Source organism: Dromiciops gliroides, chromosome 3 (assembly GCF_019393635.1).
Source record: "Dromiciops gliroides isolate mDroGli1 chromosome 3, mDroGli1.pri, whole genome shotgun sequence".
Classification (NCBI taxonomy): Eukaryota; Metazoa; Chordata; class Mammalia; order Microbiotheria; family Microbiotheriidae; genus Dromiciops; species Dromiciops gliroides.
The window spans coordinates 107,759,273-107,831,361 of record NC_057863.1 but is presented as its reverse complement, the minus strand read 5'-3'; the positions used below and the strand labels follow the sequence as shown (position 1 = coordinate 107,831,361).

Here is a 72,089-nt window from a genome sequence, read left to right as displayed (position 1 = left end):
GGACATTTACCCACATCAAATCTTTGAGATTAGCGATCTAAAGCAATATTCTGATGCAAGCATTTATTTCCATTAGAAATGACTTTGAGGGGCACCAACGTGGCACAGTGAATAGAGCACTGACCCTGGGTTCAGGAGGACCTGAGTTTAAATCTGGCCTGAGACACTTAACCATTACTAGCTGTGTGACCCTAGGCAAGTCACTTAACCCCAATTGCCTCAACAACAACAAAAAGTGACTTTGAATTAATTCCTTGAATGGTCTTTATATTGATTATTATACTTAATATAGAGATATGTGCATATAAATGATATTGCACTTGCAATGACTTCATTGCTTTCTTAAATTTCTCTATTATTTGGAAAAAAATCTTTCTATTTATTTAGTCAACAAAGGTTGCTCCTATATTTTTGTTTTCCATTAGCAATAAAAAATAGATGAAAAATTAAAAAAATAAATTTTTTAGTTAGATTTTCTAATATGAGGAGAAAGCATTTGGAGTTATATACTCCTCAAATACTTATATTTGAGCATATAGAAAAGTAATTAACTTCATTTTTAAGCAGTTAGCAATAGAAGGGATTTAGGAAAAGGCAATTACTAGTTCAAGAGAATAAGTCTCATATAGCCAGATATAATAAAAAACTATGTAAAACAGAATGTGTTTCTTTTTAATATAAAGAGAAGTAATTCACTTTCTAAGTCTATTCACAATTTTGCATTTTACCTAAGTTTTGCAAAGAGATTGTAAATTGACGTAGGTTAATGACAGGTAAGTCTGCTTTATAATGAATATGGTCCATAATAAATGAATAAATGAAGCATTTCTTAAGGGTTGACTGTGTTCAAAACAGTGCTTAGTGGAAGGACATGAATAGAAAAGTAGATTAATCATCTTTTCAGGCAACTCACATTCTAAGTGGGAAAACAATTCATTTAGAAGTTTTCAGTTACAAGTCAAAGAGGAAAAGTCTTATGATCATTAGGATTCAGAAGAAAAGAATGTATTATTTCCTCTTCCTAAATGCCTTTTTTAAAATTATGGAATAAAACAAAAATTTCCAGAACATAATACAATAAAAAGATGATTGTACATAGAAGTGCAAATCTTCTATGTATAACTTTCCTTCCTTTCAAATGTAAAACAAAATTGTCATGCAAATATCTCTTTGTCCTTCCTCCAGCACTACCCTAGAGATAGCTACCATTAGACAAAGGCAGATTGGATAGATAGATATGTGTGGCTGTGTATACACACACAAATACATATGTGTGTGTGTATATGTATATCTGTATATGTATGTATATGTGTATACATGTATATGTGTATGTATGCATATACATATATACATATGAGTGTAAAATCATTTTATATACTTCTATTTATCAGTTATTTCTCTAGGTGTAGATAGCATCTTTCTTTATATGTTCTTTATAGTTAATTTGGGTATTTATAATAGTTAAAATAATATTTTTCCAGTCATTCTTAGAACAATATTGCCATTAATATATAAACTATTTTCTTGGTTCTGCTCATTTTGTTCTTCATTATTATGGACAAGTATTTCCATGGTTTTTCCCCTAATATTGTTCAGCTCTTAATTTCTTACAGCACAGCAGTATTTTATCACAATTTTATATGACAACTTCTTCAGGCATTCCCCAATTCATGAGCATCCCTGCAATTTCTAGTTTTTTGCCACCACAAAGAGAGCTGTTATAAACATTCTACAGCATATAGGTTATTTTCTTTTTTCCCCAGTCATCTTTGGAAGGAGATCAAGTAGTCAAATTGCTGGGTGAAAAGGTATGGGTAATTTAATAACACTTTGTGGGACTTCTGGGGTAGAGCCAAGATGGTGGAGGAAAGGCAGTGGGCTCTAAAATTCATGACATAATTGCTCCAAAATAAATCCAAATAATGCCATAGGACAATGCCTGGGGCAGCAAAACCAACAGAAGAATGTGCAGAAATCATCTTATAAACAAGAATGGCTTGGAAGGTCAGAAGGATGGAGTTGGTGTACCAAAATAGGAGTGCAGTCCAACCCCACCCTCACCCTGACACAGATCCAGTCCCAGGAAGGCCTCACCAGAGAAGGAGACCCCCACAGCCTCTGAATCAGCTGAAGCACCAGTGTCATTTGGAAGTAAGTCTGGTGAGAGGCCTGAGCCCTGGGCAGGGGGAAGACTACAGGGTTCTATGCTGGTACTGAGGCAGAACTTGGGTTTTCACGCCTGCTGGGAAGCAGGAGGTTTAGGCTTGAGTAGCAGTGGCCCAGGTGGGGGAGGGGCACAGGCTTCTCAGAGATAACAAACACAACACACAAAGCGGTTGATTAGCAAGTTCTTCTGGGGTAATCTATGGACCAGGGAACAGGCCAGGCGAGTGAAGAACCTGAGCCTCCTTAAATCATACCACCTCGGATTTCTGAAGCTTGGGACAGTGCAGCATGGAAACAGTGCCCTACATTAAGGAGGTAAAAGTAAAGTAAAAGAAAGGCAAGATGAGCAGACAGAAAAAGGTGAGGACCATAGAAAGTTTCTTCAGTGACAACAAAGATTGAGGTGCACCCTCAAAGGAAGATGTCATCATCAGGATCCCTATATCTTAAGCTTCCAAGAAAAATATGAATTGGTTTCAGGCCATAGAGGCACTCAGAAAGGACTTTGAAGATAAAGATAGAGAGGTAGAGGAAAAAATGGAAAGAGTAATGAGGGTGATGCAGGAAACACATGAGAAAAACGTGAACAGCTTGAAAAGCCAAAGTGGCCAAATGGAAAAGGAGATACAAGAGCTCTCTGACAAAATAATTGCCTAAGAATTAATATTGAATAAATGGAAGCTAGTGACTTTACGAGAAACCAAGACACAATAAAGAAAGTCAAAATGAATAAAAAAATAGAGGGCAATGTCAAATATCTTCTCTGAAGAACTGCTGACCGGGAAAATAGGTCCAGGAGAGATAATTTGGAAATTATTGGTCTAACTGAAAACCATTATCAAGGAAAGAGCTTAGACATCATCTTCCACGAAATTGTGAAGGAAAATTGCCCTGATATTCTAGAAGCAGAAGGTAAAATAGAAATTGAAGGAATCCATCATTCACCTCCAGAAAGAGATCCCCAAAAGGAAAATTCCTAGGCATAGTATAGCCAAATTCCAGAGCTCTCCGGTCAAGGAAAAAATATTGCAAACTGCCAAAAAGAAAGAATTCAAGTACTGTGGAGCCCCAGTAAGGATAACACAAGATCTGGCAGTATCTACATTAATGGACCAGAGGATATATAATATGATATTCCAGAGGACAAAGGAAATGGGATTACAACCAAGAATCACCTACCCAGCAAAACTGAGCATAATCTTTCTGAGGAAAAAATGGTACTTTAATGAAGAAGATGACTTTCAGGTATTTGTGATGAAAAGACCTGAACTGAATGGCAAATTTGACTTTCAAATACAAAACCCTAGAGAACCATAAAAATTGGAGTTGGGGGACATACCTGGGGTTGTGCAGTGGGTGATTGTATTATATCAGAGGCTGGATTGTGGCTGGGATTCCCATGGTTCCATGGTGGATGCTTTGTCCACTGTGTCACCTAGCTTCCCCATGATGATATCTTTAGGGTTAAATAGAGTGGTGAGGGGAATGCACTGGGGGAGGGAGAAGGGCAGAGGTTGCCTGAGGTGAAATCCTACATGAAAGAAACAATGAAAGGGCTTATGGAGTGGGGGAAGAGATGGATGAGGATCTGGGCAGTAAATAAACTTTGCAGTCAGCAGAAAAGGTTCAAAGACTTTAAACTCATCAGAGTTGTCTCAAGGAAGGATTAACAGGCACATCTAAATTGGTTGGATTAATCTATTTAATCTGGGCAGTAAATGAGCCTAATACTGATCAGAATTGGCTCAAAGACCTCAATCTCATAATTGGCTCAAGGAGGGAATAACATACACCCTCAAATGGGTGGAGTCATCTCTAGCTCTGCAGGAAAATAGGAGGGGAAGGGGATAAAGAGAGAGGGGCAAAAGAAGGAATGGCAGATTGGGGGAGGGGACAGAGAGAAGCAAATCCCTTTTGAAGTGGGATAGGATGAAAGAAGATGGATAATAGAATAAATATCATGGGGAAGGGAATAGGATGGAAGGGAAACAGTTAACAATAGTAATCATGAAAAAGAGAAAAAGGGGGAAAACTGTACAAAAAATATTTATAGCAACTCTTTGTGGTGGCTAAGAATTGAGAATCAAGGGAATGTCCATCAATTGAGGAATGACTGAAGAACCTATGGTATATTATTTTAGTGGAATGGTATTGTGCTACAGCAAATGACAAACAGGATGATCTCAGAAAAACCTGAAAAGATTCATGAACTGATGTATAGTGAAATGAGCAGAACTGGGAGGACATTGTACATAGTGACAGCAGTATTGTTCAATAAGCAATTGTGAATCACTTAACTTCTCTCAGCAATCCAAGACAATCCCAAGGGACTAAGGATGAAGAATGCTATCCACACTCATAGAAAAAACTGATAAAAAGAGCACTTGTAGATTGTACGTATATAACCTGGTTGCTGTCTTGTGGAGGGGGAAAAAAAGGGAGGGAGGGAGAAAATTTTGGAACTCTAAATCTTATGAAAGTGAATGTTGAAAACTACCCTTACATGTAACTGGAAAAAATAAAATAAATGTTTGTTGCAAGAAATGAATGAATGAATGAATGAATGAATGAATAAATAAAAAATAAATAAACAAACAAACAAATAAATAAACTTTGTGCATAATTCCCAATTGCTCTCCAAAATTGTTGGATTTCTCAAGTCCACCAACAAGGAATTAGTGTTTCAATTCTTTTTTTTTTAATATTACAACTTTTATGAAGTTATTATAAAACATCAGGACTCCTAAACATAAAGTAATCAGTATTTACATGAATTTAACATTATCTGTATATTAATTTTACTTTTTAGCTTGACTTTCTAATAAGTCTTTATCTTCATTGATTTTAGCAGCTACATAAGGAGATCATTCCTTGTCTGGGTGGCTAAAAAGCATGATTTGTCAGTGATCTTCTCTAAATTTCCCCTTATTGGCTGTAGGGCTTCCTCCCAATACAAGTGCAGCTTCTCACTTTGTCATTTTGGGTTCAAATCTCCCCCTATAATAGCCATCACTGAAGGCAAATTTTGACAGACTTCAAATAGCTCGCTTTACTTGAGGCTCCATATGCTTCATTGCTTGCAAAACATATCGGCCTGCAAATTCTGCAGCAGCAATCGTCAGTCCACCTGCTACCATTATTCTGTCCATGGCTTGGCCAGCACTGTGCTGTACCTGCAAAGTCACAGCTCATCCCAACCCAAAGGCTGCTGCTTCCTGGTCTGGCCCAGCCAAGGCCTTGGCCCCAGCCCCACAGCCTCTGGTCAGGCACAGCCTAGTGTTTCAATTCTACCACATCCTATAAAACATTTGTCACTTTCCCCTTCTATCATTTTAGCCAATCTGGTCGGTGTAAAATGATATCCTATGGTTTTTCTTTTGTTTTGTTCTGTTTTGTGTTTGTTTTTGTTTTTTGCAGGGCAATGAGGCTTAAGTGACTTGCTAAGGTCAGACAGTTAGTAAGTGTCAAGTGTCTGAGGCCAGATTTCAACTCAGTTACTCCTGAATCCAGGGCCAGTACTTTATCAACTATGCCATCTACATGCCCCACTTAAGGTTGTTTTAATCTGCATTTCTCCATTCAATAATGATTTAAAGCATTTTTGTGATTATAAATTATAACTTGTTTCTTTTTCTTCACTGGAAAACTGCCTGTTCATATCCTTTGACCATTTATCAGTTGGGGAATGACTCATATTCTTATATATTTTACAACATTCTTTAAATATTTTAAGTATGAGACCTTTATCTGAAAAAATAGCTACAGTTTTCCCTTAATTTTCTGTTTTCCTTCTAATTTTGGCTATATTAATTTATTTGTGTATATATATATTTATTTATTTTAACTCAATATAGCTTCAGTATTGATATTGCTTCATTGTCAATTGTATACACTTTTAAGAGCTCTTTCTTCCATTAAAGAATATTCCTTTCTTTCTGAGTAGCTCCAAGAATGACTCTGGCCCAAGCATTGATCTTCAAATTCACTTATGCACCCTGCAAGAAGGATACACAATATGGTGGTAGGGTTGATTGTCAACATTGTGATGGTTTTCTTAGAAGCTTTATTCTTCCACCCATACTAGTCTATAATTCATTAACACTGGATTAATTGTTGTTCCATGAACCAGATACCCATCTCTAGGTTTCAGGCATTTGTACTGGCTTTCTACTGTATCTGGGAAGCTTTCCCACTTCATCTCTGCCTACTGGCTTCCTTCAAGTCCTAGATGAAATTACACATTTTTGAGAAGCTTCTTCTGGTCATCCCTAATGTCTGTGTTTTCTCTCTATTGATTATCTCCATCCTAGATATGTGAGATTAAAATTGGATATTAGATCATAAATCTACCCTACTTAACCTTTCCTTTAATTTATCTCCCAGACTAGTAAATGGAAGAAGCTTCTGGTTTTCTAGATAGAGCTTTTATTGTATGGTAGTCACAAAGTGATGTTGATTAGAAGGATAGGAAAGTAGAAATACAATACAAATCATCTTAAGTCTAGGCTTAGTCTATATTCTGTATAAAACTCACCAAAAGCCGAAGGCCACCTTTGGGGAGAGAGACCGAGTCAAGCCTGTGCTGTTAACTGAGAGCCGGACCGAGTCAAACTCCAGTCCGTGTCTGTCTGTGCAGTGCAGACAGAAGACCAGCGGAGCAGGAAAAAAAGGCCCCACTTCCATTCTCTCCTTGCCTTTTAAGCTTGCACCCCGGAAGTCGAGTGCTCAGCAGGCAATCTGGCCTGCGTTGCAGGCGGACTGGTGTGCATAGCTCATGCTGTTGGTCTCCTCCCCAAAAAGGTGGTTCTAAAAAAAAAACTGGCGTCTCTCCATTATCTAACCGACTGTTAAAACTTTTTACCACAGATACAAACAAGCATATATATTTATATGTACCTATGTATATATGTATGTACATATGCATGCATGCATCTTGTTTATAAATAATAATTTGTATGTTGTTTTCTCCTCTTAGAATGGGAGCCCCTTTAGTTCAGACTGTCTTTTAACTATCTTTTTATCTGCAATTCTAAGAACAGTCACTGGAACATATTGTGCACTTGATAAATGCTTATTAACTGACTGACACTTTCAATGATAGAATCAAGATTTTCCACTCTTTCCCCCTTTTCCAATGTTCCCCTTTGTCACTTATCTTATTCTCCCATAGCACCTCTTCCTTTTGAAAATCTACAGCAGTTAACTTGCCTTCATTTTTTACTATTAATTTGGTTATGACTTGTGACATATTCATCTCTATCTCCTTTCCCCTCTCTTCCCTTTAATCAGCCATCCATTTTAGAATTTGGGCCCACAACCTCCATTATTTATCTGTAGACTGGGTGTTTTGAAGTTTATTCATGTTTTTTTTCAGACTAGACCCTCCTTTCATCACTTAGCTACTAAATTCTATTTTCATCTTTTTTATTTTTTTTAATAAAGAAACCTCTTAATTTTCCCTCTATTTATATGTTGTTACGGTTGACTTTGATTCCCACAAGTGTCTTTCTCTTTCCAGTCCCCCTCACGCACTCCTTGGAGTGATATATTCATTCAGCATTCCTATGTTTCTGTGCTTACAGAATGAATAAACTACTCGTAACATCTTGTTTTCTTGTTTTAGAAATACTTCAGATGTCTCTTTATTGAACATTCATCTTTTATTGATGATTAGACTCAGGTTCACTTAGTTGTCACTTGACTTGTATCATGAGCTCCTCTGCACTGGACATTATTTTAAAATATTTATTGCTTATTTTAACACATTTATTTTAAATATTGAGTTCTAAATTCTCTCTCTTGCTCACCCACCATCCTCCTTGCCACTGAGAATGTCATGAAAATTACTAAGTCTGATGAAGAAAAACAAACTGTGAAGTCTCCAAGCTGTAAAAAATTGGCTTATTGAGAGAGGGCCTATCTCACAATAAAGCTAGTCAGGCAGGGGAAGGATCTGTAAGAACCCAAACAGAGCCAAGAGATGGTATTTATATCCCATAGACTCTTCCCATTGCATTCTCAAAGCATAATTCAAATGGTAAAGAAATGAAACATTGAAACATAGTCCAAACAATCATATAGTGTTGTCTTTCATCATTGCTAGGTTATGTAGCCTTATCACTTCACATTGTAGTACCTAAAATTTTAGAAGTGACCATCTTGGGCCTAGTTATGAGACAACTCTGCCACTTTTAAGTAATGAGGTCAAGTTTGAAATTTGTTATCAGGGTTTTGCTTCTCCTTTTTTTCTACCAGTACTGATTGGTACAGAGCATTCCAAAGTAGCTTTTTTGGGAGTCCTCACCTTTACCCTGATTGGTCCATCCTACCCATAGACCTTTAAAGGTTTAAGGAGAATGCTTAATGTATGAGAAGTCAAAACATTTACAGTCTATTCTATATGAGAGCACTTACAGTGTATCCTGTATGAGAGGAAAGACTGATTCAAGCCTTTATAATCTGTATCTGACATTCTTTTTTTTTTTTGAGGCAATTGGGGTTAAGTGACTTGCCCAGGGTCACACAGCTAGGAAATATTAAGTGTCTGAGGTCGGATTTGAACTCAGGTACTCCTGAATCCAGGGCTGGTGCTCTATCCACTGCGCCATCTAGCTGCCCCCTATAATCTGTATCTGAAAAGAAGTTAATCATATATCTCTAAAGGTTGGGGGAAATCTCACTCACAAGAAGGGAAGAATTTTGATGTTAATTATATATGTGTATGTATATATGTATATATGTATGTTTATATATATATGTGTGTATGTATATATATATATACACAAAGTACTTACAAAGTACTTACTAAGTATACAAAGTATATATATATACACAAAGTACTTAAGATATATGTATATGTATGTGTGTGTGTGTGTATATATATATATATATATATATATATATATATATATATATATATATATATATATATATATATATATATATATATATATATATATATATATATATGGTCATACAAAACACATTTCCATACTATCCATATTGGAAAAAATACTGTAAAAACTATACTTCAATTTGTACTCAGTATTCATCACTTCTCTCTCTGAAGGAGGATGGCATTTTTTCCATTATGAGTCCTTTGGAATTATCTTGGATCATTTTATTGATCAGACTACTCAAACTTTTCAAAGTAGAAAATCACTATACCATTACTTTTACTGTGCAAAATGGTCTCCCAGTTCTCACTTCATTTTATATTTGTTCATATAGTTCTAGCCATGATTTATTTTTCTGAAACCACCCTCACTGCCATTTCTTATAGCACAATAGTACACTTATACAATCATATGCTACAATTTGTTCAGTCATTTCCCAATTGATAACTGTCCCTTTGATTTCTAATTCTTTGCAACTACAAAAGTAGCTAATATAAATATTTTGTACATATAGGTCTTTTTCTTTTTTTTCCTTTGGTCCTTTTGGATGTGTGTGTGTGTGTGTGTGTGTGTGTGTGTGAGTGTATTTTTTTCCACTTCCCTCTTTGAGCTAATTTCAATGAGAATAAAGTTGATGCATTGCCCACCCCTCTCTTTTCCCCTCCATTATAAAAGCTCTTCCATGAATGCCTTTGTTATGTGTGAAAATTTTCCCTATCCTATCTCTTCCTTATCCCTTTTCCCATTGCTTCAGTTTTTGATTTCATTTTTCAAAGATTATTCCAACATAATTGAATCACATCTATGCCTTCTGCCTATGTAAACTCTTTTAATAATAATGAAGTTCTTAGCAGTTACATGAATAATCTCATTTAGGAATGTAAACTGTTTAACATTATTGACTTTTTTATGATTTCTCTTTCCTGCTTCTCTTTTTATGTTTCTCTTTAGTTTTGTGTTCCAATGTGAAGTTTTCTATTCAGCTCTGCTCTTTTCATTAGGAATGCTGGAAGTCTCCTATTTCATTAAATTTCCTTTTTTTTCCCCCATTGAATGCTTATAATCAGTTTTGCTGGGTAGGTCACTATTGGTTGTAATCCTAGTTCCTTTGCACCTGAAATATCATGTTTCATGCCCTCTGTTCCTTCAAGGCAGAAGTTAAATTTTGTGTGATCCTTTTTCAATGATATTTGAATTGTTTTTTCTGGAATCTCATGACATTTTCTCCTTTACATGGGGGCTTGGGCATTTGGCTATAATATTCCTGGGAGTTTTCATTTTAGGAGCTTTCAATTTCTAATTTACCATATGGATCTAAGATGTTAAGGCAGTTTTCCTTTATAATTTCTTGAAACATAATTTCTGGGCTCTTTCTTTAATCATGATTTTCCATCCAATAATGCTTAAATAATCACTCCACAATATATTTTCTGGGCCAGTATCCCACCCTCCTCAAAGAAGATATTTCACAAGTTCTATTTTTTTTATTTTTTTAAACTTTTTATTTTTTCTTGATGCTTCAAAGAGTCATTAGCTTCCACTTGCCCAATTCAAATTCTTTAAAAGTTCATGAATTCAATTTATATTATTACATCTTGCTCCTCTATTTTTCAAGATTGTCTTTTACATTTTGTAGTTTTGTTTATTTGTATTACCAATCAGTGCTTCCTCTTTTGCTGCTCTTTAGAAACTCAGATCCATGGATCCAATAGATTCTCTTCTGCAAATTATTTCTGCTGTGTAGTAAATATCCTTCTCAGGATTAATATTTCTCTTTTCTCTTGACAATCCCCCAAAAGTACTTCTTTTGGGAATCTACAGGGTTCTTTGCCTTATTTGATATTTGTTCAATTTCTTTTTCTTCCATTTACTCAGAAATATTTCAACTTATTAGGTGGTCTGCTGACCACATTCTGTTTTAATTTTCTTATTTCCATAGAGCTTCCCAAAGCTTTGTTGGATCTTCATCTATGATTTGTTGCTGTTGCTGTTAACTAGTTCATTTCATCCTGTCCCATGAATTCAATTACCCTTTCTATGCAGATGATTTTTCATCTATTTATGCAGCCCTGACCTTTATTCTGAGCACCAATCTTACACCTATTGGATATAATGTAATATATATGCCTTAGATGTCTCAAACTCCATGTTTGCAAAACAGGAGTAATTATTGTTCTTCCTGAGTTCCCTGGTATTCCTAACTTCCCCATTTCTATTTAGAACACCACCACCTCCTGGTCATCCAGTTTAGCAAGCTAAGTGTTTTCCTTGACCTCTACACTTTTTTTCATTCCCCACATATGGTTTATTGCCAAGATCTACTGCTCTCACGTTCCTCATATATCTGCAATAGATTTCTCTCATACTACCACCACAAATGGACTACTGAAATAGCTTTCTTATTGGTTTCCTTGTTCCACATCATTTTTTACCCTAGTCTTTCTTTCCCTAAGCAGAAAAAATAATTATCTTAAAGTGTAAAATAGAACTATCCAACCATCCCCCAATTAATGCATTAAACTCCACTTGTTCTCCATTACTTCCAGGATCCAATAACAAATCCTCTGGCATTTAAAATACTTCATTAGCTGCATCCCTACCATTTCAATCTCCTTATTCTTTATGCCACTGCCTTCCCCACAGAAATATGTTCTCTGTTATCACTTGACTTTGCTAGAACAATACACTGTATTTCTGGAATCCAAGTATTTTAAGTGTCTGTGCCCCTTTAATGGAATATTTTACCTCTTCATCTCTTAGTTTCCATGGTTTCTTTCAAATCTCAGATAAAATCTCAGCTTCTACAAGAGCCTTTCCTTATCCTGTTTAATATTAGTGCTTTCCTTCTGTTGATTATTTCCAATTTTTCCTGTACTTATTTTGTTTACATGTAGTTATTTTCATTTTCTTTCCTCAATTAGATACTTAACTCCTTGAGATCTGTGACTATTTTTGACAATGTTTATTTCCACAGCACTTAGCAGGGAATATGGCCTATATTAAGGCTGTAATCAAAGCTTAGTGACTTAACTTGAGAATACAAGAGGGTCTTGTTTTCCTGCACTGCCAATAGTATGTGTACTGGTGTGAAAATGCATGCTATGAAAGAATTTTATTGATTAGCTTTAAGCTTTTTCTGTAGCTTATTGTTACATATACTTCTTAATGTCTTGACCCATGGAAATAGGTGCAATTACTTTTGTTCAGAATTCTCATTTTATGGAGTTTTGATAATTTCAGAGAATTAGAGAAAATGTCTAGTACTCCATTTTATTGGTCAAGTGACCCATAATTCCCATTTCTTGCTTTTTACTTTGTATTTTTCTCTAGAGCTTTATTTCCTGGTTAAAAGTACATGTAGGCATTCTAACCCCTGCCACCTACCTCAATCACTCATCTACTTCCATTATATTCATTTTCTATGCCTCTTTCCTAGTAATATTTTTCCTCCTCTACTTACCATTCTTTTATTTTTTTTTCCTTCCTGGTTTTGTTCCAACTTTGCTAAATCATTTCTACAAGGGGCCTATTCGTTTTTATTCCTTAGTGGTTGTTAGTACTAAGATTTGTTACCTGTCTTGTGGAATCATATAATGATTTTTTTAAACAATCCCGATATGGGGTTGGGACATATCAAGGAATTTGGGACTATTAAAATTTAAACTGGCCTACTAGATAAAGAATGGACAAACCTTGAGAAGTAAGGGAGATGAGCCCATTAGACATGGTTGCTGCCTGGTCATTGCCAGGGGACAGAGATAACTCCATAAGTCAGGACAACCATGCCTATTCAAGCTTTCTCCACCCCCAAAGATAACTTTCCAAAGTCAGGTGGTCATCCTATCCAGCCAACCACCATCTGTCCTCTATAAAGGCTTTGGCCTCCCTTCTGCTCAGGGAGAAATACATTTCAGAGAATCATGTTTCTAAACCATTTTCTTCCCTCAAGAATCTATCTCTCTTGGTTCCTCTCTCTAGTGCCCAAATAAAAGACTTTCATTCTAATTGAATTGTGTGTAAGAGGGTGTAATTTTTTAAAGATGAATACCTAAAGATGCCCCCAATAACCCCCATGACATATCCTTAGCAGAAACTGTAGGAGGCAACAAATTAAGAGGCTGAATCATTATACTAATGACAGATTTGGATCCAGGGGGCTGCTAGAGCAGGGTCGGCACTGCTACAGGTAAGATGTTAAAGAAAAGACACGGAGGCATAGGATGAGATTGGAAGGACCTCATGCATTCTGATGGAGGCAGAAGACAAAGTTTATTGGCACAGCATAGAATATATATACTTGAGGCAGGCAAAGGAATGTCTTTGTGTGAAGCTCCGGCCAAAAAAGTTAAGTAAGTGAGCTCATACCAGGAGATTTCTTTCCGCACGTGGGTCACATAGACTTTGGGCTACCTCAACCTAATCTATGATGAGAAACATGCTTTTGTTCTAAATCTTCATCAGTGCCCATGCAAATGCATCTGTATCTGGAAAGGATCATTATGGTCTACAAATCTTTTATCATGGGTTAACTATGGGTCAGCAAATATTTTCTTGGAAGGTTGAGGTCTGTCTGTGAGCTTTGCTCAAATAGTAAAAGGGGAGCTTGGTTAACTCCTACCATACTACCATATCATTCCTTTTCCTCTGGCCCTATTGAATTTCCACTTCTTCATTTGTAATCTAACCCACAATATTCTTCCTTACTATCTCTTTACTCCAAGGCATGTAAAAAAATTGGAACACTCTAACCCTACCTCTTACCTACTTCTTTTAAGTTCTGACTAGTCCTCACCATGTCCCCTTATTCTACTTCCTACTTTGTCTTTCCTCCATAAGATATGGTATAATAATCCCACCTCTGATAAAATATATTTACTAATAAAGGAATTGATTTAATATTGATGGATTTTTTAAAAAAAAATCTTTATTTATTTGTTTGTTTATTTTGCAGGGCAATGAGGGTTAAGTGACTTTCCCAGGTTCACACAGCTAGTAAGTGTCAAATGTCTGAGGCTGGATTTGAACTCAGGTCCTCCTGAATCCAGGACCAGTGCTTTATCCACTGCATCACCTAGCTGCCCCAAATATTGTTGGATTTATGAATGAAAGTCTTACCCTTTAAATGTGAATTCACTTCTACCTTGTCTCTTCCCAATTGAAAATTTTATTCTTGAATACTTAGGCTTTTTTTTTTTTTAGTCTATAAATATAAGATTTTTTCCCAGATATATATTTTGGGCAGTATATAAGGCTATTATTGTTATTATGAGAGGCAAACAAGAATAAGCCTTTCCTACACTGTACACATTCTGTCATTTGCCCTAGGCATATATGAGGACATTTCATTATTTAGTCTTTCAATGTCATCCAAAAGTTTTTAAATTCAGTTTTGGCCAGTCAGCTTCCCACTGGGTTCTTTTGAAGAAATTATTCAAATTCTTCACTTTTATTGAATGCTCAATTATGTTCTTTGTTGCTGTGCCTTTTTTGAAGTGTATATTAATTATGTGTGCCAACTGATATTGTTTGATCTTTAGAATTTCATATTCATTTTTTTTTCCTTTCTTTTTCCAGTGCACGTGAAGTAACACATCTGATTGGTTTTCCTAATATAAAATATCCTTTCCTTTGTGAGAAAATAATTATGAATAATGGATTTCTTGGGGGACCCAGAGATCATTTTCTCAGTCCTTTCTTCCCTCCCTCCCCCAACTCCAGAAAGTCCAGTTCTCTTTGAGAAACTTTATCAAATCTCATCTATGGCAAATCCAAGGGAACAAAAGAAATGTAAATAGATTATTTTTGTGTGGATCATTGAAGGACTAATAGGATTCAACCACACCTAGATAATGGATTTTACTTTAAGCAACTTGAGTGAGGGTCTTTTTCATTCTTTTCCCTGTTATCATCTCTAGAGTACATTTTTTTAAATTAATTTAATTTTATTTTATTTAATTTTATTCTTTTTTAGTGAGGCAATTGGGGTTAAGTGACTTGCCCAGGGTCTCACAGTTAGTAAGTGTTAAGTGTCTGAGGCCAGATTTGAACTCAGGTACTCCTGACTCCAGGGCCAGTGCTCTATCCACTGTATCACCTAGCTGCCCCTAGAGTACATTTTAATGTAGACCACTGGAATTGAATGATGCTAACCAATTAATTTTGATCAATGTATAATGACCTGTCTCTATCAAAAGAGGATAAAAACCCTTGAAAGACACCATGAAGGTCTCTATTTTAGGACAGTATGGGTCTTTACTGGACTTTCTAAGTCTTTTGGGTATTCTGAGGCTTTTCTCCTACTCCTGTTAAGGTAACTGACATGCTGAAGCTCTGGCTCTGCTTTTTCTACCGAGTGGCTTGAGACCATGAGAAGATAGGGAGACACATGAGCAATCATTTTTTGATATCATATTAATAAATTAAATATATGTTTACCCCAAACTGGTATGTAAAACTGATACCAATAGCAATGATACTAACAATTTAAAAACACACCTTGATTCTTACAAAGCTAATTTTGTGGTGTAATTCTGAAGTTTGAGTATAACTTGCTTGGTGAATTGAGGTTTCTAAATCCCTATATTCTGGTGAAGTGTACTTAGTCATTTTTTGTTAACAAATCTGGGCAAGTTTATTATATGCTTTATGAAATGATAGTATTTTGATTTGATTTTCTTTGTTCACATACTAATTTTTGTTGTATTTAGTTTCATTTTTTTCTTATTTATGTATCATTTTTATTATAATTCTATTATTCACTTCTTCACAGGATCTATTGTTATGGTGAAAATTTATGTCTTCTAGTCAAACAAAAAATTCTTTCTTCTTTGATATCTTCACTTTTTTTTTAGTTGTTCTTCTAAACCATTCTGGAGGTCCTCACATTTGCTCTATTACACTTTCAAGGATTCTTATAACAATATTTCCCTTACTCAAAGGATTTTTCTTGGTTTTCTATGTTGTGAAATACTTTATTGAAAGCATCTTTCTTTTATCTTTATCAATCACCTTACTGATTTTTCTTTCATTTCCCCCTTAAGAATAATTGTTTGAGTTTTCTTTACTTCAATTTTCCTTCTCCTCCCTACTCCAAGTCTTTGCTCATTGTTAGTATTTTCTCAGACCACCAGAGTTGGACAGGTTCTATGACTCTTAAGACGGATGAATGTGACTAGTTGGGAAAGTAATTCAGCAACATCTTGAGAAGTCATTGAATTTGGTACTCTTCTGGAGCTTTTTCAGTCTCATTCTTCTATGACCCCTTTTCATCTCTAAGTTTGACTTTTTTGGTCCCTAAAATGAACCCTAGTCCTAGTCCTAAAGGTGTTTGAGATCTGTCCCCAAGGGCACTGCTATAAGAGACTTGTGCTCTTAGAAGTCTTCATAATTGTTTGTGGTGTTTTGTTTTTGTTTTTGTTTTCTTTTTCCCTACCTTCTTTGGAACTCTACAATTGTAGAAGGTAGTTCAGTGTCAGAGTGCTGACCCTTCAGTAAGAAAGATTTTAGTTCAAAATGAGTCTCAGGGGCTTATTAAGCTGTGTAATTATGGACAAGTCCTTTAAACTCCATTTGTCTCAGTTTCCTCATCTTTAAAATGAGGATAATAACAACACTACTGCCCAGGATTGTTTTGAGGACAAAATAAGATAATAATTGTAAAGCTCTTAGCACAGCATCTGGCATATAGTAAGTACTATAAAAATATTAGTTTTTTTTTTATCACTGATACTATTTGTTACTTTTATTCAAAATCATATCGCATTTATTTCCTACAATGAAAATAAATGTTAAAAGACAAAAAAGACTTGAAGCATAGATAGACAGAATGATTGAGAAAAAAGCTTCGATAACTTAACTTACATAGTTAACATACTCTGTATTCATTCTCTCAGAGCAAAGGTGTTTCATCTCTGTGACATTTAAAATCTAATGTGTGGTCACCTTGTTTCTACCCCCAGTATGGGGGGAGAACTAGCTAGGGTTTACTTATAAGTTAGAAGCTTTAGCACCAGTTTTTTGGTAGGTCTCAGTATTTTAGTCCACTCACTGTAATTAAAAAATTTTCTCACTGTAACACAAAGAAAAGTAAAAATAAAAATAGGAATAGGAATAGAATATTCAAATTCAAACAGACCAAGTGTAAATATGACCGTAACCTCTGCTTGTGTGAATAGCCAGACTAAAGTACTTAGGAGGTTGAGGAGATCCATTTGAAAATTTAAAGGGATAGATATGTGGAAATAGGAGAAAATTTCTTACCCAAAGTGAAAATCACAAGATTGAGGGGTTCAGAACTCCACTTCTTGGGTTACCAACTGTGATTTTTAAAATCTAATGTATGGTTGCCTTGTTTCTCCCCCCAGTGTGGGGGGAGAACTAGCTATGGTTTACTTATAAGTTAGAAGTGTCAGCACCAGTTTTTTGGCATTAAGCATTTATTAAAGTGTAAGGGGGACATGTGGAATTCAGGAAGTTAAGAAAGAAACCTACCTACCCTAGGGTTCAGAATGACCTCCTTCTTTTCCTTTTCTTTCGGCCACCAACTCAAGGTTTGGGAACAAAAGAGAGGTAGAGAAGGAGAGCCCACCACACTTCCTACTTCCTGCTTCCCTGTGGGACAGGTAGAGGGGCGGTCCCCACACATAGCTCCAAGATAATTGGCTGGTAGCATTCAAGTCCATTGACTGACATGACTTAAAGATGGTCATTGAATTGTGAGGTGACTTCCAGATGCTGATTTGACCTCAGAAAGGTCACCTCATGATTTCTTGGCAGGAGGCCCTGGAGAATAATATTCTCACATCTCCTCCTCAGGATTCTAGGTATATCCTAAAAAATTGGGGAGTCTCATCTCTAATTCTATTAGCTAGAAGATCCTCTGGTTTAATCCTTTTACTCTTAACTCACAAGAAAACAAGTACCCCAGGTACCCTTACAGTATCGTCAATAAGAATACTAAATTAATTACCAGGACTTCCTTCCTCTGTTGCCAGTTCACTCTGACCAGAAAAATCTAGGACCATAATACCTCTCAAATACATAGGCCAACTGCAAACCTAGACATATAGAACTCAGGATAGACACTCATTCGTCTAAAATCTTGAAGAAAAAAAAGGCACAAAATTGCCAAAACCAATTCCAATCTCAGGTTTGCCTAGGGTTGAAATGTACTTTATTTACCATGTTCTTACAGTCCAGAGACAGCAGTTGTATGGAAAAGGGCAAACTGTCCCTCTTTTTCCCCTCACATGAATCAACTTATAACAATCTTGACATAATCTACAATTTTAATATAAGAGGGCACTGAGCATTCATTTTTAAATACCATTTAACCATTAGCTATTCTTGCTCATTGTTAAGTGTGAGGATTGTTTCATCTTCTCAGAGGGGATGCACCTTTAGTAGTGATTCAGGAGCATTTAGTTGTAGTTTCCCTGAAGCACAAGGTCATGTTCATACAGGCCCTGTTCAACTCCTAATGTGTAAATAAACCTAACATGTATAACTATTGAAAAGTAGAATAGAGTGCTCCAAGGCATTAGGGATTCCTTTGTAGTGGTGGTTTTAAGGGGAGAAACTCAGAAAGGCAGCTATGGATTTAGAGGCAGAGGACATGGATTATAATATTGGTTCTGCCAGTTACTTTCTACATAATATTGAACAATAACTTAATTAGACCTGACTTCAGTGTTCTCATCTAGGAAATGGAGGCAGTTGGCCTCTGAATCCCCTTCTAATTTAAAATTTGGGTTGTATCAAGGGATTCTTTTTCAGTTACATATTGGAACAGATGACTTCTGAGTTCCCTCTGAACTCTGTGACTAATTCTGGACCATTTAAATGTAGAACCTCATAATAAGATCCTTTGGAAACCTCAAAAATAAAATCTACTTAAGTTGAATATTAGAAAGACCAGCCTTTTCTCATTTTATTTGTATAAAATTGTGATTCATTTCTCTTCTGTAAGTTGGTTTTTGTGTTTGTGAAATGAGGGAATTTTAAAGGTCCATAAGATCCATTGAAGCTTTATCAGTATAGACTGAAGTAGTTTTTTACCTACTCTCCAATGTAGTTCAAAGTTAAAATTAAAACAGACCCAAATATAACTTATCAACAGAAAATATAGGTTTTGCAGCATTGTGTTAAATAGAAGTTTCCTATAGTCAGAAATGATCAGTCAAAGGAATTGGTGGCATCCCCATCTGATAAAATATTTAAAACTAGACTATTGAAACTACTTCAGGAATACTCTGGGAATTGATTTGTATTAAACTTGACAATTCCATTTTGCATTTTTTTTTTCCTTTTCTAATGCATTTACAAAATTTGTTTTGGGTTGCTTTGCACCCAGACAATTTCTCCTGGAGAGTCTCATTCAGGGCAACTTGGGAGTGAAATTTAACTTGCCTAAAATGATATTGCATCCTGGTGAATTGTATTTACTCTTCTAAATTATTTTATTCATATTCTTTTGTCATATTAGTGAATTAAGCCATATTGCATTGAATAAAACATTTGACCTTAACAAAACTATCTAATTAAATGAAACAATTGTAAATACATTGAGGCCAGCTTTCATCATTAGTTCCTCAAGGGAATGTATGATTTGGGGAGAAAAAAATAATCTTTTCCATGTCATCATAGTGCCACAATATTTTTCTCCCATTGCTGTAGTGCTGCTCCTAAGGTTTGCAGAAATATTCCTCCAAGAGTGATAAATTCCTTAAATATGGAAATTAATAAGAAGACAGTGATTTAGAAAATAGGGCATTTTATTATGTTAAATTATTTCATCTCAATCTTCCTTAAAGTTGGGCGGTGGGTTTCTGTCTATCTGCTGACTGACTTCAAAGGGGAAATTTAAGAGTACAGATTCTTTGAAATCACTTGCTTTATGCTGATTGGTACAGTAGTAACAATATCAGCTAAATATTGAAAACTACACGTTACATGCTTCATTATAAACCCATTCTTATAACCACAGTATTAAGACATGACTCATTGAAAATTGGGATTATATCTATATATCTCCTTTAAGTATATTAACTAAATCATCATTAAAATTGCCCCAAAGTTTTCCAACCTGAGAGGAATTAACTATTTATCATTGGTTACCCTGAACAAATCCCTAGGTGTTATTACTGATTAAAAAAAATAAAACTAAGAAGGGGTCCATATCTGCATGGAGTTCTGCTTCTAATATACCTCCTATTTCAAGACTTTACATTCTCTTTTCAAAGGGAGTAGTATAATATCTTCTTGAGGTGTTTTTTAAATTTCTTTAATATTTGCTTTAATCTTTGTGATATATCTAAATGATAACATCCCAGACTTATCTAAAAGATCCACTTAGGATAATCATAATTTTTTTTTTTGCTTAATAGTTTATTACAATCATATCAGAAGTCTTTCTATTAACATATGAAATCAGAGGATTTTATAACTGAAAAGAAAAAAAATACTTGAAAGAAAACTGACATTTTTAGAATGCATCTTTGAAAGGCCAGGAAATATATCTGTTAAAAATAAATTCAAATTATTTTCCCTCTCAAAATACAATTCAGAACTATTTTACGTCTTTATTACAAAGGAATCATACTGAGTGTAACTGTACATTTGATTTCAGATGTTCCAAATGCATGAATAATACACTGAAGATTTAAAGTGTTTCATCCCATGCTGGCTAAAGCTCACAAGTTTCTATTCTACTCTGGATGATTTGAAGAAGGCAAATCAGCATCTGATGGTATTTTTATTTCAAATACTATGTCTTCTAGTTATTAATTTTAAATATATAATTAGTTATTCCACTATCTTTTTATTTCAATATTCTTGTTGAAAATGTAAATGTAATCTTTTAACTGTAAAATTCAGACAATATTCAACTCTATGAGAGTTACAATATGGCAAATTATTTAAGAAGATTTCTTGTTTTAATTAAAAGATGACGAATAAATTTTCAAATTAAACTAAATTTCAAATTGGAGAAATATATAGCATTCAAAAATCAAAGAAAGAAACAGGATGGATTCCTTTAACTTCAAATTATTGAAAATGGCATTTAGAAGAAAACAAAAAACAATATAAAATGTTTTAATATAGCCTTCAGTGTTACATGAAAAAGGATAGACCGGAATGTTGATGAAGATTCAAGTTGCAGAAGAGCAAAAGATTGGCCACCTCTACATTAGAAAGTGGAGTAAAAGAAGAAGTAATGGAAAATGGTATCAAGGAATTGTGACATGTGCATCTAAGGCAAGAAACAAGGTTTCTTGAATTCAAGTTCAGTTGTCTTTACGTTACATGTTTTGTTTTGTTTTTTCCTTACACTGCTTTGTATAGAGTTGTAAGTCAACAGGATTTCTCTGACAGTCAGAGTTCATGAGAGGCTCCAGAAAAATTTCAATTTGTTATGCTAATAAAATGACACAAAGGTTTGAGGTCTATTGATTAAAAATAAGTTTACTCAGTAATCACTGTTTTCAATGCACCTTGCTAGATTCAATAAATGGCTAGAAGTTCCAGGAGAAAGGGTCAAAGGATGAAGAAGATATAAGCTGGACCCTCCATTTATTTTGTTTTTGTTTTTGTTTTTGCTGGGCAATGGGGGGTTAAGTGACTAGCCCAGGGTAACACAGCTAGTAAGTGTCAAGCGTCTGAGGTCGGATTTAAACTCAGGTACTCCTGAATCCAGGGCCAGTGCTTTATCCACTGTGCCATGTAGCTGCCCCCTGGACCCTCCATTTATACTTTGAAAAAATCTCTATTAGGCGAGGTAGGATAAAAAGTCATCAAATTGTTATCTCATTTTACATGTAATGTGTTGTCAGATGTGGTTTTCTCTTCTTTCATAGCAATTCTAGGATTCATTCTTTTTTTCTCAACTTACCATGGTACAGACACTCATCAACTCATGCCAGAACTATTGAAATGGACTCATAAAGGGGCCTCCCCTCCATCCTCTCTCCCACTCTAATGCATTCTTAAGATGGCATACACTGATTTTCCTAAGGAAACATTTGAAATTGTGACCCCTTTACTTAAAAAAAAAAAACAATAGTAGTGCCCTTTTAATTCACTTAACCCTATTTGCCTTAGTTTCTAATCTGTAAAATGATCTAGAGAGGGGGCAGCTAGATGGCGCAGTGGATAGAGCACCGGCCCTGGAGTCAGGAGGACCTGAGTTCAAATCCGGCCTCAGACACTTAACACTTAACTAGCTGTGTGACCCTGGGCAAGTCACTTAACCCCAATTGCCCCTCAAAAAAACAAACAAACAAACAAACAAACAAAAAAATGATCTAGAGAGGGAAATGGTGAACCACGCCAGTATCTTTGCCAAGATAACTGCAAGTATGTAACCAACATCTGATTACTTACTTCCTCAGGGAGGGGGAGAGGATGGAAAGAAGGAGGGATAAAACTTGGAACTCAAAATTATAAAGGAAAATGTTTATTACTTTTAAAATATTCTACTCTGGTCAGGCTATATTTGAATTTTCACATTCAGTACTGATCCCATATTTTAGCAACAGTGTTAATAAGTAGGAAAGCATCAAAAGGAGGTCAATGAAAACTACATATCAGGGGTAAAACACAAGCAAAGTAAAGCAATTTTCTAACTATCAAAATTTTTGAAAGGGGAACAGTTTGCCTTAGAAGTGTGTGGTTTCCCTCACCACACTGGCCTTTATTCAAAGAGGGACAACCACTTTACAGATAGATTTTGGGAGGAATTCTTTTTGGACTAGTTGACCTCTAAAATTATTTTTTTATTACTAAGATTCCATGATTCTGTAAAATTATCTAAGAATAGCATTTTCACATGGGGCCATACAGGGTATTTGAACCTCTCAGGATCTTTACGGGTTTAAAGAAGAACTTATTGGGTTGTTAAAATATTGCACTTAGTAGGTTTTCATTCTGAATTAGTTCAAATTGTATGCGTATTATAAAGCCCAGGTGTCTAAATAACTTTCAGTGGTATGAAAATGGTATTTCTGTACTTTCAACACATTTCTATCTGGTAGCTGTATGTTTCCACCAACCGCAAAGTAATACTGGTCAAAACCACTGGATGGTGTTCAAAGTGGAGGTCTTTGGTCTCTGGTAGAAGGTGGAAATAATCTGAAATCAATATTAAATAATCAATCTATTAAGTATGTCTTAAAGGCCTATTGTGTGCCAGGCACTTCACTAAGATCTGTACTAAACTGAAAGGGAAGAGAATTGGAAGGGTTGTTTATAAACTAATTTTTGTATCTTTTTTTCCTGATTTGGACTAAGAAAAAATCACTCATTTTCATTTTTCCTGGGGAGAAATAAAAGATGGGAAGCACCAAAGATGCATTGTAAATCTGGATTACTTGTTTGGGATCTAGAGGGAATACATTTATTGATATTTATGAAAATTAAAGAACTATATTTTGAAATTTTCCTGGAATAATATCTGCAGGGTTATGGGGAAGGGGTAAAGATTGAAGGATGAATGACTAAAGAGTGATTTTGGGGGGATGGGCAGCACTTCATATTGGACCAACATCATGTCAAACCAGAATTTGAACAATTAATAACCCAGGGATCCAATTATTGCGTTAATATGTTGATAATATAAAATCATGGGTACTGTTCTTTCCACAAAGGAAATCTCTGTTTGGTTTCTTATCTTTCCTTTTTTCCACCCATACTTGCACCACTCTAAAGAGTTTAGTAGATACATGCTTAGAGATAGTACTATCAGAAAATTCTTCTTATGATATAAATTTAAGCAAAATGAGATTTAAACACAAGCTTGCAAATTCTATGAGATGTATAATATATCCTTAGAAAATATGGGAATGATCATCATACAATGTTGCTGATATTATGTATAATATTCTTTTGGTTCTGCTCATTTCACTGAGATTGAATTCATATAAGTCTTTCCAAGTTTCTGATGAGTATAAACTTCATTTACTGCCCTGTTCCTCTCTCATTTCTTCTCCCACTTCATAAGCTTTTTCCTGTTTCTTTGATATAGGATTTCACCTCTGCCCTTCCCCCTCCCCCAGTGCACTACATTCACTACTCAATTTGACCCTAAAGATGTCATCACCCATCTAGGTGACACAGTGGACAAAGCATCACTCCTGGACCCAAGGGCATCCCAGCCAAACCCGGCCTCAGACACAAGACAGTCACCCACTGTATGACCCCAGGTATGTCACAGAGCTCCAATTTTTTTATGGTTCTCTAGGGTCTTGTATTTGAAAGTCAAAGTTGGCATTCAGTTCAGGTCTTTTCATCACAAATATCTGAAAGTCTTCTTTTTCATTAAAGTTCCATTTTTTTCCACTAAAAGATAATGCTGAGTTTTGCTGTGTAGGTGATTTTTGGTTGTAATCCCATATCCTTTGCCCTCTGGAATATCATATTCCATGCCCTCTGGTCCTTTAATGTAGAAGCTGTTAGATCTTGTGCTATCCTGACTGGGGCTCCACAGTACTTGAATTCTTTCTTTTTGGCAGCTTGCAATATTTTCTCCTTGACCTGAGATCTCTGGAATTTGGCTATAATATTCCTAGGAGTTTTCCTTTTGGGATCTCTTTCTGGGGGTGATCAGTGGATTCCTTCAATTTCTATTTTACCTTCTGCTTCTAGAAGATCAGGGCAATTTTCCCTAACAATTTCTTGGAAGATGATGTTTAAGATCTTTCCTTGATAATGGTTTTCAGGTAGACCAATAATCTCAAAATTATCTCTCCTGAATATATTTTCCAGGTCAGCAGCTTTTCCCAGAAGATATTTCACATTTTTTTTTATTCATTTGGATTTGCTTTATTGTGTCTTGGTTTCTCATAAAGTCACTGGCTTCCATTTGTTCAATCCTCATTCTTAGGCAATTATTTTCATCAGAGAGCTTTTGTACCTCCTTTTCCATTTGGCCAATTTGACTTTTCAAGCTGTTGACGTTTTTCTCATGTGTTTCCTGCATCACCCTGATTTCTCTTTCCATTTTTTACTCTACCTCGCTAACTTTATTTTCAAAGTCCTTTTTGAGAACCTCTATGGCCTGAGACCAATTCATATTTTTCTGGGAAGCTTTAGATATAGGGGCCCTGATATTGACATCTTCCTCTGAGGGTGCCTCTTGGTCTTCCTTGTTACTGAAGAAACTTTCTATGGTCCTCACCTTTCTCTGTCTGTTCATGTTGCCCTTCTTTTACTTGACTTTTAGCTCCTTAAAGTGGGGCACTGTTTCCAGGCTGCAGTATCCCAAGCTTAAGAAGTCCCAAGTGGTATGGTTGAAGGAGGATCAGGTTCTTCACACACTTGGCCTTTTCCCTGGTCCATAGATGACCCCAGACCAACTTGATAATCAACCAGCTTTGTGTGTTGAGTTTGTTAGCCCTGAGGAAACTGTGTCCCTCCCTAAACCTGGGCCACTGCTACTCAAGCCTACCTCCTGGTTCACAGCAGGGGTGAAAAATCCAAGTTCTGCCTCAGCACCAGAATAGACTGCTGTAGTCTCCACCTGCCCAGGGCTCATCCCTCTCACCAGACTGTGAGCTTAGTTCCAGACAACACTGGCATTTCAGCTGATTCAGAGGCTCTGGGGGTCTCTTTCTCTAGTGAGGCCTTCCTGGGACTGGATCTGTGTCAGGGTGACTGTGGGGTTGGGCTCAACTTCTGTTTCCACACAGTAGCTCCCTCCTTCTGACCTTCCAAGCTGTCCCTGATTAGAAGATGATTTCAGCCCATTCTTCTGTAATTTTTGCTGTTCCGGGCATTTTCCTACAGCATTATTTGGATTTTTTTTGAGCAATGATGTCATGAGTTCAAGATCTCACTGCATTCCTCCACCATCTTGGCTCTGCCCCTGCAGTCCACTCAGGCATGCATAGTTTTAATGGCTCTTGGGCATGGTTCCAATTTGTTCTCTAGAATGGTTGGATCAATTCACAGTTGGATCAATACACAATCAACAGTGTATTAATGTTCCAATTTTCCCACACATTCTCCAACATTTATCATTTTCATTTTTTGTCATATTAGAAAATTGGATAGGTATGAAGCAGTACCTCAGAGTAGTTTTAATATGCATTTCTCTAATCAGCAGTGATTCAGAACATTTCTTCCTATGGCTTTAGATAGCTTTAATTTCTTCATCTGGAAACTGCCTCTGCATATCCTTTGACCATTTCTCAATTGGGGAATGACTTCTCATATATTTAATCAAATTCTCTCTATATTTTAGATATGAGACCTTTATCAGAAATACTGACTGTAGAAATTGTTTCCAGCTTTCTGCTTTCCTTCTTTTCTTTTAATCATAAAAGCATTTTATTATTTTCCACCCACATGCAAAGACCACCTTCAACATCTTGCTTTCACAAGACTTCCAGTTCCAAACCTTTCTCCCTCTCTCTCTTCCCTTCCCCCTCCTCAAGAAAGAAAGCAATCTGATATAGGCTACACATGCAGAATCACACCAAACACATTTCTACACCAATCATGCTATGAAAGAAGAATCAGAACAACACCAACTCAAAAGAGAAAATTTTAAATAAAACTTAAAAGAATAAAAAAAAATTGCATGTCCATTTCATTGATCTGCACTTTCTCTATTTTATTCATGTAAGCATTTAGAGATGTAAAATTTTTCCTATTTACTGCTTTGGCTATATTTCATAAGTTTTGGCATATTATCTCCTCAGTGTCATACTCTTATAATATTATTGATTGTTTTTATGATTTGTTATTTGATTCACTCATTCTTTAGGATGTGATTTTTCAGTTTACAATTTTTTTTGATTTATCCATTCACCCCCTTACCTTACTTTTCAAAAATTTTGTGTTTACATTTCTAAATATGATGGTGAGTAGGGTAGGTTTGAGGTCCTGACTAGTATAGGTTTCTTGTAACACACTTAACTTCATATCTAAGAATCTATATTTGGTGCATATATGTTTAATATTTAAATGATTTCATTGTCCATAGTACCTTTTAACAAGCTATAGTTTCCCAAGTTGTCTCCTTTAATTAGATCTATTTTTGCTTTTGCTTTGTCTGAGATCTGTACTGGTACCACTGTTTTTTTTTTTTAATTAAAAAAAATTTTGTTGTTGTTTTGTTTTGTTTTTACTTTTGCTAAAACAATAGAATCTGCTACAGCTTTTTACCTTTACTTTGTATAGATCTTTCTGCTTCAAATGTGTTTCTTAGAAACAACATATTGCATTATTTTGGTTTTTAATTCATTCTGCTGTTTCTATTTTATAGGTGAACTCATCTTATTCACATTCAGAGTTATGATTATTAACTGGGGATTTGCCTCCATCCTCTTTTCTCCTTTTATATTTTCTCTTTCTTTTTTTTTTTGTTGTGAGGCAATTGGGGTTAAGTGACTTGCCCAGGGTCACACAGCTAGTAATTGTCAAGTGTCTGAGACTGGATTTGGACTCAGGTCCTCCTGACTCCAGGGCCAGTGCTCTATCCACTGTGCCACCTAGCTGCCCAATATATTTTCTCTTTCCTTTCAACCTATTCCTCCTCACAAGTGTTTTGCTTCTGATCACTGCCTTTCTCAAGTTTCATCCCTTCTATCATCCCCCTCTCTCATTTTCTATCCCCCTTCCCCTACTATAGAGTATGATTTCTTTACTCAAAATGAGTGTGTATGTTCCCTATTTGAGTGTAAACTGATGAGAGTAAATTTCAAACAATGCTTACATTCTCCCTTCTTTGCCTCTTCCATAATAGTTCTTTCTTGCCTCTTCATGTGATCTAATTTACCCCATAATGTCCTTGCTTTTCCTCTCCTCCCATTAAATTACCTTTTTAATTTTTAATTATTTTTATCATCACATCAATGTTTAAGTTTTTTTTTCTAACTACCCTGATAGAGAAATAGTTTATTGAGTTACTAGAATCATCTTTCCATGTAAATATATAAATAGTTTAAACTTAATGATTATAATTTTTTCCTATCCTGTTTAAATTTTTATACATTAGACTTTTATTTAAATATCTCATTTTCTTTTCAACTCTGTACTTTTCATCCCAAAAGTTTGAAATTCCCCAATTTCATTCAATGTCCATCTTTTCCCTTGAAAGATCATGATCAATTTTACTTGGTAGTTGATTCTTGGTTGTAATCCAAGCTCCTTTCCTTTGCAGCATATCACATACTAAACCCTCTGATTCTTTAAAGTAGAAGGTATCAAGTCCTGTGTAATCTTGATGGTGGATCCTTGACATTCCAATTGTTTCTTTCTGGCTGCTTGCAGTATTTTCTCATTCAACTGATAGTTCTGGAATTTGAGTACAATATTTTTGGAATTTTCACTTTGGGATCTCTTTTACAAGGTGATTAGTGTATTTTTTCAGTGATGATTTTATCCTCTAGTTTTAGGATATCAACACAGTTTTCCTTAATGATTTCCTGGATAGTGGTTTCTAGACTCTTCTTTTGATCACGGCTTTCAGGTAGTCCAATAATTCTTAAATTATCTCTCCTGGATCTATTTTCCAGGTCAGTTATTATTTTTTCAATGAGGTATTTAACATTTTATTCCGTTTTATTATTCTTTTGATTTCATTTGACTGATTTTTAATGTTTCATAGAGTCATTAGTTTTCACCTTCCCAATTCTAATTTTTAAGCAGTTATGTTTTTCATTTAGTGTTTGTACCTCCTTTCTGTTTCGGCCAATTCTATTTTTAAGGCATTCCCCCCTCCCCCCCCCGAAATTTGATTAATTGTATTTTTAAGTAGTTTTTTTTCAGTAATTTTTGTGATACATTTTCTAAGATATTGGTGAATTTTCATAATTATCTTGCATACCTCTCATTTCTCAATTTTTCTTCCTTTTTGAGCTTTTCCAAGAGGACTTTTGGTGTTTGATAAAATTCATTTTCTCCTCTGAATCTTTGCATGTAGGCATTTTGGCATTTTTGTCGTCTTCTAAGGTTGTGTTTTGATCTACCCCATCACCTTGGTAGCTTTCTATGGTAAGGATACTTTTTTGTTTTGTTTTGTTTCTTTTGTTTTGTTTTCCTCTTTTGTTGTTGTTATTGTTGTTGTTTTAAGTTGAGCTCTGCTCTTGAGATATAGGGGGCACTGTTCCAAACTTTTTTGACTGTTGACCATGGGATTGGTCACTGACTTTCTACCCTGGAGCCTCTGGAGGTGGTGGCTTGCCCACTGTGAGGGTGTCTAGGTCTAGTGGTATCTATTATGTCCTAGTTTGGGGCCTGACAGTGTCCCTGCTATACTGGGGCTAAAATTCTCTCAGCTGGCCTGCTGTGCGATTGCCTTGTTGAGCCAAGACTAAGCCCCTCTATTGCTGATCTATGCTGTGGCTAAGAGCATCTTGCTGGCTTGATGAGATAGACCCTATGCTGGGCTGCCCTTCCCTTTTGCCCAAGTGAGACAGACCTTTGTTGAAGTTCTTCTGAGTTACTGTGCACTGGAAAATTAATTCTCTCTTTTTCTACATTCTGTCACTCTAGAATTCTTTTAGAGGGTTGATTTAACATTGTTTCTGAGGGACACTGAGAACTCAGTCAATTCACAGGCTTCTCTGCAATCTTGACTTTGCCTTTATAAACAATTCCCTTTACACATGAATAAGTTAGCTAATTCTTATTGTTTGACATAATGTCTTTCCCAAATCTAGAGATTTCTGTCCCCATGTATAGCATAATTTCACATAGATCTATCCCTTATTTTTCCTTTATCTACATTATCTTTAATATACCAAGATGTTGTAAGATACATTTCACATATATGTGCTCACATATATATTTAAAATTTATATTTTTTTAATCTATGGTTCCATTAATTATAATAACATTCCCATGCTTATAGTTGTAGTATTATGTTTATTTTTCATTCGTTCATTTATTTTCATGCTTGGTTTTTCAGTTGTTTGTTTGTTTTTTTTAACCAAGTTTTATTTTTTTAATTTAACCAAGACATAGTAAAATCTTTACTTATCCTTAATTTTGATTGTGAGTCTGTAACTTTTCAGTGCATTTTTTTTTTTTTTGTGAGGCAATTGGGGTTAAGTGACTTGCCCAGGGTCACACAGCTAGTAAGTGTCAGAAGCTGGATTTGAACTCAGGTCCTCCTGAATCCAAGGCCAGTGCTTTATCTACTGTGCCACCTAGCTGCCCCTTTCAGTGTGTTTCTAATGTAAACAACATAATTAGATGACAAGTTTTTAATTCATTCTGCCTCCTTCCTACATTTTATGGGCAAGTTCATCACACTCAAAGTTATGGTTATAAATGTTTAATTTTTTCTCAATAGATTATTCTTAAAATATTTGTCACTTGATTACCTTATTGTGAAAGGAAAGAGAAAATTTTTAAAAAAACAATAAAATCTTTAATAGACATCTATCATTGTAATATTTTGGAAAAAAATTAAACTCAGTACAATCTTCCCCCTTTCTTCTCCCTGATCTTTCTCATTTTCTCCCTTTTATAATCACACATTCATAATTATAGATTATTTGACTTTTGGCCATTTCCTCCTCAATTTATCCTTCCCATTTAATGCTTCCTCTTTTTTTCACTATCCCAGAAAAAACTCAGGTTTACTTTTTTATACCCTTACCTTTTTTTGTTTAAATTTTCCTTAACTTCATAAGGTGAGTAAAATTTATGATATCCTTATGCTCTCCCATATTTTTTTTAATTGCGAAGGTGTGATCTTAAATTAGCTAGGATGCAAGTTTTCCTATTTATATGACCTTTTTTCTTTTAGAGTTGTAGTTGCAGTAGCAATGAAGATCATATTATTGAAATTTAGTACTAATCTGTACCATCAAAACATCTTCAGAAGACTGTAGTGTGTATATATATTTTGTGTGCATATTGGTGGGTTAGTGTGGCATCAAATAAATGTAAAAAATGGCTTCACAGAAAAATAGAGTTGTATCTTTCTGGGCACCAATGTATTACCAAGAGCATCCCAGGAGACACATTATCTTTTATGGATGTAGCAAAAGATAAAAGACCTCCAGAGAGTTCCATTTGCAGGAAAAGATGCCTGAAACTCCAGAACGATGTTAACTGTAAAGGGTAGGAATAGAAAAAGAAATTATCATATCAAAATAGAGGATAATGTGGACTAAGAAGAACCTTCTCCAGAAAGATAGGAAAAAAAGAAGAATCATTAAAACAAGCACTATCAGTTTTTATCCTTCTTTGTTAGTGATTAATCTATGGTTTGTTTGTTTGTTTGTTAAAGTGTTAGTGAAGTTCTTGAAAAAAACTTAGGACTAATGGAAGGAGTGAATTTTTCTACTCTTGAACAATAGCAAGGTTTTGATCAATGTATTATACTGTTCTGAAAGAAGTGATAAAAGGAAGTTTTAGAGTTAGTTGAGAAGACGATGCAAAAGGAAATGACAAAAATCAAGAGAACAAATTATAATTCACATCAACCTTGTAGAAATATGACAAGCTTGAAAATCTCAAGAATTATGAGAAAAAAAATGAGTAACTACAATTCAATAAATAACCATTGACCCAAGGCTGATTGGTCATTGGATTATCTTCTTATTGGTGGGGATGAATGCTCTTCTCTGTGTGATAGGAGGGAAAAGATGTGAACAGACAACTAGAACTAGAGAGTTTCAATCTTCATCAGTCTCTTTGATATCTTTGGGAGTCCTCCTTAAAGACTTCAAGGGACAGACTTGCTTCTCAACTCTTCAAATAAGAACTTTCTTCAAGCATAGCATCAAATCACCTTCCAAATTTGAGAGAGAAGATAGAAGAGGTCAATCCAACTTCAAATTGGTAAAGGAAAAGAACCCAGAGAGACATGAGAAGTGCAGGTAATCATCATGTCTCTATTTCCAGCTTACTTCTCTAAAGAAATAGAGGCACTCTCTTTTAGTTTACCTGATTTATTTTGGCCCCAAGGGGAGAATTCCTTCATTCTGTATTGTCTGCTAAACAATCTCCTTTGTATATCTTCTCTTATGTCTCTTTTTCTGTTATTTGGATGAGTTTCTTTCCTGTTTGCTATGGATACTCATTGTGGAGCTGAAATTAGTTGAGAAAGGGTCAAGCCTTGGATATAGAGGTTGATAATCCTCCTCCCCACCAAAATGATAAAGCAATTAAAAGTTAGCTAAAAGACAATAATATCACCTAAACAAGCAATATTTAAGGGAATAGATAAATATACTTCTAGTCTGGCAACCTCCCTTCCTCAGAGGAGAGCAACATAGTGACCTCTAGATGTTCTCATTATTTAACTTTGATCTCATATCCATTGCTCTCTTAAGCACTTTCCTCAAGTAATTCTTAAAATGTCTTTATTTTTTAGCAACTGATACCTGTAGTCATCATGTACTTACAAAATTCATTACCTTTCAATTTCTAATACATTCAAATTTAAAATTTCTGGTGTCACCCATTCAAGTAACTGCATAATGACATTGTGTTAACAACTAAAATGTTTTACAAATGAATATGAAGTTCCTTAAAGAAATCAATCAGAGCTCAGGTTGGCTGCTGGAGGAGGTTTGGAATAATACAACTCTTTCAGTTTAATGAAAGAGAAGCAATAGAATTTGAAGCAACTTAAATTTCCCCCTAAGGAGCATTTGTGAAAATAATTTTATTAATTAATTCTAGCAAATGTTAATTAGAGCCTCAAGTTATTGGGCTATCAAGTGAAGGTGAGCAATATTTCTTAGAGGAGGGAGAGAAAGAGAGAGAGAGAGAGAGAGAGAGAGAGAGAGAGAGAGAGAGAGAGAGAGAGAGAGAGAGAGAGAGAGAGAAGCTGTTAAAGCAGTTGATGGGTCCTTCGGTGGTAAATATAAATTCAGTAAGTACACTGAAGAGTCTATTTTCAGTCCATTGTATGAGGGTTCAGCATCATAACTCTCATTATTGTTAATTGGCACCAGATAGTTGAAGCTGGTAACAATTACAAAAACAAGCTAGGCATACACGCTAAATAAATTTAATCCCCCATTGTTATAGATGTGTTTTACCCACCAGGACAAGGACCAGTGAGGTATATCATATCATCTAAGTAGCTAGAGGAGAAAAAAAATGAACTTTACTATTTGAGCAGTAAACATCAGAAATGGAAAACATTCATTTTGTACAAAAAAAATAAAAGATGCTCTGCTGAAGACGGGATTATAACTTTGTATGGTAGATACTAATTCAAAACACTCATGCTCTTGGTTTTATATTCATGGTTTATGCCATATTTAAGATCAATTTTTGCTTTAAAATTGGTTGTAATTGTTCCAATTTGTCTCTTGTTTGTTTTTATTGTTTACTCATTATTGACTTCACTTCTTCGTATAATTATTTATTCTCATTCATTCTGGTGGAATTATGTCTTTTCTAATCAAATTGCTTATCTCTCCTTGATGTATTTTCCTAAACATTTCTCAAATTTTTGATAAAACATTTTATTGCTTCTGCCTTTAAATATGCACGACTCAAAGCAAAAACAAACTACTAAAATTGTTCTAAGCCACTTTTACATATGATGTGGGCATAGAGGAATAAATTTATAATCGACATGCTGTAGGAAAGGATTTCATTGTTTGGAAGGGTACTGTAAATACATAAATATTTATTAATTTTTAACTTCATTTGTGAACATAAATCTTGTGTTTTGGCTAACTGTATTTTGTCATGAAATTCAAAAAATAGCATTGCTAATGTCCCAGCACTATACGGGTAAACACAATTTCACTACAATGTAATATCCTATAACCAATGTAATTTGTATTCTCAAATTTCTGTGATATCATTTGCTCTTTCTTTCTTGTTTTTCCCACCATGAATAAAATAATTTATTGTATTCAGAGTCAGCCTAAACATTTAGAGATTTAAGTTCTATTTCTACATATTGCCTTTCAGCTATTACTTGAACTTAAGAAGGTCACTTAACCCCTATTTTCCCTCTATTTAAAGGATAGTATTTCCTACTAACAAAAAGATAAGAACAAACATGATACTGTGGCCACAAAACTAATATAATCAATTCAAGAAAAGTTAGGTAAATTGAAAATCATTTTCCTTGTTACTGATAAATATGATAAAAATTCTATAGCTTATGTCCTTTTCTATATTTCTACCTTAAGATAAACTCCTGGGGGTTTAATTATCATCTCTTTACACTTGACTGCTAGATAAATGTATCCAGTCAATAGCATATTATATATTTGGAGCTATATGTATCTCAAATTCAACAGTCAAATAGTTAATTCATTAAAGAAATGTAGGAGAGATCTTAATGACATCTAGTGTAATATCCTCATTCCATGGATGTATAAGTTAACAGATATTCAATTATTGCTCAGGGTTACCTATATAGTATATATGAGAGATGAGATGTGAGATAAGTTCATTTCCCTCTTAAAACTACCTTTTCCCCAAAATGTATTTTTTTCATGCTATGAGGTGACCCAGGTGTTCAATAATGGAATTATCATTGACTTCCTTCTCCCTCCTTCCAGAAACTTATGAATTGCCAGGTCTTTTTAATTCTTTCTCAAACATCTTTAGATCTATATTTTTCTCTCTACTTAGAGAGCAAAAGATCTACCATTTCTCTCTCCTCTATCTGTATGTATATATGTATACATATATGCATGCATACAAGCACACAAATGTATGCATATGAATACACATAAATATACATGCACACTAGATACATTTGTGTGAATACACATCATACATATATACAATACACATGTTGTGTGTATTCCAAACAAACTCTATTTGTTTCTCTCTCTCTCTCTCTTTCTATCAATCATCTACCATCTATCTATCCCTACCTATAGCTCTAGTTCTAGCTCTAGCACTAACTCTAGCTCTATCTCTGTCTGTACCTCTGTCTCTATCTCTATCTGTAGTCTGGTGTTAGATTCATTCTGTTATCCTCTTTTATGGGTGAATTAATTACTTTTACAGTTATAATTATGATAGTTAATTGTATATTTCTCTCTATCTTATTCTTTTATAATTTTCCTTCTTTTTTCTCTGCCTCCCTTAATAACTTATTTTGATTCTTTTATATTCTTTAATCTACTCTGTATCTTATTATTGCCTTTCCTTTAAGCCCCTTGCCTCCTTCTTCCATGCTAGGTAATATATGTTCTATACTCAAGTCTGTATAGGTGTATTTTTCCCTCCCCTACTTGTTTCAAATAAGAATGAGGTTCATATACCACCTGGTACTTCTCTCACCATTCCCTCTCTTGTATATAATTCTTTTTTGTGCATGCTATTTATATGAGAAAATTTCCCTCATTTGTCCTCTTCTTTCCCCTCTCTTCCATTGCATTCATCTTTGCAAATCTTCCATTCTTGTTTTTAGATTATAAACACACACAATCTCAAAACAAGAATGGATATTATCTATATACATACACATACAGATACATACGCATACACAAAAATTATATACAGAATCTGTCTAAATAGATTTTTTCCCCCCTAACAACCAGGATTATGGCAAAATTCTAAAGGGTAACATTTAACATGTTACCATATGAGAATATAAAGTTTAACTTTATTTAGTTCCTTATGATTTCTCATTGAGGATTACTATTTTAAACTTTCTTTGACTCTTACAATTGTAAATTATATTATAGTTAACTCTGGTCTTTTCATCAAGAATGCTTGGAAGTTCTCTATTTCATGAAAAGTCATTCCCCTACACCACACAGACACATAAGTCTAGGAATATAATGTTTTCTTGGGTTGATTATTTTTTGTTTTAAGTCTAAAACCTTTCGTTTCTCGAAATAATCAGAGATTGTGAATGATTACAGAAATGATAATTATTAATCTGCATTGATATTAAAAAGGATCAAACAGAAATGAATATGTATATCACAAAATCTTAAACTGAATTTTTGAGCCTTTCTACTGGATGGTCTCAGATAAAGGTAATATTTTTCACTTTTAAATGATTTCCTTTTCTTAAAATTCTAATTCTATAGTATTTATTTAGCACACACACTATGTGTGGCACTATCCTAACCTCTAGGGATGTGAAGATCAAATAATATGTAGTTCTTATCCTCAAGAACTTTACAGTATAAAATGGAAATAAATATATACTCAAGTCTACATATTTACAGGTAGCATATGGTAAGAATAAAAGAGAAACCCTAGAAAATATGTCAATAATTTGTCAATATATGATCATGAAACAATTAGTTTTTCATATAGTAGTAAAATAACAAAAAATAATAGTGTTTGATTTCAACACTTGAGTAAGGACTGGATTTCCTATGAAAAGAAAAGTTAAAGTCTTAGATTCATTTCATTTTTACACTGACAAATAGACAAATGGATATATTTTTATTACTGTTGATTTTATGAAAAAATAGATGCTTCCTACATATTTATTGAATAGGTTTATTAAATAATTCACTTTGTATTTTCTTTCTTTAGTAGAATTTTTTTTTTTTGGTGAGGCAATGGGGGTTAAGTTACTTGCCCAGGGTCACATAGCTAGTAAGTGTCAAGGGTCTGAGGCCAGATTCGAACTCAGGTCCTCCTGAATCCAGGGCCAGTGCTCTAACCACTGTGCCATCTAGCTGTCCCTTTAGTAGACTTTTAAAAGACAGAGATCACCCAATGGCCAGAACAAAGGATTTTCTACAATGCAATGTACAAGTGAATCAACGTTCCTAAAATAAAAGAGATAATGTGGAGGGAGGGAGAAGGCAAAATAAACAAACAAACAAAAAGGAACAATGTAGAGAAGAAAGATTAAAAAATAGCTGAAAGAATGTTTATTTAGCATTTATCTATACTGAAGTATAAGTCAATATTAGATTTATATTAAATTATTTCCCTCAAAATGATAAATGAATAGAACTATATTTATTGATGATTTCCTATACTTGGAGAAATACAATATATTCATTATCTTAATTATTTCTGTAGAGAATAATTATACATAGCCCTGAAGTCCTTACTAGAGTAAATATTAAAAAAGGCAAATACATAAAGAGATTACATTGACTAAATATCTTTAGGCAATTTAAGCAATTATTGTGCACTGTGTTGCTAGAAAACTGCCTATTACAAGAGCTCTACACCTGCTACTCTTAGAATGCCATTGGCCTTAAACTTCCTGGAAAGCAGCAGTTTATCTCATGCAAGAGGGATCAAGAATTTAATCTTCACCATAGGGTTTAAACATTTTCCCAGGGAAAACATTAACTGTAAAAATGGATTACCCCAACTGTTTTGTTCATGAGAGTTATTTCTTAAGTTATACTAACATTCACACTCACAGAAGTGCACTTCCAAAATACATAGGAAAACAGAATTGTTCTCACAAATTCCTTCCTCTAAAAGAAAATGCAGTATTATATGCTCTGAATGAATAGATTTTTTTGCACTCTAAAATATGAATAGTAAGAAATATATTAACCATTTTTAAGCCTTAACAATATGACCAGATAAAATCAGAATTGGGTAGATATTATTGCTTCTATGACTTGAGGGTCATTTGGAATAGGTTACAATGTAGAAAAGACAATCAGCAAGTATTTATTTCACAAAGAATCATACCAAGATAGTATGTACAAAGATTGATTTTCAATGAATATCATGTAATACCAAAGTGTTTTACCTAATAGGAAAGATGATTTAAACTTTAGGGGGGAAATACTGAATAGAGAAGATTAGCAAGTAGAAGCTCCCCATCCAATTTCTTAGCATTTATTAATTATAAAGTTGTGGGTAAGTCAAATTAACAAGCATGTATTGAGCTGCTACCATGATCCAAGCACTATGTTAAGCACTGAAGATATAAAGAAAGGCAAAAGATTGCTTCTTTTAAGGAACTCAGTATAAGGAAGACACATACTGAATCATTTGGGGCTTCAGTTTTTTAATCTTTAAAACAAAATGTTAAAATGAAATAAACTTTAAAGTCACTTCTCATTCTAAATTTCTATTATTCCTGGATTTTATGATCACACACACACACAGATTCCAAATTTTTTTGAGCTCTGAAAAAGGATATCTAAGAAGAATTACAATGAACTACCAAGGTGGTCAGAAAGTGAAAAAAACTATGTGGAAACATGATATAGATTCATTATGGTCATTGCTTGGTAAAATTGCTATTCTTGGTACCCCATATATTCCTCATATATTCAGGTCCCCTTCAAGATTAAATGAGAAAATATTTATAAAATGTTTCACCCAATGTCTAGCTTAGAGATGACAATTGATAATCTATCAGAAGGACTTTTATTTATTAGCTTATAAGACAGATATAAACATAAAAATATGTACTATATCCACCTTTCTGCCCATCTCTACATCCATCATCTATCTATCTATCTATCTATCTATCTATCTATCTATCTATCTATCTATCTATCTATCTATCTATCTATCTGTCAGTCTATCTATAATCTATCTGTTGATCTAATAATCTATTATTTATCTATCTGGATATTGTGTATTTGTGTTTTGTCAATGTAATGTGTACAATATGCTTTTTGATTCAGACTAGTTACATCAGATTGCTTGGGAACAGGGATAGTAGATAAAAGAGGGAGTTCATAATGGAAACCATATGTGACATCAATGAAATTTTTCTAAATGCTCTTTTTTTACCTTATCTAACTTATGTGCTTGATTTATTCAAAGATACCTTGTGTCTGCTCATCTTATTTTAGTACAAATGGAAAAAAGGTCCATTTTCCTATATTATCATAGCAGTTGATTTCATGTGTACTCTCTTTATATATATATATATATATAAACAAATTTATATATGTATATACATATACATGAGAGAAATTATAAATGAACACAAATATATATACAAATGTGTGTGCACAGCTGAGATGGGCCTTCATGCTTGGGAGGAAGAAAAACGAAGGAGACACAGGAATCGACGGGCAACAGAGAGCACAGTTTCCCGAGGTCCTCATTGTGGCAGGAGCTGCAGCTCCCGTATCGGAATGCACAGCCACGCTGTGGTCTGTGGCTCTTTAAGGCGCTGAGCCATGGTCATCTGGGACTGGTAGAAGCCTACTACTACTACTACTACTATATGTTCCTGTGTGTACATGCATATGTATATGTATATTATACATGTGCATGCATGCAGTTTGTTGAGATGGATGAACCATAGATTCATATGTAAATTAATAAATTTATATGTTAATTAATTATCCTTTCAAATTGATTAGCAGTGGTATAATGATGAATCAGTGTGTGTATGTGTATGACTTTATATGTGTGTGTATGTGTGTGTGTACGTGCGTGTATATGTAAGGACACATGATTTTGCTCCATTAACACTCTTCTCTGTCATGATTCTTGTGTATCCCATTATATTAATTTTATCCATATTTCAGACCAATTAAGAGAAGGAAGCCTCAGTGTCATTAGTGTCTGTACAGTTTTATAGTGAACTAAATAAAAGGTATTAGATTGTTGTTGTTTTTTCATTGTACCAGTTTAGTTTGAGCAGACCCAAGTCACCTTTGAATAAATCAATTATGTCTCATAGGGGCAAATAGGTTTACATAGTCCTTTCAATGTCACATATGCATCTTTGGCTATATCACTAAGACTACCTGTTCTTGTCTCCTCCCTATCATTTTTCCCAACCAACATTATATAAATAGCCTACATAAGAAAACATATTTTGGTACCTTTTTCTAGGGAAAAATGACCCTGCAGTTATATTGAAAGTGTCTGCCTTCCCCAAAGAGGCACTATGAGAACAGGAGGGAAAATCATTAAATATACTGGGTTGATCAAATACTTTATGAGTTGGTGGAATTATTTTTCAAACAGGTCCTTGTACAGACTTTCAAGATAGCACTGAATAATATCCACAACTTCTACCATTTTAATATTTGTAACCCTTAATGGACCTTGAAATTTCTATTATCAGGAAAGCAAAGCCTGTTGAAATGCAGAAGCAAAAAAAATAGCAGATGCTGTCCATTGGTCTGATGAGGGGCATCATACTCCCTCTCTACTGTGGTTTAACTTCAATTATTATAGAAAAGGAGGGAGATCCAGAACCTTTGGGATGGTATTCTGAAAATTTCTTCTAAACTAAAATGGTTGCAATAGGGTTGCTTATATTGCTTGGTGAGAATGCAAGGGAGCTGGTGAAGAAGGCACATAATAGCAAAGCAATCAGTCTCCAGGAGAATAAATAATATTCCTGAGTAGATTTTTCATTGTGCTTGTGGTTCTGTGTTCCTGTGTTCTGTGTGTCCCTAGGAAAGCTTTCTATTTCAAGTATGATGTGAATTACCTGGACACAGAAAACATCACGAGGATGGACAGTGATAAGATGAGGTTAGTGACAGCTGCATTCTTGACAACACTTTCTGGGCCTTTTCCTATTCTCTTAGACTTGCATGTGTTGGTAGACATGTGATCTTGAAATCTGCTAACAAGACTGAAACTAGACACCAGGGAAAAACCTGGTTTTATAAAACCTGATCATATTAAATTTGGAATAGCTAGAGGAAACATCCACACTGCCATCCAATCTTGCCTTGCAGTTGATATAGAAACAATGCTGTGATTTCTTTTTGTTCATTTGTCTTTCAAAGGTTTTAATTACTAGCTTCTCATGACTGTGTTGGCTACAATGACTATTGGCTATTTTACAAACATGACTTGGCAACACTAACAATGCATATGTGTGTTCAGAGGTTAGGTTCTTGAAAAGTAATCAGTTCTTTCATTGGCATAAAGAAAAGGAGAAACTTCCCAGTGTATTTGGAATAAGATTTTTTATATGGAGGGTGAGGGGAGAGAAGAAAAACGATGCTTGGTAAACAGATATTAAACTCAGATATTTAAACTTAACACAAATTAAGCCTATGGATAAGAATTATAAATACAGGTTATTTGATATGCTATTACTGGGAAGGAAGTCGGTACAGAATAGCAAAGCTATAAATTAATCATTTGTTGGATTTTTTCTCATTTTATTATTTTTCTTGCCCTCTTTTTGGTCATTTGGCATATTACATTGAGTACCATGTTCTCTGAAGGTTTAACAAAGACAGGATTAAAGGAACTATTCTAAATTTTCTCATAGCTCAGTTCAGAAATCACAGAAATTTAAAGTTGAAAAAGAACTTAATAATGGTATAGTCCAATGTCCCATTTTACATATGAGAATACAGAGACAGAGAGATAAAATGACTTGTTTGACAACATATAGCTAGGTAGTCAAAACTTTGTTAATGGAGAGTAAGTAAAAAGTGATGAGTGATAGTACAACTATTGAAATTCTGTATGCTTGGGATCATATCATAACACATAAGACCATACTAGGTATTTATAAATCATTGGGTCTAACATCTTTCATGCATGGGATAACATGGTATGTATGACAAGCATAAGGAAATCTGCAGATAACTTTTCAAAATTACCAAGAATGAGAAGCCAGGAATAAATAGTTTAACCTTATACTATTTAGGCTTTTTATAGCTGAATTGTCTTTTGCCCTGAACACATAATGCATCTATGGTAGATTTAGCATTGCTATAGAGTCAGGGCAGGTAATTAGAATTCCTATAAACTAAGAAAATTCTAGAAAAGTTACCTGACTAATTTTATTTTTAAATGTAATTAAGAATATGAAGGAAAAATAGAGCATAACATATTAGTGATTTTCCCCCACAAAATCTTGCTGGTTTTATAAATCTTTGGTGTAACTCGAAATATATTATTATGTTAAACGATTCTGAAGAAATTGAAGTTATTATATTGTGGTTTATGGTATTACTTAGAGTGAGTAGAAAACTTTAGAAACAAATTCATATACAACTCTTTATTTTTCAAGATCTTAAGATATTAGATTGTGTTGTTGTTTTGTTTTGGGTTTTTGTTTGTTTGTTTGTTTTTTTAGTGAGGCAATTGGGGTTAAGTGACTTGCCTGGGGTCACACAGCTAGTAAGTGTTAAGTGTCTGAGGCAGGATTTGAGATGGTGTTTAAAAATGGTTAATGAGTCACTTTTAAACATATGATTTGGGTATTCAATTTTAAAATTTGGAACTTAGAGGATATCTATGATAAAACAATTTGCCTTTACCCAATGAGTCCAAAGCCTTTTAATTGCACTCTCTCAAAGTCAACATACTCTATAGAACCCTGCCAAGCTTAAGAGTTAGAGAAACCTTAAAGGTCAAACACCCAACTGCCTATATGAAAAAGAGTCACTATTATAACATCCTTATCAAGGAAACATCAAGACTCCAAAAGAAGACATGATGGGACGTGTTGAGTTTACTCATTCTCCATTCTTTCTACAAATCCTCTTAGGCTGCAGATTCAAGACCCAACAACGTACTGATTTTCCTTCTCGGGATACCCTTCAGATTGTCTATACCACTACCAAACTCTGATGCACAAAGTTAAGAATATCTACTTGAAATTCTATAACCAAAGAAGAGTACAATGAAACTACCACATTTTATATCTTAACAATACAGTGCTATCATTATAATTCAAATTAAGATTAGTGATTTAGGCTGCAATGTTATACCATTGATTCACAATGACATTAAAATCTCCTAAATTTCCTCAGTTATTCACCAAATCCATTGTTAAACTATGACTCTCTTCCTAGACTTATTTGATTGATGTTTTAAACCATTCTATCACCATATATATTTTCATATTATATTTCAACATATTAGATTGAACCTATCATTGGATATTTCTAACATATGGCCAACACCACCCATTTGTGTTCTCTTCCCCATTATAAATGAGTCTCTTGACTATAAGTGCTGTCTTGCTTTTCTAGTCATATCTCTGGCACAGTGCTTACACATAAGTACTTAATACATTCCTTATTTGTTCACAGTGCATTCATATATGCATTCACTCCTTCATTCTAAGTTTTAAGGATCATTAATAATCCTGCATATATACTCCAATGAGGCATAAACACATTGTGTTATCTTTAAACTAAAAAGGAAATATGTCTGTCTTTATTTAACTACATTTTTACTCATAAGCCATCTTAAGAAAATAGACAATCTACTTTCAAACTTTTACCTTGATTTGAAAAGTTGAATGTTTGCCTGATAACTGATCAATTGGGAACACTCGTTCCCCTATGCTTATGTATTTCGAATAATACTTCCTTCTCAAGCATATTTTTTTGTTTTGTTTGTTTCCCAGTCAAAATAATATTTTCTTAGGAAAGTGACACAAAATATTAGTTGGTTAATTCATCTATTTATATACCATCTCCAAACCCCAAGCATTATTTTCCTAAATCTTGCTTTTACCTCCAAAAGAACAAAAAAATTGTCCTTTTCTTTCCATTGATACATCATCGGTCTTTCATTACTTCTATTATATTCATTAATTACATGAGCTTTAACAACATTGGCACTATTCTTATTGGACAGTTTCTTTTTAGAAAATATTTATTCTTAGTTACATTTTGTTTTATATTCTGTACATGCTTTTACTTTTTCTTCTTAAACTTACCCACTATCTGTCTGTTTCTTAACCTGTAAAAGGGGAGAATAATAGTACCTAACTCTCAGGGTTTTTACAAGGATAAAATGGGATATCTGTGGGGTTTTTTTGAGGCATTTGGGGTTAAGTGACTTGCCCAGGGCCACACAGCTAGTAAATGTCAAGTGTCTGAGGCCAGATTTGAACTCAGGTCCTCCTGAATCCAGGGCTGGTGCTTTATCCACTGTGCCACCTAGCTGCCCAACAAAATGGGATTTTTAAAAGCACTTTGCAAACCTTAAAATAGAGTATAAATACTACCTAGCTATTGCCACATAGAGCACAACCAGAGGGGAAAGATAAGAGGTAGAATTTTTCAATACCCAGGTTTAGGCTTTATCTGAGGAAAAACTTCCTAAAAGTATTAGCCATCCAAAAGTAGAATACATTATCTCAAGGAGGTAGATAATTTCTCTTTAAGCAAAGTAATACTGACTACATCTCATGATGTTATAAAAATGGTTCCATTTTTAGTTGTTTTTTCAGGATAAATTTTATGATGTGGACTCTAGTCCTTTCCAGTCCTGAGATTCTATAATTCCATGAGCAAAAGCTAAGTGGAACTATTTTTTCTCTATACTTTGGATTGTTCATTATCCTCAATTCTCAATAGTGGAAGAGAAAATCAGGAAGAATAACTCTTAGCCAAAAAGAGAGTTGTAAAATCATAAAGGTTTATAGAAGAGAAGAAAAGGAACAATGTCTATGTTTTGAAGATTCATAGAGTCTGATACTCATTTAATCAATGAACACTCACCTTCAGATGCAACTATTTGATATTGGCATAACTTACAGATTTTTAAAGAATTACACAAAAAGCCATTTGAACATAGATTCCTGAATTACTATTTAAATATAAAAAGTTCTCATTATTCATTCAAGCCTACATAACAGGTTTTTAATATTTTTACAATTTTATTATATAAGAAATCAAATGTTCCTTTTCAAGTAGTTGAAATTTGTTGAACTTGTATTATAATTTATAGATGAAAGAGAATATGCTGCCCATTTTTCAATTTGATTTTTTTTAGAGGGAAAACATGTTTGCTTGAATACTGTGGGCTATATTGCATCCTTAATGAAATCAATGATTCTGTGCAGAGATCAAAGATGAAAGAAAGTACTTTCTGCATGTCTGCATAGTTTAGTTTGATTTTCTTTTTTAATTTGGCTGGAGCATGTGATCTACTGCACTATATGGTAAGTTACTTTGTGTGTGTGTGTGTGTGTTTGTGTGTGCAAGTCATCAAATACGATTCCTTTCAATCTGGATAAGGCCTTCCTACATATGAGCATAAATAATTCATTTACTCCTTGATAATAGGTATGCCAATGCAAATATTTGCCATAAAAAGAAAACCCTGTGAGAGATGGTTAAAGAGGTCCAAGTGATAAATCACTGACTTTCAAGAAAATGGCATACAAAAAAGGGGGGAGAGAAATATATTTATTCTTCCACACATTTGGAATTAATGGATAAGAAGTAGCTGACATGCTTTTAGTCTTCATTTTTAGCAACAAAATTCATGAAAGGGGTATATCAACTACATTGTAATCTTACAGAAAATATTGACCTCATTCTTCAGTTAGCCAGCAACATTCCTCTTAAATAGAGGATAATCAGGTATTTACTGCATAACCACATGTTTGGAGAATATATTTAATCATAAATTACTTGAGAACTTATTTGTATATATAGTCTTTGAAATATGATCCATAGTGTTTCTCAGACTAGGAGACTCAGCTTTGGGGGAACTTCTGGCAAAGTGTTATGAGAAAACAAAGTGGGGAAATGAATGAAAGTTTTAATGTAGGTTTAAAAATAAGATTACCCACACAGGTATACACACACACACACACACACACACACACACACTTACATACAAAAATGGAAAAGCAAGAATTGAAAGGGAGGAAAATTACAGAAAAATATCTGATTATATATGAAGTTTTTGTTTTTGGTTTTAATGAGTCTTTTCAATTTTTTCCCAGCAAGTCGAGGAGAAATGAAATCATTTCTGGCAAATTAGATGTGTCACTAGATAAGAAAACACTGAAAGCTTTTGAAGATCTATTCCATTTTATATAGTTTGCCCAGTACTTAGCAATGTTATCCTTAAGCCACAGAGTTCTATTCTAAACAAAATCTTCATTCCACCAAGATCACTCCTCTATGTATGCTTAATGTTCAAGTACTCACTTTCTTCACTTTTTGAGTTATATTGCACTTCTGTGTGACACCTACTCAAACACACTTATACCCACAAAATGTGTTTTATATATAATGATTAATCTTAATATTATTATATACCTAAAAACTGACTGAATTTAGAGTCATAAATAGGTCAAGGAGAAGGTGGCTATGCTTTAGGCTACCCAAACCAGAAGGCATACTCAGTCCCTTGTGTATTTGTGTCTCTGACCCTATCAGTTGCCATCCTCATTCCAATCCCCACTTTATTGATAAGTGATGTGATCATTCTAGCTGCCACTTCTGTGGTCTCGGAACCCTTTTCCCTAAATATATCCCTCCTCCTGAGATAGTTGCCTACAGACATGAATACACCCTCTGAGTTCAGGGTCACCCCCTCATTATAAATTTTGTCCACATTGGATTTGTACTCTGCATTTTTATACTCTCTTCCTACCCACATCCTTAAATTGAATTTATCTCAGGCTCAAACAGGATTAGTTACAGATCTGTAAAATTGTAAATAATCATAATAAAATTAGTCAGAAATAGAAGTCATGAGACTTTGTCATCCTCACTTGTGCCAAAGCCTTCTGAACCATCTCAAATCAGACCTATTCAATTTAAAGACAAAGGAAAATACCTGGTCCATTGGGTGGGCTATTTTCTTTGACAATTTCCAGTCTCCTGCTACAAACTTTATTTCTCCCAAAACCAATAACTTGAAGAAATAATTCTTTATTCACCATCATTTTTTATGATACCAAAAATGATAATGACAAATGGGGGAGGTTACAGAAAACTAGAAAAGTCAAATAGACTTCTGGCTTTATATTTTTAAGAGATTTATATTATTTATATTTATATTTTTAAGATTCTGTATACTATAGGCAAATGACCTTGACTTTTCCTTCTGAAAAAAATTGAAATGTTAATAAAACATAAAAGAGTTGGTCTTTTAACATATAAAAGGGAAACTTCTGATAAAGGACCAGAATGGCTTTATCAAGAATAGTACATGTGAGACTAACCACATTTCCTTTGTAGCAAGGATTAATTAATTAGTAGCTAGGGAATATACTGTGGACATAATTTACCTAAATTACTTCTAAGGTTTTGATAAAGCATCTATTTAAATATTTTTAAAGAGATCAGCATATAAATTACATGGAAATTGAACCAGGTGAATGACTGAACTCAACAAGTGTCTTATGTGCGACTCTAAGCAACTTATATTTTTATTCATAATTTGGATAAAGACATAGATAGACTATTTAGCAAATTTTCATATTAAAAAAAAACAGAAAGGATAGCTACAATGCTGAATGAGAGCAAGTAACCAAAAACATCTTAGTAAACTAGACTATAGAGAAATACAGTGAATCTAATTAGATAAAATTAAATAATAATTAATACTAAATCTTTGTTCAGTTTAAAAAGCATAATTTCACAAGTTTGAGGTAGGGGGCATGATTAAGCAAAGGTTAGTATGAAATAAAAAAAAAGATTATGTAGTTTTAGTGGACAACAAACTTCATAAAATTCAGGCACATGTTGTAGCACAATCCAATATAGCTAATTATACCTATAATACTTTTATACTCTGCCTAAATGAGACTACATCTAAAATCCTAGACACCACAGTTAGGGAAGGACTGTGAGAGTGTCTTTAGAGTATCACATTCATGTTGAGGAAGAAGCTTGAGTCCATGGCCCTTGAGGATTGGATGAAATATTTAAAGATGTTTATCCCAGAGAAGAAAAAAATAGGTAATTAGGCTTTACAGTGCCAGGGCAGGGGGGAAGAATGAGAAAAACTGTTCTCAAAAATTTGTAACATAGATAGATGACTCAACTTCCAACAGAAGTAAGTATTAAAAACAAACAAATCAACAACAATAACAACAAAAAAAACAAAATAAAGTAGAACTGACAAACCTCTAAATACAAGTTTGATATAAAGCAGGAGGAAGAGAAGAAGTAATAACAACAATATCTGTTTTGAGGTAGAATATTTTGGGCTAATTTATTGGACTTCTTTAACTAGGGATCAGATGACTAATTGTAATATATGTTATATGGGGGCATTTATTTTCAAATACAAATTGAACTAGTTGGCTTCTAAGGACACTTCTTTTTTTTTTTTTTTTTGTTAGGCAATTGGGGTTAAGTAACTTGCCCAGGGTCACACAGCCAGTAAGTGTTAAGTGTCTGAGGCCGGATTTGAACTCAGGTACTCCCGACTCCAGGGCTGGTGCTCTATCCACTGCGCCACCTAGTTGCCCCAGGACACTTCTTTATTAAAATAGTTTAATTTATTTCTTTTGTATTTTCATCACCTATAGGTGAAATACTGTTATCTATTGAATAAATACCTTTTTATATAGGTCAGAAATTTTATTTTTCTTTTTCAACTTCCTCAAATAAATGTATGAACAACTTCTGTGTTCTTGTAATATTCTATTCTATATTGTACCTATTGAATAGTAGTCTAATAGTATTATTTTCTTCCTTACATTCTTCTTTCCCTTGAATTAGATTATGACCTAAGTAAAAACAGGCTCAGTGTCTCAATAATTTTTACAATTTCTTGGTGGCCCAATTTTGGGGGATTAATATTAGTTATTCATAATTTGCATGATGAATTTCATTGTGTATTTCGTTGAGTGGTCTGAGAATTTGTCAGTAGGTGCTACAGAATAAAACATATTATCACCATAGGATAGCTACAATCCAACTCCAAGACCTGATGATGGTATTATTGATTTTGTCTGCTGACTAAAATTAGGAATTCTATAATAGGAAGGAGAAAAATGCATGAGAACTTATGACTTTGAAGGAGCTAAATGCTGAGTAAGCTTGACCCCAGGGGAGATTTTAGGTGGTCATTAGTGTAGCCCCAACAGAGATTCACTTTACAAATTCTTGGTGTTTCTAAAAATGCCTTTAAGTCTCTGATTTCAGAATTGTTTAACTTGAAACTTAGGAGGAAGGGTGAAAAGAAAATAAATGAGATATGGTTTCTAGAAATATTCTAGAAATAAATCTCTTTGTAACACCTTAGTTTCTTACTAAGCACTTCATTTTGGATAGTAAGAAGATCAAAATCCAAATTCCATATGTGTTACTCATTGTATGTATATATAGTGTAACCCTTGATTAGTTAAATGCATTCATTTCTCTGTGCTTTAGTTTCCTCAATTCTAAAATGAGGCCAATGCTCCTTAAAAAAATCTTTTATTTATGAATTTTATGTCAAATATGAGTTGGTCCTCTTTCAATAAGTTATATTAAATAAACAAATTACAAATGGATATTTAAACACACATATGTAAACAATATAATATTACATTTAAATATATATGTGTTGTTTATAAGTGGATTGTTTCAGTAGGCAAAGTAAAGCTGGGATACAGATTAAAAAAAGCTGAAGGGCTAAATTCCATTTTTTTTTCCACATTCTAAATCTCAGCAAATATTAAGAAGAACACAAATATTGTCATAGCATGTGCAGTGTGATAAAATGCTAATGGAAGCAGTGTGAAACAGAGAAAAAAGAATGGATTTGGAGTAATAGGAGGGGCCTATGTTAGAATACTTTCTCTGCCATTCATAACTATATGATTTTTTGAAATTATTCTTAGTATCATAATCTCTGTTTTTCTATAAAATGAAAGGACTGAATGAAGTTTTTTCTAACTCTTAATCTTAAAATCCTATAAGTCTTGTACGTGGTGTGGTAAATAGTATCCTGTTGCATGCTATTGCATGAACAATTTGAGGAAAATACACCTAATGAGGTCATAAATTGCAAATTTATGTTCATTTTAAATTGAAAGAAAAAACAACAAAGAAAAATTTATAAGTACATATTTAATAATTTGTGAAAATTGGAGGATAGATGCTGGTTCTCAAGGAATTGAAATCTTTCTAAGAAGATTTATGCTAAAATTGGAAAGTAAAGGAGTTAAATAGGTGATTTATATGTTCACATCTTAAGTTATAAAGGAGTAACAAGTAGATGAAAATTTCAAGATACAAAAGTAACTTAAGGGAATTAACCTATTAACCTTTTCTCTATATCTTCTACTTTACTCCCTTGACCCCTAAAATCTTTAATTCAATTTTTAGGTACCAGACATTAGCAAAGATATTGATAAACTAGAAAAATTCCAGAGGATTAGTCATCAATTCATGTCATAATCTTCCTTGTTTCTAAAGAAACTTTCTATAATTCTCAACTTTCTTTGTTTGCTTATCTTGCCATCATTTACTTGACTTTTAACTACTTCTTACAGTGGTCCCCTACTTCCAAGCTACACTGCCCAAGCTTCAGAGGGTCCCAGGTGTTTTGATTTGAGGAAGGGCAGGTTTTTCTCTTGCCTGGCCTGTTCTCTCGTCTGAAGATAACCTCAAGCCAATTTGCTAATTAATCAGCCAGAAGAATGTTGTGTGCTGTGTCTCTTAGCTCCAGTAAGTCTGTAGCCCTCCCTGACCTAGGCCTCCTGACACTAAAGATTTATTCCTAGTTTCCTGCTGGGGTGGGATAGTTGAATTCCTCTTTAGGTCCCACCAACACCCCTGCATTTTCTCCCCTAGCCAGCCATTCAACTCTCTCACCCAACAGTATGCTTACTTCCAGAAGATGCTGGTGCTGCATCTTATTTGGAGGCTCAGGGGTAAGTTTCTCTGATGCAGCCTGCCTGGGGACTGTTTCCTGTTTCAGCATGATTGTGGGGTTAGACTCTTCTTGCGGTCCAGCATGGCTGCCTCTAAGCTGTCTTTACCTGAAAAGTAATCTCAGCCTATTTTTTTGTGGGTTTTGCTGCTCCAGTGGTTGTTTTATTGCTATTTTGGGGGTAACTGTCTCAGCAGCTCTGTGCATTTAATTGCTTACCTCTCCCATCTTGGCTCTGCCCCTCGCCCTGCCACAAAAACTCCTTTTCAAATAAAAACTAGACTAGATGGCTCCTAAAGTTCCTTTCATTTTGATTATTCTTGGATTTCTGTCATCCTTCCAAAAAGCGTGAAAATTGTCTTTTAAAGCAGAACTGAATTCAGTTCACCAAACACAGAAAGTGTAAGCAGAAACTGAGAGACAGTAAAACTGCCTCAGTTCATTTTTCATTAAGAAGAATGCCTGAGGGGCAGCTAGATGGCGCAGTGGATAGAGCACCAGCCCTGGATTCAGGAGTACCTGAGTTCAAATCCGACCTCAGACACTTAACACTTACTAGCTGTGTGACCCTGCACAAGTCACTTAACCCCAACTGCCCCGCAAAAAAAAAAAAAAAAAAAAAAAAAAAAGAACAATGCCTGAGTATGGCATGAAGTGCTTCCTATTATTAACTAATGTACAAGTCAAGAATACATTTCTTGGGGCAGGTAGATGGTGCAGTGGATAGAGCACTGGCCCTGGAGTCAGGAGTACCTGAGTTCAAATCTGAACTCAGACACTTAACACTTACTAGCTGTGTGACCCTGGGCAAGTCACTTAACCCCAGTTGCCTCAAAAAAAATAATACTTTTCTGGGTACTGTGGTAAAAATTATTTGTGGAAAAAATTAATATTCCTGTTTTTAGCTAACTCATTTGGGAGGTGCCACATCTGGCCTACCCTGAGGTTACGTATGCTACTGAACTCATTAAGGCACCTTTTGAAGACCTCCCCATTTGGGGGAGGAGAGATTGAACATTTGCTGAAGGGAGTCAGGCTACTTCCTGAATGCTAGGGGTTTTCCGGAACTCGGGTTTTTTCCTTCTGTGCCCTTGAGCGGGCAGTGTGTCTTCATGCTCTTGGTGTGGTGACTGTGGTCTGGGTGGTGCACAAGCAACCTTAGACTGGCAGGATGTTCAGGTGTTTAGTTAGTTTAATTATGGAAAACCCTAATAGACTAAGTTTAGAGTTAAGAGCATTTCTTTGTATTTCTATTTTCCTATTTCCTTATCTTTGATTGTTATTAGTTTCACCTTTGTTGTTTAATTCACAAGTAATAAAATCTGATCCTTTTGTGAACTAAAGCTTAGAGGCTTCTTTCTTATTGGCCTAGGAGAAATATCTAAAAAGGGCAGTTCAGAGGGGAGGTTAAACCTAAAAGGTCCCTCATATTTCCGGGACCCTAATATTAAGGCTAGTCACCCAAATAACACTCTGTATGTCAAATTTTGGCCCTCACAGTACAGAAAGGAGTAATAAATAAAGAATAATGATCTCCTAGCCCTTTCTCCAAAAGACTCCAAGAACTTCATCAAGTGACTTGTGTTTCTTGCAACAAAGTTATCACATCAGTGACAAAAGGGATAAAGCCTCCCTTTGTCTTATTTCACCTAATGGTATTTGAGTTAATTAACTGAAATATGTATAGTGTTTTGGAATGAAATCTGTTATAAAAACTTTTTTTTCCTTTCCCTTGAGTTTACACTTTTTTGGGGGGGGTGGCAATGAGGGTTATTTTACTTGCCCGGGGTCACACAGCTAGTAAGTGATAAATGTCTTAGGCCAGAGGGCAGCAAGGTGGCGCAGTGGATAAAGCACTGGCCCTGGATTCAGAATGACCTGACTTCAAATCCAGCCTCAGACACTTGACACTTACTATCTGTGTGACCCTGGGCAAGTCACTTAGCCCTCATTGCCCCACCCAAAAAAAATGTCTTACGTCAGTTTGAACTCAGGTCCTCCTGAATCCAGGGCCAGTGCTTTATCCACTGTGCCATCTAGCTGCCCCTACACTTTTCAAGATGTTTTGGAATTGACTTCAATCATTTTCAAGAACTGAATTTCTGTTAAAACAACTCCAATCTAGAAATTAAAGGATGAATAGGGTTTCCCAAACTACTTAGCATAGGTTTATACTGGCACTAAGACTTCTGGGACATACTGTATATATGGATTCATACACATATATATTATAGATATAGTAAACATATAGTATACATATCTAAATGAGGTTATACCTTGCATGCATTTTTCACAGGTTCATTTATCCATATAAATATATATATCATTATGTACTCTTTCATAAAGGAATCACTACAGTGTTCCTCGAAGAAACATCATCTGTAAGGGGCTAAAATTCTAGCTATACTGTCTAAAATATCTAATGAGTGGTCGCCAATAATTTAGAAGCTTTAGCAAGAGTTTAAACTTTTAAGCATTTATTAAGGAGAATAAGAATTTGGTGAAGAGAGAGAGAAAGAGGCCTAGATTCATTTATCTGTCAAAGGGAGAGTGCATTTTAGCTCCACTCTCCATGAAAGTCCAGATGAAAGAGAGAGAGCCACACCTCCTTCATCCCACAAGCTTCCTGTAAAACTGGCAACATCCCATCCACACACACACACACACACACACACACAAATCTCCAAGCTAATTGTCTGGTAGCCTTGATAGACAGCACCCATGAGCAAACGTCACTTCCTGATGACAAGGACTTGACCTCATGGCTTGTCCTCAGCCGCCTTCCCATGGAAAAGCTTTCCTACAGTAACTATCCAGCAGGTGGCGTCATTCCAATTGTTATAGTACAAACATATGAATGTGCATATTTTAAAGGTCTACTTTTCTCAAGAGTATGTTTTGAAATATATGTCAAGATTCAATTTTAACCATAATATTACAACAGAATTTTTTTTATTAAATATAAAAAATATCTATTTCTTAAGAAATCTCTCTTATACTAGTTTATACTTACAAAATTTCAAATTAATGAAATATATCAGTAAAGGCAAGGCAATATAGTGAAAACATGAAAAACTGGGTTCAAGTCTCTTTCTCATAAATATTGGCTACATGATCTTGGGGATATTTTTTAACCTGTGAATACCCTTAATAACATTCTAAGATTGTATGTGGCAAAGAATATGCCAATCTGTTTTGGTAGATAACATTTCTTTACCTGGAAGTTCTTTATGTCAATAAAATAACACTTCCATTCAAAATACATAAAATGTATTGAGATGGCTCTTGATTTTACTCTACTATAGCAGAAAGCTTATTCCACTTCTTGATCAATCCTCACAGACATAAACATTCTTCCTCTAGTCAATTTGATATTGAAGTAATTGTTGATACAGATCTTGCTAGATTTTTAGTAATTTTATTTCTACAGAAATTGAAAGCATAATAAAAATAATACTTATTAGACCAAATTCAATCATCAAGGAGATTTGTATTTCATAAAGCAAAACAAATAAAATATCAAACAAATAAAATTCCCCTATGAGGAAATAAATTGTGAAAGAAAACTAGAAGAAAGAATCAAATCTCTGCTAAATGCAGCTACCTATATCCAGGTATATCAACTTCTCCTTATAACTTCTTATAATATCTTCTATATCCATAGTTGATTTTTCCCAGAAATGGGAATGCAAATGCACTTTGGGGAGGGATTGAATGGAAGGAAAATCAGTTGTTTTAAAAATGATCAACTACACTTGAATATATGAAGATATATGAGTTATTCTTTGCATCGGCATGAGAATACAAGAATGAAGGAAGGAAAAGGTTAAATATTTGAGCTTGGAATAAACAAAACTAGAATTGTATGATAAATTTTATTCTTGGACATTTTTTTCTTTACTTCAGGATTTTTCCTTTCTATGAGTAAATTAAGATAAGTTTAGATGTAACACATTGACAATTCTCCTCCAAGTGCTGTGAATATTAACTTTTAATGATTTATATGTATAGGGTACTTAAGTGAAATGAAAAATATAATAAAGGTAAAAAGTCACATAACAGAATAGACATCTTTTACTATTAAAACTAACGTTAAACTTTTTGGATAATGATGCTTTTATATTAAAAATGCTTGCATTTAAATTAAGGCATTTTTTCTGTTAACAGACCTTTTACCATAGAAACTGTTTTAAAAGCCTCTTCTTTTTTTTAGAAAGATGAGGGATTTCCTTTTTAATCAGTCAAAAATGCAAAAGGTTCTGGACAATGTTAAATTCCACACACCAAAATGCTATAGAGTTGTACATTGAAGATAATTACTATCTATACATATGCAAAAATATAAACTTCTATTTCATACAATAAATTCTCTATAGAAACCAGTTTAAAAATTAAGCAGAACCTTTCCACCTTAATATGTGAGGTATAAGTCTTTTAGGAAGTTCCTTAGCAGGTTTAAACACAAACACTAAACCTAAGCATTGTCCATTTTCCTTCCATTTCAAAATTATTAAAATCTATGTAAAACTTAAAAATTACTGGTACCTCAGTCTCTTATTACTTACATTATAATGTTCAGACATCATTTAAATCCTCCATTTTATTCAAGTATGGTATTATAACTCAAATGCTCCATCTATAAAGACTATATTAGAGAATATTTAGGAACAGTTCAATTTATTCATTTGGCAAAACATTAATTTTGTTTTTCTCAAATACAATTTTAAAACCCTAGAAGAGCATGACAGAATGGTGATGGGTTTGTTAGTTTGGAAGAATTCCTTGGTGATTACAGACGAGACCCAACTGCAAATGAAGATCCAGAATGGATACTTGTTGAGAAAGACAGATTTGTGAATGATTACGACAAAGATGGGGATGGGAGGCTTGATCCCCAGGAACTTTTATCTTGGGTGGTGCCCAATAACCAGGGTATTGCACAAGAAGAGGCTCTTCATCTAATTGAAGAAATGGATTTGAATAATGACTCCAAGCTTTCAGAGGCAGAAATCATTGAAAATCAAGACTTGTTTCTTACCAGTAAAGCTACTGATTATGGCTGGCAGCTACATGAAGAGCATTTCTACCATGATGAGCTATAGAAGCCAGCATTGCTCTTTGCCTCTGGGTGTGTCTGCAGTACTGACAGCTTTGCCATGTGTTACCGGCCTGACTTTTGGGATACAGTGTCAATCTTAGGGTTTCCAATCTAAGTTTTGCTATGTTCAAACATTTTAGATCATGATCTTGGTCTTTTAGCAGAAAAACAAAATGAAAAACAGGTGTGAGTTTTAAAAATGTATTTGAGAAAAGCCTCTTTTTTTTCTCAGTTAGCTTGTGTATGGGAGGATCTCTTACTAGTGAAACTTTGAGTGATGTTTGTTTCACTTCATAATTGAATCTTGCACTTACAATGATCCAAAGTAGCTACTCTAATGATGTTGCCTTCCTCTGCCCCTTATCTTGACAAATTTTCCAGGTTTTTTTCTTTCTATTTTTTGGTTATAAGTTACATTTAGTTTTTAATTTATAAATCCAACTTTCCCTCAGTTCTTAAGCCCATTCCTCCACACCCATTGATCCTGTGCCCTAAACCTCTGATATATCACTTACTTTATTTGAGTGGATGCATTTGAAGCTATACAGAAGCTCCTGCTGAGATGCTGATACAAGAACAAGGGGATTTAAAAAATAAAAACATTCTAAAAGAAATTAACAGCCCTCATTGCTAATTAAAATCTCTTTGCTTTCTATGCACATGGCCAGTACAGCTGCTTCACATCCTCTCACCACTAAGGAAACACATAAATTCAAAGACAATATTGTGAGCAGCACCTGGTCCTTTCTGCACCTGCCGTGATGAGAGTGTATTTCATACTGTCAGTAAATTAATATTCTCTGGGGCCAAAAAAATGATTTTTTTCCTCATTCAACTTCTTCCATTTTCCCCAGTGGTAAAGAGATAGTGGTTTGCTTCCATTTTCGATACTAAATATATCATTTCGGTATTTGCTTCACTGGTGCAGACACCTGCCTCCTGCTGTAAATGCTGTGTTCCAGTTCTCAAAGATTTCCCCAGGGCTCCACATTCAAGTATTGGCTTGTAACTATGGCTTAATATCATGTCAAAATCTCTTAAGGAAGATACAGCTTGTCAAGTCATTTCAAGATTGGACCTTCATCTAGTGAAATTCTGAAAATGTCCTTTGAGTGTTTGAAGCATGAGCAGACAAATAAAAGGCTAACAAGTCATTTGTAAAGATAATAGCTAACAGCATGCATTTTCCATTTCTCCCCTTTCCATTAAATGTTGATAAGAGAAAGAGAACAGACTTCAGAGCTCTGGTAGTGGTTATTTATAAACAGGTCAGCAAATCCCCCAAAGTTTAGTGGTGCAGGCATGGAATGGGGATGGTGTATAATATTGTTTGTTCAGACGCCACTGGCATGTCAAAGCATTCTAATGGAGATGGTTTTATAGGTTCATCTACAAATAACAGAAATGCTTCTGCAAAAGTGGATTTATGAATTTTTAAAAACAAAACTGTACTAAAACACATTGACCTTATTCCACTTTTATATCCATTGGTGGATCTCAGAGGGATTTTTTTTTTTTATGGAGTACCTTAAATCATTTGTGGATGTAGAAACAGAAGGAAGATTTAGAATTTTCTTTTTAAACAATACCAAATTGCTATTTATATAGAACAAAATAAGAGATAAGTTAGCTAATAGGGATATCAGTTAGACATTTTATATTCTACACTCATTTTGGTCCTAAACTATAGAAGCAGATTTACACACACACACACACACACACACACACACACACGAACATATACAAACACATGTGTGTGTTGTTAGTTATCTGAAATAAAAGAGTAAACTTGAAACTGATGACAAAGTTATGGTGCCATCTATGATTGATTTTACTTGCAAAGCTAGCATTTACATATTAAATAAGGTCAAGTGACTTCTCAGAAGTCAGAAACAAGCAGTGATTTACAGAGGTGATTGTTATAACAAAAAAGCATAAAAAATAAAGGAACTTGTTTTGAACATAAGTCAATTGGACAAATTTATCAGATTAATTGGACTTTCTTAATTCTAACCTAGAAGTCTTGGCTTTGTTTCTGTCACATTTTAAAAACCAGATTTAAGAAATTATCTCTGTTAGTATGACTTGGCTTTTGGGGCTGACTTTCCTAAAGAAAGGAGTTTAATCTATTCATCAAACAGAAAATAAGTTAAAGTAATAAATATTAATTTATTTCCTTTTCAGTATACATGTGTGTGTTTACATATACTTGGAGATACTTACAGTAAATACATACACACATATAGATAGACATGTTTTCATGGTTTAGGAAGTATGTATTTTAATCTTGATTCTATCATTATAGTATTTTGTTTCAGTCAATACATTTATGTTGCATGGCTGTAAACAAAAATGCTTCCTTGAAGCTTATTTGTTAGAAAGCTAATTTCCCATTAGGCCAATATTTCATCTTTGGTTTATTCCCATGTCCTCTCTCAGTTGGTAATGATCGTTACCACACTGGGACTTTATAAGATTTTTCCACTGTTCTATTAGATTCCTCAGGAGTAGTTTTTCACAGTGCCTAGCACTATGGTAAGAATATAATAAATGCCTTTAAAATTCATCTGATCAACAATAATTTGTAAATGTCTTTTTATCTTCCTACTAAACTTCCTCCTCCAGGAGAGCAGGGCTAGATCATTTCAAAATGCTTTATGTCTAGCACAGTGTTTTATGCAGGTAGTCAATTCTTAATTTTTTTTCTGAAATTTATACAATTTTTGGATTATTTATTGGTGCCATCATATAATCTGAAAAGTTATTTAAAATGCTGGTTAATCCAAGTAAGCCTTTGTGTTGATTGAAAGTATAAAATTATAAATAGTAAGCACAGCTAATCAGTTATTCATCATGATAATTAAAAAAAAATTAAGTTCAGTGTACCACCTTGATTACTACTTATCTCCACGGTAAAAATCTACATATATATATATATGACTGTATATGTGCATATGTGTGTATAAGTACATATATTCAAATTTATGTTTGAATGGATATACATGTGCACTTATTTTATACATGGACTACATGATTGATGCATAACAAGACAATATGATATTAAAGTTTGCAATATGTACCATGGTTATTGATAGAAGATAAACATATTACTGATATTTTAAACTTTTATATCACCTTGGTTTCCATATATTAACATAACATTCCCATATATTGACATGGTAGATCAACATGTGTGCACATGTATGTGTGCATATATGCATGCATGCACAAGCATGTCTCATTTCCCCTTCCTTAGCTCCCAAATTAGCCTTTTAAAAGAAGAAAGAACAACAAAAAAATCCACAAAAATACTCAACAAAACTTACCAACACAACAATTAGGTATTAAATGCTTGGTTCTCCAACACAAAAAATAAAGGAAAGGGGAAATATTTTTCTCATCTATAGTTCAGGAAAAAGATTAGTAATCATATATTTACATCATTCATGTTAATTTACTCTCCCTCTTCTTTTCATTGATGTTCTAGTAGTTTCTGTGTTTATTGTTTTCTTGCTTTTTTGCTTACTTCATTTTACAACAGTTTATAGAAGTTGAAGTGCAACTTTCTTTTTTATTTAATCTTAATAGCATTTTGTTTTTCTAAATTATATGTAAAGATTGATTTCACATTCATTTTTATAAGATTTGGAAGTCCAATTTTTTCTCCCTCCCTCTCCTTTCTTTTGCTTCCATTAGACAGCCACCAATCTGGTATAGATTATATATGTATAATCATATTAAAGACATTTCTTCTTTAATCATGTGAAAGAACAAAAGGGGAAAACCTCAAGAATGAAAAAACAAAAGAAAAGTAGAAACAGTATGGTTTAATTGGCATTCAGATTCCACAGTTTTTTTTTTTTCTGTTAGCTCATCATTTCTTATAGCATAATAGTATCCCATTAACTTCACATACCACAACATGTTCAGCTATTCCCCAATTGATGGGCATCCCCTCAATTTCCAATTATTTGCTACCACAAGAAGAATGTGTCCTTTTCCATTTTTTATTATCTCTTTGGGATATAGACCTTGTGGTGGTATTGCTAGGTCAAAGGTTATGCATAATTTAATAATCATTTTGAGCATAGTTCCAAATCACTCTACAGAATGGCTAGATCAGTTCACAACTCTACCAACAATGCAGTAGTATTCAAATTTTCCCACATCTTCTCCAAAATTTATCATTTTCATTTTTTGCCACATTAGACAATTTGATAGGCGTGAGGTGGTACCTAAGAGTTAGTTGTTTTAATTTGCAATTATCTATTCAATAGTGATTCAGAACTTTTTTTTCTTAGTGCTATAGATTGTTTGAATTTCTTCATCTGAAAACTCTCTGTTCATATCCTTTGACCATTTCTTAATTGGGGAATTGAAGCTCATTTTTCAATTAAATTCAGGTCCTTATTCTTCACCTTGCTTTACTGTTAACACTATTCTTGGTGTTGGTCACATACCTTTCTTTTATATAATTTCATATTGTCTTCCCACAGGATTTTATTTTTATTTCTCTTGTACAAATGATTATTTAGTATGGCAGTATCTAGTAAGTTGCTATTATTAATTTTAATACATTAATGCAGTATCTAGGCAATCATCATTAATAGTTCCATATTTTATAATGATCCAGTTTCAATAGAGTTGAATTAGCTGAATTTTCAAAGGTATTTCAAAGACTATAAGCATATAATAGGATTTGTAATCTCATGGTATGATAAAGAGTGAGATTTTGGGGTATAATTTTAATCTATAAGCACATGTGCTGCTTGATTTTTAGGAAGTGTTACTTATTTTTCATTCAGTAATGATGTGCTGCATTTGCTACAACTTCATGAAAGATCTACATGGATATGTATGTTTGGGCTACTTCACTATAAACTGTGTGATTTCTAGTAGGGATTATCTGACCTTGAATTATTCTCATAAGGTCATTAGTTATTTTGTTATTGTTGCTGTTACTGATATTGTTGTTGTTGATGTTGTTCATTATTGTTTTTATCATCAGTATGATAATTATTTGTGTATGTGGTATGTCCATGGACTGGAACTTTCTGTTAATTAAAAAAGATATACATTAGTACTCTGGGAAGAATATTCCCTTGAATAGTCATTGTATGAGAAAAGGGTTATATTCAAGATATACTTTGTTATAATCATTTTAAAATGCTACTTTTGTGCTTAGCTTCTTTTTACAATTTCAAGGTACTTTATAAGAAATAATTCTGAGAGAGGATAAGTGAGTTTAATAGGAATGAGAATACAACTTCAGAAGGTCAACTAAAGAAAGTGAGTACACAACTCTTACCTAAATGACAATTCATGAGTTTTATGTAGCAATGTTTCTTATTTATGAAGACCCTAAGTATCTTTAAATAAAATGCATGATAGTTGAAGCTGAATTCAGCATGTGTCTAGTTACCTGATCTTATGTTAAGACCATATCAAGATGAGTTAAAAGAAAAGAAAATTAAGGTACTACAAATATGGGATGGCTGGTAAATGTAAAACAACTGACATCATAGAAAAATTGTAAAAGTTTAATCTGCATTACTAACATTTTATCTTTCACTTTCTCACCTCTAAATAATTGAGAAAGCAATAAAATTTTCTGTGCTTTGCAGCATTTGCCAATTAAGTGTGTATATGCATTGGGGGAAAAGACAGACTGGCTCCTGCTGATGAAGGTGTTTGTTAGGGAGCCATGTTAGGGAGCTACCTATCCTGGAGAAGGAAGTCATAGTAGATGTCAGCTTGTGTATCTGTTGGCTATAAACTCCCAGACTTTTGGAAAGGCAAATGGTATACAATAGAACAATTCCTTGACATCCAATTGTATATTGTCTGGGTTGAGTTGGAGAGCTTTGATCTTGTTAATCCAAGGTTTCATGAGACTCTTTTGGATAATAAGGCAGCTTCATCAAATTCATTTGGTGTAATTGTTCCTATACCACCTCATTTATATGTAGATTTATAAATTTTGTACAACAAATGCTAGTTATTTTAAATGTCCAGGAAATTATTTTTGGAAAAAAGAGTTTTTCGCAGAAAAAAACAAAAGAAAACAAACCTCTCTTATGCCATCTTATACTCTTTTTGTTTTTGTTTGTTTGGGTTTTTTAATTAATAAAATATTTTATTTTTTTCCCATTACATGTAAAGATAGTTTTCTACTGTTGTTTATACAAGCTTTCCAATTTCAGATTTTTCTCCCCCCTCCCTTCCCTCCCCCCTCTCCTAGACAGCAAGTAATCTGATATAGGTTACATATATATATATATATATATATATGTATGTGTGTGTGTGTATACACATATATATATACACATAATAACATTAAACATATTTCTGCATAAGTCATTTTATAAGAGAAAAATCAGAGCAATGACAAAAAATCTCAAAATAGAAAAACAGCACCAAAAACAAAAGAAATAGTATGGTTCATTCAGCATCTATACTCCACAGTTCTTTTTTTTTTTTCTCCTGGATTTGGAGATCCTCTTCTATCATGAGTTCCCTGGGACTCTTCTGTACCATTGTATTGGTGAGAAGCATCTTATACTCTTGAACAAGATGCGTTTCTATACAAATATAGAACTTTAAATTATCCTATTGAATTGCATCTTATTTAATTCAGCCTAGTTCTTAGTCAATTCATCAGGCACTTTTTAGGTTCCAGGCACTATACTAAATATCAGTGATACAATAGAAAAGAATATACACACACACACACATATGTATGTATATATATACACACATATATATACAATAGAAAAGAATATACACAGATATGTATATACACATGTCTATATAATAGAAAAGAATATACACATATGTACATATATATACACATATGGATATATACACATATGTATGTATACACACACATATATATATATATATATATATATACACACACACACATATGTATGTATATAGACCTTGTGCTCCAATATCTTGCATTCTAGTGGAGAAAGATAAGACAAAATCAAAGCAAGAAAGGCCAGAAGAAGGGAAGTTATCTACACTTTGTCATTGTGGAAAAGAAATCCAGAAAGTAAGAAATAGGATAAGAAAGGAAGTAAGCTATAACTTTAGTCTTTCAAGATATTTTTTTGGAATCTGACTTTGACATTTACTTTGTTAGCTATTCCTTTCAGCTTTGTGCCATCTGCAAATATGATAAGCATGTAATTTATGGTTATATTCAATTCACTGATAAAATGAATGTTAAATAGTACAGGCTCAAGCATAGTTCCTTTAGTACCTGGCTGTCGACCTCCTGCCACATTGACTGAGCCATTAACAAATTTTCTTTAAACCAAGGCATCCACCAATTTTTGAATCCATCTAATTGTATTATATTCAATTCTCAGACACTATTCTAATTCAGGCTCTTATCACCTGTTGCTTGTCTTATTACTTTAATTTCCTGTTTAGTTTCTCTTCTAATCACTCTTCTCCTCAATCCATGTTCCATATAGCTAATGAATTAATAGACTATAGGCTCAAATTTTACCATGTTATTTCCCTTTTACCTTCAAAGGTTTGTCATGCTGGGGTGGGAGTGGGGATAAGCTCCCACTCTTTATAAAATGCTCCAGTGTGGTGTGCCTCTCAAATAGCCTCTGACAACCGAAGCCCAACTCCTGGCCTTCTCATGGTGGAACTATTTCCACTAACAGGAGAAGGGGTGAAGGAGAGTCACTGGTGCCTTAAAACCAGTCACTTTGGGTAGGTGGGGCTCATTAGCCTTGGCAGGCAACCGGCCTAGGGGACGGAATCCTGATTTTAAACCTCGGCTGACTTGTGGCTATGCCCATATATGGGAAAGGCTTTGGGAGTTGACCCTGAAGAAAAATCAGGAGTCAGAGTCCCTTAGGCAGTTGGATGCTGGACATCATATCCATCTGGCAACTGCTGTGGAGGCACTGGTGCCAAATTGTATTAGCTCTGCCTCTCCTTTGGATCCACCAATGTCGCAGAGAAGGAAAACCTGCTGCATGGGCAACAGCTTGTTTTCCAAATTGATCTGCCCAGGTCAGCGCCCTGGAGAGGACACTCCAGCTATTCCTTATGAGGTAGATACAACACGGGATGCGGCAGTTACCAGTTATAAGTCACTCCGGAGCTGTGGCTCCCACATCAGACTGCACAGCCACACTGTGGCCTATGGCTCTTCAAGGCACTGATCCATAGTCGTCCAAGACTGGTGGATGCCTACTACTACTACCTCCAGAACAAAACAACATACTAAACTTATATTTCTAAAATTTCAACTACATAGATTGAGTAAGAAACAAGTGTTTAAATAATTCTTAATGTCAAAAAACAGTGCCAAACAATAAGTTTAGGAATATTTGATTGGAGTTAAAGATGCACATATGTTTAATTATTTATTTGTGATGTAATTATTTTGAAATAATCTTATTTAATTAATTATTAATTATTATTTCTTAAAACGTTATATGTTAGCTAAACAAAATTGTCCAAAGTGACTATTGTCTAATAGTGGAATTGGAAGGCTTTTAGTGTGAAGAATTTTTATTCTGAGCATCATCAAACAGAGTTTTTAGGTACTTCATATCGCTTTTTCATAGGGTCTTCTCATTAGATTATAAGATCCCTATACTTTCCTTCTAACTGCCAGATCACAGGAAAAGGAGGATAGAAATGTGTAAGGAATATGGGAAACAGATCATATGTGTGGCATCAAGATATCCTATATGTAGGAGTAATAGGCAGTCTATTATTCTATATAAATTTTATGGCATAATATTTTAGCCAATAGCAGAACTATTATTTTTTATTTGCTTAATGATGACTTAATCTTTCAAAAGATGGAGGACACAAAGAAGTGAACACTTATGTAAGTGCTCCTTCTGACCAAAAAGAAAAAGCAACTAGTGACAAAACAAATGAAGTTGTTATCAATGTCAAAATATATGGCAGGGAATGAAAAGGAGAAGAAAACAAGAAACAGTTTGTCACACACTCTGGAATTTTGGAAACCAGATATTTTCAAGTCCAAGAAAAGATAGTGTTTCATCAACCAAAAGTCTGTCTGGATACTCAGCCAAGGGAGGATGAGAATCTCTCAATATTGAAATTCTGTAAGTACAAATGGAAGCCATTTGGATGTGAAAGAAATAGAGAATCTTGGAAAAATGAGATAGATGAAGATGCACAGAGTATGCATGAATTGGACAGTATAGTGAGAAAAAAAAAACTGAACAGAGCCTTCAGGGATTTGAAAACCTAAAGGTTAATAGAGAAAGAGAAATAAATACCTTTTCCTATATAATGAATTCATTCTAGCCTTGATTTCTACTTCTTCTTTTATTTTTATTTTTTGCATACAAGCCTGCAGCTATCTTTTTGTTCTGAAATTTCATTTTTCTAATTACTTCTGTTTTGACTATTGTACATTAAATAGTTTCTTCCTGATTGTTAAACAGGATAATACTATCACTTCTTACAAATGGCTCCTAAAAACTTGGCTTTCATAGTAATTACTCAATAATTATTATAATAGTAAAACTTAGAATGTTATGACAATTTAAAAGGAAATTATAGAGAGATTATACTATGACCATTCACATGCCCTTTCAGTAAATTTCTTTTATGGCTGAATTGTTTTAATGCCAACTTATACTGTCAATCCCTAGAGTAAAGATCACATTATCTCTCATGTTTGAGGCAATATTAGGAACATTCAATGAATAAATAACAAAGATAAAAACAATGATACCTCTCTCAGAAAAGGATAGTGAAGAATAATTAGCTTACAAAATGCCTTTTACATGAACCATATTGAACGTTATTCCTACATCAAGTTGTTGAGACTATTTACAATTTGTATTGTTACTTTTTTCTATTTGCTTGGTTTCAAACATTGAACACACAAAATTATGCCAGTATCCTAAATCACCTTTTATTTGAGATGCATTCAGCTCTATGATTTTAAGGGGATTTTTGTACCCATCTATTAATGAAAATCTTATCAAACCACCTTGTTTTACAACTGAGGAAAACTGAGGCCAAAAGAAGTTATTTGACTTATCAAAAATCACATTTTCATTTAATACAATAACACTGGCTTCAGGACTCTATTGCATTGAACTCATGTGGATCTGGCTCACAATCCTGAATAGTAGTCCTAGGGCAAGAAAGAGCAATAACACATCAGAACCTGCTGCTGTGGAGGAGTGGAGGGCTTTTATCATAGTTCCAGAATAGAAAAGAGTGATTGTGGTTGCTCAAAGACCAGAGCGCAGAACAGAACGATAGTAAACATACCTCTCTTTACATGATAAAACCTTGAAGATCTGAAAACTTACAAATCCCACCAGAATCAACTCTGAAAACAAATGTACAGAAAGCTGAAATATGGGACAGTGTTCCATCCACTCTCAGGAGAAGAGCCCAACTTTAATATAAAGTCAAAAGTGAATAAACATGTTGAAAAAAAGAGCAAACAACAATAAGAACAATAAAAAGATCACAACCATAGAAAGTTACTATGGTGACAAAGAAGATTAAAACCCAAATTCAGCGGGGGCAGCTACGTGGCACAGTGGATAAAGCACCGGCCCTGAATTCAGGAGTACCAGAGTTCAAATCAGGCCTCAGACACTTGACACTTACTAGCTGTGTGACCCTGGGCAAGTCACTTAACCCTTATTTCCCCACTTAAAAAAAAAAAAGGAAAAAGAAAAAAAATTCAGAAGAAGACAACAAAGTGAAAACTGCTCCAAAGATTCAAAGAAAAATGTGAATATTTATCAAGCCCAAAACTAATTCATGAGAAAGTTGAAAAAGGATTTGGAAAAATTCAAAAAATAAATGATAATGATATAAGAAAATCATGAAAAAAACAACAGCTTGGTAAAGGAGGCACCTGGAAAGGGCTTGGCAGCCCTCATGGATATACCCTACAGGCCAACCCCACATTGATATTATTGTCAGAATAACATTCCTAACATGAAGATCCAATCATATCATTTCTCTGCTCAAAACAAAACAAAACAAACACACAGAAAGCAAAGCTCAACCAACCCACCAAACAACCAACAATAACAAAACACCTTTCTATGTTGCTTTATTATCTATTAATCCCATGATCTTTAGCCTAGCATTTGATGCTCTCTATATTTTAACTGACATATCTCTTTAGCCTTATCTCACTATATTTCCCCTCATTCATTCAATATCTACAGCCAAACCAGCGGTTTTACCATTTCCTGAAATTATTCTTTGCTATGCCAGTTCTATATGTGTTCACTTTGCTTGGAAAGCTATTTCTCTAAAATCTTCCTTTGGACAATGATATCCATCCATCTGTCCATTTACCCATCTACCTATCCATCCATCCATCTATCCATCTATATCTCTATTGACACCTTTATGAAAAATGTTTATTGAACTTTTTATCTTTTATTTTAATACTGTTTTTAATACTTTTCTAATTTATGTACACATACTATTAAAAATCATAATATACACCTACATGCATTTGTAAGAATCTTATTAGATGGAAAGCTCATTACTAGAAAAGACTTGGACTGCAACCTTTTTATATTTGTATCTATTTCAGCTTAATATTCTCTTGTTAAATGTTGCTAGAATAAATTGATTAAATTGAAATTACTTATTTTATAATTTTAATTTTTAAAATAATTACAAATATATATGATTTTTTTCAATCACAGCAAATGAAATTTCACATTGATGATGATATAATTATTGAATTCAGTGAATTTTATTAAACTTCTCTCACTATGTACAGTCTTTGTTAATTTAGCCTTTGTGAATAATAAAGTATAATGAATGAGCAACAAATTACCATTTAGTGCCTAAGAATTGTGCAGCTGCAAGAAATTGTGGCTATACAGTTTTAATCAGTAGCTTAAAACATCTATTTATTAACATGCTGATAATGTTCACCAGAAGTACAAAAGTTTGAAGTTGAAAGGATTAACTTCCCATTTCCAAAAAAGAGGTTAGTAATGTGATTAATTGCCAGATGCCAAAACATATTCATGATTAGCATCTTCCTAAAAGATAGAATTTCATCAGTTTTGTTGCCCTGTTGCCATCAACAGTGACTAAGAAAATGATATTTTTATGGATATATTTTTAAAACTCATTCCCAAAAACAAATAGTGAAACCAAAGAAATAAAAGTAAATCCTTAAGGAGAACTAAAACCAAACTAGCCAATATAACTAGAGAATGGTTTTGCTCTGAGTTTTATTATTTTTTAAATTAATGATCCAACATCTGGGACTTTGATTACTTATTCTATTTCCTATTTTTTTTTACTTTGGTATTCTTATAAAATTGATCAGTTAGTAATATTTCCAATGTCTGTTCAAGTTTCCTCTTCCATAACAATTATATAGTAAATGATAATATATGATATAAATGGAGCCAAGTAAAACAGAATACATTAATATAAAAGGAGTATTAAAAGTGCAAAATTCCTAGATTACAATGGCTAATTTAGATTGAGTTGATTGTGTTATATTGATATAATTTAAATATCATTCATAATAAAAGTATTGATTAATCAATTGTGAAATTTTTAAACTCCAATTTATTTTATAAATAATCTGAACAGTTAAATCAGTGATAGCCAATATAACAAACTTAATTAATGGCTGAGCCAGTATTGCAACTATATTGTGATGATATTCAACTAATCACTCGTTCCACAAGTCAACACTGGCCAATTATCATCTAATTATCAATAATAATAATAATAACGATTATTATTTATTATGATGATTATTCAAGGTATGATTTCAGTTATATTGGGGAATTCTTTGTGAAGAAACATCCTTTTTTCAATGCAAATCAGCAAACACTCTGCAAATTACAATCTTGATTTCATGGATTTGCTGAGAACATATGCCACTTGGACAGTGTCATACATACATATGTATAAGAGGAAGGAACTGAACTTGGATCTTCCTGAGTCCTAGGCCAATTTCAAATCCCATATGACATGATAAAGGGTAAAATTCTAGCTAAACTATCTAAAATCTAATGAGTGGTCAACAATAAATTATAAGCTTTAGCAAGAGTTTGACTTTTAAGTATTTATTAAGGAGAATACGAATTTGGTAGAGAGAGAGAGAAAAGGCCTTGATTCATCTATGTATTAAAGGGAGAGAGCATTCCTAGCTCTGCTCTCCACCAGAGTCCACCACAAAGAGCATGAGTCAGAGTGCCAGGCTCCCCCTTCTTCCTCCCACTAGCAAATGTCACTTCCTGACGCCAAAGAAAAGACGCATGGTCTTGCCCTCAGAGACTTCACCTCATGGTGCAGCTTTTCTACAATAAGTCTCCAGCAGGTGGCGTCATTCCAATAATTACACTCCCTGCTTTGTTTCTTCAGGAAATGGGATGTTTCCTTGATGAAACAGTCAAAAATAACAGAATATAATAACCTATGATAACTAACAATATGTTAATAACAATATAGAAAAGGGAGAGAGGAAAGTTTTGTCCAGAGGGGTGGTTTTTTGTCCTCATGAACTGGTGCTTTGACATTGGCCTGCAAAGGGAGGGCCTCTGCAGAGAGTACATGTTACAGATGGTGTATATAATAACAGAAGGAAAAACAAAAATACAAAACCATTCATTTAAAGTCTCTGAAAGTCTTTTCTCAGATGCCCTCTGGGTGTAGTCATGGAATAGAAGTCTTTTCAGGGGTTGATGTGTGGACAATGGTAATCAGACAGGAAAATTTCCTACAAAACTGAGCTTAACACAGCTTTAAAATAGCTTTGTCAATAATCAAATCAAATAATGAAAGTTCCAAAAACATGTCTAAGGGAATTCAGAATCTTAGTTGTTAAAGATGAAACATATAATAAAACAAAAATTGAAACATTCTCTAAAACTTAATATTATTATAGTCCCCTCTTGTTGAAGGTAAATTGAGAAGACAATTGCTGAGATATTAAATTTTTTTTTTTTTGCAGGGCAATGGGGGTTAAGTGACTTGCCCAGGGTCACACAGCTAGTAAGTATCAAGTGTCTGAGGCCGGATTTGAACTCAGGTACTCCTGGATCCAGGGCTGGTGCTTTATCCACTGCACCACCTAGCCGCCCCCGAGATATTAATTTTAAAAAATAATTTTTACCTTTGTTTCATCACTTTTTTCATCATCTGCCTAATTATCTTCATGCCATTATGAGAAATTTAAAAATCTAATATAATTGGTAACAGGTGTCAAGGCCAAATTCAACACTGAATTTATCATGACACCTGAAATAATTATGGGGGTTACCATAAAAGAACAGAGAAAATATGGGATATGAGCATTCCCACACTTGAGCTATTGCTCAAGCCATGCAGTATGCCAGGCTTGAAATAGGTGGATGGAATATATGTCCATGGCACCAAACATATTGGAGGAAACTGAGTCAGACTTAATCAGATGCATGGAATTGAGATGTCCATGGCATCAGGCATATAAGAGGGGGCAAAGAAGCCAGGTGAAGAATAAGATGGGTGGGATCAAAACTTCCAGCCATCTGTACAGTACTGTGGGGAAAAATAAAATAAAATATTAAACCAAGAGAATCCTACCTCACCATTTGTCAAAAGCCGTTCCCTTGGCCATACCTTGACTTCATGCATGTCTCCCCTCATGTGACAGTTCAATGCTCTGCTCTTTTGATTCAATGGCATCTTGGCCAACTGGCATCTGATAACTCAGAATAAAGGCAATTAATGTCTTAAATGATAAATTCCCATAATCCAAGTCTCATATGGATTAAAAAACTGAGGGTAATAAATGATTGCAAAAAATGTGAATGTACCTTGACTCAGAATATAATGTACAATTATGCAACAATTTCAAATACCTTTTTTTTAACTAAGTATACAATTACTATTGTGAAAAATCAGAACATATTTAAATACAAGTTAAAACACAACACAATCTTAAAGAAAAGGTTTTTTTTGAAAAAGAAAAATTTTACAAATGTTCCCCTCTTTTTTTGAATATGCTTATCAAAAATAATACTTCTAGAATCAATTTACACTCATCATGGCAACCAATTTGCCAGGGAAATGCTTTAAATAGTTTGATCAAACAATCAGTTGAGAGAAAAAAATAACAAAAACAAACAACTCAGAATATGGGAGCACAATATTCTCAGAATTAACATTGTGTTATGAAATCAAAACCATCTTGCAATGTTTAAAAATAGAGATAGATGAATGAATAGAAGAAAATACACATGGAACAATAAAAGAAAATGAAATTCAAACTAGGGAAATCTAAACGAATATGAACTTAACATTAATAAGAGTATTACAAAATATATACTTGATCACATGACTATACAAATCTTTTACAAATATTCTCCTTATTTTAAAAACTAAGTATAAAACACAATCTCAAAAGTAAGAAAATCTCTATGAAAATAAAACCATACCATTAATTTCTAAATGTAGATGTAATAGCATAGAAATCCTACGTAACCTCTGAACTGATACTATTACTCTGAGTTAATTTAGAACATTTTTGATTCTGATATCTAAAATCCCCAATACTCATATCAGCACCTTGCTGCTTACTTCTAACATTTCTGTAAAATATATACCCTTCCATGGCAAAAGAAGTGGAGTCTTGAACTATGAAGATGATTGTCATTTTTATTCAGCTTAAGATTGTCTTCTTTAACCCCTCTATATTGTCTGTCAGTCCTTTCACCATACAAATGCTTTATAAGGTTACTAATTAAAGACAAAAGCAGATTATTAGCAAAATTATGAACAAAAGAGCATATCTGGAATTTTGAGGGCTTTCTAAGGTTGAGTCAGAAGCACAGCCAGGCTGGGGAAGGGCTGGGCCTGAAGCTACAAATGCAGGTAGAGAAAGCTTCACATGCCCATTAGATCTCTGCATTTCCCTGGCAGGGGAAACAAGGAGCTTGGCCATGGGAGGAGTAGAAGGTGGGGTCTGGAGAGGAAGGGAGGGACCAGGGCAATTTGAATCAGACTTGATTTTGAACTCAGGCCTGGTTTCCCCTTCCCCCACTGTCAGGGGATTAAAGGCTTCTAGAGGTTGAGTCATAGCCTCCAGGCATGCAAAATTAGAGAATCTCTTAGCATTAGAATTTGAAAAAAATGCAGGAGTCAGAGGTTTCTCTGAAAAAGCATGGCTGGGAGAGGGGGAGATATTCCCTTGTGTGAGCACCTTGCTGGCTCTTCTAACAAAAACAAAATTAAAAATAGAAAATCCACAAAAACAAAGCATTAACATGATCTTATTCGCCATTTGTCTGGTTAAACAGACTAAGATCAGAAATAGGGTAATTAGGGAGTCTAACAGGTCAATTTGAAAATTTAAATAGAAAACACCTGGCAATTCAGCAGTACTTTGGATTTAAAGGGACAGGGTAGGAGAAATTTCTTACCCAACCTGAAGATCAGAAGACTGAGGTTCAGCTTTCCTCTTTGTGGTCAGTCATCTGATAAAGGCTAAAATTCTAGCTAAACTATCT

At 34.1% G+C, this 72,089-nt stretch overlaps 1 protein-coding gene and 1 pseudogene across 1 annotated transcript; one reads left to right on the top strand and one right to left on the bottom strand.

The window, feature by feature from the left end:
- Positions 1-4,964: 4,964 nt before the first annotated feature.
- On the bottom strand, positions 4,965-5,315 carry LOC122751821 (annotated as a pseudogene).
- Positions 5,316-21,197: 15,882 nt separating this feature from the next.
- LOC122747201 (reticulocalbin-2-like) lies at positions 21,198-55,567 on the top strand. Its single transcript, XM_043993375.1, is given in 5 exon segments — positions 21,198-21,286; positions 40,323-40,400; positions 41,155-41,204; positions 55,201-55,209; positions 55,212-55,567. Coding segments are annotated over 5 exon segments (582 nt in total).
- The last annotated feature ends 16,522 nt before the right edge of the window (positions 55,568-72,089 follow it).